Source organism: Aplidium turbinatum, chromosome 1 (assembly GCF_918807975.1).
Source record: "Aplidium turbinatum chromosome 1, kaAplTurb1.1, whole genome shotgun sequence".
Lineage (NCBI taxonomy): Eukaryota > Metazoa > Chordata > Ascidiacea > Aplousobranchia > Polyclinidae > Aplidium > Aplidium turbinatum.
Window position 1 is genome coordinate 18,889,907 of NC_137472.1, and position 72,089 is coordinate 18,961,995.

General features: G+C 39.6%; 3 protein-coding genes across 5 annotated transcripts in view; 1 reads left to right on the forward strand and 2 right to left on the reverse strand.

The window, feature by feature from the left end:
* Nucleotides 1-264: 264 nt before the first annotated feature.
* Nucleotides 265-9,612, forward strand: LOC145768980 (SAGA-associated factor 29-like). The gene is made up of 6 exons (XM_082580584.1): nt 265-1,274; nt 3,184-3,206; nt 3,879-3,993; nt 4,320-4,392; nt 7,805-7,984; nt 8,677-9,612. The coding sequence occupies exons 1-6, from the start codon at nt 343-345 to the stop codon at nt 8,737-8,739; spliced, it is 1,386 nt and encodes a 461-aa protein (XP_082436710.1). The 5' UTR covers nt 265-342; the 3' UTR covers nt 8,740-9,612.
* A 5,211-nt stretch (nt 9,613-14,823) lies between these two features.
* LOC145768988 (dolichyldiphosphatase 1-like) lies at nt 14,824-41,440 on the reverse strand. Of its 3 annotated transcripts, none has more exons than XM_082580604.1 (7): nt 39,880-41,440; nt 39,418-39,511; nt 34,682-34,782; nt 33,899-34,080; nt 22,492-22,675; nt 15,685-15,812; nt 14,824-14,997 (listed from the first exon to the last, which is right to left on the reverse strand). In XM_082580604.1, the coding sequence occupies exons 2-7, from the start codon at nt 39,485-39,487 to the stop codon at nt 14,958-14,960; spliced, it is 705 nt and encodes a 234-aa protein (XP_082436730.1). In that variant the 5' UTR covers nt 39,488-39,511; nt 39,880-41,440; the 3' UTR covers nt 14,824-14,957. The 3 variants fall into 3 exon arrangements, with proteins under 3 accessions (XP_082436730.1, XP_082436722.1, XP_082436717.1); XM_082580596.1 differs by having other exon boundaries at nt 39,714-41,440; XM_082580591.1 differs by having other exon boundaries at nt 39,707-41,440.
* A 28,452-nt stretch (nt 41,441-69,892) lies between these two features.
* Nucleotides 69,893-72,089, reverse strand: part of LOC145771167 (SH3 domain-binding protein 5-like) — an 18,929-nt gene continuing 16,732 nt past the window's right edge. Inside the window, exon 7 of the mRNA XM_082582906.1 lies at nt 69,893-72,089. This exon is cut by the window's right edge and continues 108 nt beyond it. Within this exon, the coding sequence (XP_082439032.1) occupies nt 71,854-72,089 (236 nt within the window). The 3' untranslated portion in view covers nt 69,893-71,853.

The following is a 72,089-nucleotide window of genomic DNA, read 5'->3' on the forward strand; positions in this document are numbered from 1 at the left end:
ATCAGCAATATCTTCTCTCGTGCAATATTAAAATGGGTTTTGTCACTACTCTTAGGTATTCAAAACTTGAGATGTGCAAAGCATATGATCATTGCTAAACGTAGGCATGATAAAAAAATAATTAACAATCACTGTTTTAGATAGTCTTAGCGGTAGGCCCTTAGCCTAGGCATACGCTCTTGAGTTTTTGTTTATTTCATGTGATGTAGATATATTTTATAATAAAGACTGACCAGTACATTGTAATATTTTTATAGGTTAAGACTTGTCTGTTTTCACAGTATTCTTAGAGCTTGAACTAGGTGATGAATAATGTGATCATTTTTAATTCATTTTCAAATCATGAGGAGGAGCAAGCAACAAGCTGGATTAGAATCTTACCCTCCTCCAGTTAAAATGTCTTCTTTAGCATTCAAACCTTTGAATCAACCTGCTGAGATTGATTTTGATGAAAAAATTCAAGATTTGTTACTTGAATTGTACAACACAATCGTTTCTACACAGAATGAACGAGACAGAGGTTCAGCAAATTTGGAGACCATAAGAAAAACGCATGAGAAAATGGCAGGAGATTTAAAAGTGTCCAGTTATTTTAAACTAAAGCTAAAAACTTTATACTCAAATGCATTGAATGATGCTGATGCAGAATGTGATCTTCTACGTAAAGGTTTAGATATCATTGCTCAAATAAAATCCATTCAAGAAGAAAAACGAATCACAGCTCGTACTTCAGGTGGAACTTCCACTGAGGAACAACCAAGAAAAAGCATGCGTAGAGGAGTGTTAATGAGCTTGCTACAAAAATCTGCCCAAACATTACCATTGTGGATTGGCAAACCCAATGAAAAAATTCCTCCGTTGTGTGGTTCTGTCAGTGCTGGGCCAGATTATGTTGCTAAACCTGGTGATAAAGTTGCTGCCAAAGTGAAAACCGAGGAAGTAGAAGAGCAATGGATTTTAGCAGAAGTTATATCCTTCAACCCCCAAACAATGAAATATGAAGTGGATGACATTGATGAAGAGGGTAGGGAACATCATGTGCTCAGCAAGAGAAGAGTTGCTCCATTACCTCAGTGGAAAGCAAATCCAGAAACAGACCCCAGTGCTCTTCATGGAAAAGGAACACTTGTAATGGCGCTTTACCCTCAAACGACTTGTTTCTATAGAGCAGTGATATCTGAACAACCTTCAACAGCTCATGAGGAATATTCAGTTTTATTTGAAGATAATTCTTATGCTGAGGGATACTCTCCTGCTTTGTATGTTGCGCAAAAGTATATTGTAGTGCCTAAAGAAATGCGTGACACAAAACGAAGATGATCTTTTTCTTTTAATTCAAACTACACCTAGGTGCATTTAGCTAATCACACCATTTGTTTTTTCATAGTTGAAACTTCATTTGTGAATGATTTTCAATGAACGCTTAGCATTTGATCTGATATATGTATTTAAATAACATGATTTAAGCCTGGGTTGAACTAACTACGTGAAGAAGGTATTCAACTACTATATGGTACTTTTTTTTCAAATTACACTGAATACAGAAATAGGAATTTTAATACAAGTGCCATAAAATCATTCCCAAACACTGGGTAGTGGGTATTAATGAAGCATGATTCTAGTTCATTGATCAGCATTTTTATAAGTTCCTTGTGACACCATTCATTAATGATTTGAGGCACAAATTAGTCTTATTGTTGTAGCATAATTATTTCCTTCATTCAAGTATAATACTGGAAAATGAAAAGCATCATTATTTACGAAGCATATCGAAGTGGTCACAAAATTCTCTACCGGTAGGTTTTGTTTTGCTATCAGGCATACAGGGCATTGACAATTGACAGTGGTTTTGGTTGTTCCTGATTATTTTGGACAAGTTTTTATAGGTTGAAATGAAAATTGCTCCACTTATACATTTGTTTTAACTTTAGGATCAATTAATCTATAGTAATATTGAAGTTTCAAATTTTGAACTACTGTACTAATTTTGTGATGTTGTGTCTAGGCATTTTGCACAAGCTTAAAGAAAGTCCATCTGAGTAAAAGCATAGATTCAAAAAGCAGAGACTAAACTCATGAGTAAATAAATCAAAAGCTATATGTATATATATATACTGTTTTCATCTTTAGTGCTATAAATATAATTCTTTATTCATATCTCGATGCAAGAACAAACTCATGTGTTGTGTATTGACACAAAAGCAAACACTTATTCTGTTAGGCCATGGGTCAGGAAGCTTTTTAGGTAAGAGAGCCATGAAAGCTACATGTTTGGACATTTTTTCCGTGAGAGCCATATATTGCTTAACACTTGATACAACTAACATGTCGTCGCGCTGATGAGTTGTGAAAGTGGGACCGCGTCCATGCTTAAAACAACAAAAACAGCGAGGGGGGTTTGGAGGCCTGGAGGACCTCCTACAGAAAAAGCTTGAAATGTGTTTGGCCTACTTTTCATTTGGTGCATTCTGAGCGTATTTTCAGCTCTAAATTGTGGTGAAAAGTTAAGATAGAACTTTCACATTTTAAACTTTAGAAGGCTGGATTTATCTGCGAGCCATTCATATGATACATACGGCTCACAACCCATGTGTTACTGACTCCTGCATTATAGCCATTGAGTCAAAGTATGGAATATAGTTAATCACTGACACAAGTTTTCTATGTGTACGTATTTTAGCTATTGTTTTATTCAAACAGTATGTTCATCTGTACTATGGGATGCTTTCTTTTTCTTTTATGCTTTACTTTGTCGTGCAGTATTTGTAAGAGTCATCACTCATCAGCAGTATTTCTGAAAGTTCTAATTTTGTGGATGGTTGCATGTTTTTGACCTGCTTACTGTTTTAAACTGATGTTTTTCAAACAGTGGCGATACAAAGCTGTGATTTTTAAGCGATTCCTGAACATTATTTTAATTTCTGTGCTTTTAATCGTTTTAAATGATGTTTTTTTTTGGATCGTTACTGTTTAGAAAACAGTGGTTTGCAAAAGTAAAACAGGTTGCAGGCATTCAACTTTCTAGATAGGTATATGGTTACTGACTTACTGTGTGATGTTCAGTTAAATATACATTATACGCATACGCAGAAAAAGGCTTATTATATATCAAATGTTTGTGTTTGAATTAAGCATATATAAGCCTTGGCATGTACAACTTAGTCCACCCCTGAGTTTATTTAGAAATGGGATTTTATCTGGTTGCAGTGAAACTTTAGTAACATGTCACATCACGCTGTTGCAAATATTTCAATTTTTTTAATCTTTGGTGAGCCTATCAAGGATTACAACACTTTGTGAATGTGTTTAAATAATTATATTACATTATTATCTTTAAATAATTCTTGATTTATGGCACTGGACTTGGTGGCGTGGAGGTTTGTCATTGCTTGAAGCTGCTACTATCTATAAATACATCACCGCGTTCAGGTTAGCTTCAAGCAATAGGCCTAACAAACTCTCTTCGCCATGTTCATGATTCTATCATATGATTTTGATCATATGAATTTGTCCATGATTTTATCATAAAGCAAGATGAAACGAAATAAATGAAACTGATAAAGCGGAAGTTAATAGCACTACTCCTGACTGACTGTGCTGACACTATTTGCTTTGTAAATTGCTGAGAAAAACATGTCTGCAAGGCATAAAGCTGTATGTAAAACACATTATTATTTGTTTTGCAATATGTACAGTATATGTGAAGAGTTAAATATTGCTGAAAATGGTGTTTAAGTGTTCTATACCTGTTGTTTTGGTACGTTGCAGTATTTTTGCTTGTAAATTTTTTGATTATTTTTCAAATAGGTCTTGGTCAGTAATTTCCTTGTAAATTGAAATCAAGTTATTTTTTACAAACATTTCTAAAATGTCAAAAGGAGGTTTTCGCAGAATTGATGTCGATCAGTATGACGAAGAGAAGTTCAAAGATGAACAAGTGGAGCAGGATGATGCGGGCCCAGACGAACAACAAGTTTCACAATACCTTCTTTCGTATCCTTCATGTTTATCTGAGTGTCTTTTAACCCTTAGCAACACCAATGGTTTTACGTCTTAGGACATCATTTTCATGTTGCTTCATCATCATACTGATAGCTCAAGCATTGTAGCGTTTTCTGATTGACATAAAAATTTAGTTGTGATTTTATTTCCACATCCAACCTTAAACTTTTAACTTTATATGCAAGCACTTTCACAAATTCATGTAACTTTATCATCAGTAGAATCAATGCATTTTCATTTTTTTTCATTTTCATAAGTGCAGTGTACACTTAGCAAAAATGTCAATTTTATTTATTTCTTAACTACTCGTTGAATAGTGGAAATAATTTACAAGCACTGAAAGCATGCTTGCAAAATCCCCCCTACCGAACTAAGGACTTTTCTAGAAAGGTAATATCACCCTACGCCTACTACACTGACATAAATTGTTGTTTTCAATATCACAAAATACAATGTTGCTAGCAACATGCTGTTAATGAGAAAGTTACGCTTGCTTATTAAAGATCAGTTATGGACGATACAAGTCGATAGAATCTATCTCACAAGCAACGTGGTGTTCCGAATGTCAATTTTGGTTGTGACGTCATTACACTTCAGCCGGAGTCACATATATTTGTGCTCATAGGCGTCGAAATAGGGTGGGCAGGGTGGGCGACGCCCACCCTGCCTTGAAACGAGGGTGGGCAAAATATGTTTTGCCCACCCTGTTTTCATGCCACTTATGAAGTGTTCGTTACTATTATTTCCGTTTTTCTTAAACGCTGGACTATCCAACCAACTGCAGCGCAACTTCTTGTTTTACGCTATGTCTCTCGCAAGGTATTCGACAGAACAAAGCAATTCCGTAACAACGCTGCGTGGAAAAACGGCGGTACGCACTGCGTTGTTGTTCCACAGCTGGCAATTCCTGGTGAGAGAAAGCCACGTTTGATCTTTTCTCCAAATTTGCGTCGGCAATTTGATCTTTTCTCCGAATGGTCTCACTTTCGTTACGTCACAATCAAACTTCAGTTTCAGCGTAAGGGAATGTGAATATGACATCATAATGAACATGACAATAAAATAACCGATACAAACTAAAGACGTACTAAAAACAATCGCTTTTACAAATGCGGCAAATCCGAAGGCGCCACTTTAAAGATAACAGGTCACGAGTCACGCGCTTTTTAGGTCGCAAAGGAAAACAAAAGAAGTTTGTTTAGTTTAGCAGCGCTCATAAGATCGCAAGATGCAAGAAAGAAAACATCCAACCTATTAAAGCTTAATTGCTGCAGCGACGTTAAATGCAGTCTTTGTGAGAAAGACTAACCACACTTTTCGAAATTAGCGTCGGCAATTGCCGAGGTGATTGTAAGGACAACAAGATTACAAGAAAAAACTAATTTTCTTAGACTACACCAGACTAGAATGTTGCTTCAATCTTACGATTGCTGGATGTTTTATTTGGGTTACTTCCTACTTCGCCGGCGCTTAGACACGTGCCCAGCTGGGAGAATCTTTTATAAAAATATCACCCTATAATTCAGGCCTCGAAACTGAAGGCGGCCATCGCCGCAATTAACCTACAAAAACCGACATTTTGTCCGCCGGGTCTCGCCCTTCCGTCGGCCGCATTTGTCCGCCATGAAGTTTCGAGAAAATTTTACACAAGCGGCCTTGTAAATAAAGTAGTAGTACTTTGCCACTTATAATCACAAAGGACTAGAAAAGAGTTAAAGCACTCGATAAATCACAATAGGCCTACACCCTGTATATGCTTGAATTGTTAACATTATTGAGTGATCAAGCAGCTGATGTCTGACGATAAGCAGGATGCAAGTGACATCACAATACACTTTATTGATGCGATATATTCAGTCTTCAAAATTAGCGTCGGCAATGAAAATGCCGAGGCCACACGAGCGCTTGTAATGTTAGGGTTAAACATTCCTCCCAGTCGTTATGGCACAGCATAGATTTATTCCCTAGTCAACACCCTGATGGATCTTTATGAAAAAAAAGAGGCCTGTGGAGTGGTATCAAAGCCCGAAAGCCGCAAAACGTGGACGCTTCATTGCGAACGGCAAAGACGATATAGATTTACAGCCAAGCTATGAGCCTCTTGATGTGTCTGATTCCAGTGATGACGCGACAACCTCGTGCTCCGATACAGCATCTGATGATTCCGATTCTGACAGCTACTTCTTTATCAAACAGACTTTGTGTTGTTCGCAGTATCCCAATTGTGCCGAAATTATGTTAGTGTATACGTAAATCGAGGCAATCTTCTCGCAGGGAGCTATTAATTTGTTACCTGTATCTGGTTGAGCAATTCACGTTATTTTATGATAATTCAACGTTGCTAGATGTCGAATTAATGTAAAACAAACGTAACTTTCTCATTGGGCATTGTTGTTACGCAATATAACCGAGCGGAAAAATTAAATCAATTTGTGCTGACTCGAACGTTGAATCAACCCAAAATTAACTTACTTTTCCCCGTGAGTTATTTAACGTGAATTCCTGCAACAGCGTGCCACATGCGTATCTTGTAGCTCGCTTTATCGCTACTTTTGGCATTATTACATCACAACAAATCAAACAGTGCGGTCGTGATAGACTACTCTAGTATATTTTTCGCTTCTGCCGAAGTAAAAATGTGTGTCGAAGTTCCGATGGCCGCCATGTGCTTGTGATTGGCCGCCGAACAGCTTGCTTCAGTCGGACATGTTTGGCCCCTGGAAAAAAAAGGTGTTTCAAGGCCTGCTATTTGCATTGATTTAACTCCAGTAGACGTCAAATTATTGTAAGCATCTACTCCTTGTTGCGCCTCGCTTTCCGTTATCTCGTCCATCTGATACAGCATCTGATGATACCGATTCTGACTAGTTCATCAAACAGACTTTGTGTTGCTCGCAGTGTCCCAATTGTGCCGAAATTATGTTGGCTTATAAGCTTACGTAAATCGAGGCGATCTTCTCGCAGGAAGCTATTAATATGTTACCTGTACCTGGTTGAGTAATTCACGTTATTTTATGATAATTCAACATCGCTAGATGTCGAATTCATGTAAAACAAACGTAAATTTCTTATTGGGCATTGTTGTTACGCAATATAACCCGCCGGAAAAATTAAATCGATTTGTGCTGACTCGAACGTTGAATCAACCCAAAATTAACTTACTTTCCCCTCCCGGTGAGTTTTTTAACGTGAATTACCGTAACAGCGTGCGTATCGCGTTGCTCGCTTTATCACTACTTTTGGTATTATTACATCACAACAAATCAAACAATGCGTTCGTAATAGACTACTCTAGTATATTTTTCGCTTCTCGTTTTACATGTTTTAGTACAATCTTTTCCTAATAAATATTCACAGTAATTGCCGAGGCAATTTCAAATTTTGCCGTTTGGCCTCGGCAACGTTTTTGCCGAAGTAAAAATATGCTAATTTCGAAGACTGAACCATTGCGAATTTGCAAACACACATTCAATGAAATCTGTTTGAAAACTCTTGCCCACCCAGAATTCCTCTCTTCTAAGAAAAAATCGACGCCTATGTTTGTGCTGGTTAATGGCAAAAGTGATTTGAACCTAGATGGTGAGAGTGAATCCCAGCTTAATACAAGGTACTGGAATACTGAAAGTTTTCCACCTACGACTCTCCTGAAGGCTTCATCGCCAATGATGAGAAAATTGTTGACAATATGTTTTCTGTGTATTAGCATCATATTTTGTGAATCATTTTAACTTCATCAGATGTATCTTGACGTAAGAATAACAAGTTTGATAAGTTATTCAGAACATTTTGATCATTTGTTTAGGAAAGCGCTACCCAGCTGGTAGTTCGAGTTATTTCATCCATGAAAAGCAGTGAAATTGCTGGAGCATTACAATCGCTCAGTGTTGAAGAACTTGACACATTGATGAAGTACATTTACAAAGGTTTTTCATTGGGTCTTGATGGTCAGCAGTGTGGTTACCTTCTTTCCTGGCACGAAAAGGTCGGTAGAGAATGTCAAGCTCATACCACGGTGTGGCAATATGGGCCAATTCCATATAGGCTACTGTACGTGCAATATCTTACGAATAGTGAACTCTAAATATTAGGGGTCTGCTACTATTCGGTGAGTTCCTAACCTCTAACCCTAAAACGGCAATGATAATTAGGCTGCGGTACCCGATAATTAAAAAAAAATTGAAAAAATCACCGAATAGGGATCGGACTTACCGAAACGGGCCATTCCGAAATATTAGGGTGTTTCATTTTTTCACCATTTTGAAATTCAAAATGCCTGGGGTCCCATCTGGTGGTATTTGGGGTAAAAAGTTTACACCCCAAATTTTTTCAATTATGACGTCATATTGAGGTGGTTCACGGGGGTTGAAATTTTTGGGCCTCAAAAGTTCGAAATTTGGCCGTTTCTCCAGAACCACTCACCATAGATCGACAAAATTAGTGTCAAAATGCGCAGAAGGGTCAGTTTCTTATACCTGATATAGAGAATATTAAGGTTTATCTGCTTCAGAAAAAAAGTTATTTCAAAAAATCTGATTTTCGGAGTATTTTCTCCTGATGAATAGACGAGGTCCTTAAAATTTTTTGACTTTATTGACCTTTGCGGGCCTAATGATAATATAAAGCTATCAAGCACTTGAAGGTACGCTAATACCCATTTTTCATTTGTTCTTTCAGGTTGCAACTAAAGGCGGTTCTGGTTGCATCATCAGGGTGCTTTCTGATAGGAAACGTTTGTGAACCTTCGCATCTTTCAAGCCATGGATTCATGATGTCCCAAGGCTCTGTTGCGAACACAACTACTATATATTGATATCTTTATTACATGGAGAGCTATTTCGTGATTTTCGCTTTTTTAACGCTTATAGACTGTAGATCTTGTTTTCTTTGAATTAAGGTCGTTTGAAACGATCTATGTTGGTCGAAAAGCCCAAAGAAAACTAAGGATTTGATTCGAAACGAAATCTGATCGACGAATTTTATTATCGAAAATATTTTGATTCAAAAAGGTTTTTCAATCTTTAATCCTTGTAGCCGACTTTAAGCATAAAGCAAGAGTGAATTTATACAATCTGCGAGCGTGAGATGGACTTTAAGATTTCATATTGTATTACTATTCATCCTATATAGTATATACCACCATCGTTAGTCGTATTACTATCCAATACAAGTGATCTAACGCGTGATACATTTGGATCGAATGAAACCAGTGGCATATCTCTATGCCAAAATGAAGTCTGCATTTCGGTGCCCAGCTGTCTTAAGTCACCCCACAAGAGCTGATGCAACGGGAAATAAAACGCTGATGTATTTGTGATCGTGCGGCACTTCAGAGCAGTCTACTGTGGCTCAAAGGGAATAGAATACCAGTTTAACAATCATGTTTGAAACCACTGCAGCTTTCTTAAGCTCTCCTGCTACTCACCGCAATCACACTAACTAGGTTTGGAGAAAACCTGCTTTAAATAAACTCCTGCATTATATGTGGTTTTGTTTGCTTTTGAAAATAGAATTGAATTATTATGTGTAAGGCTGTTTGCTGATGAAAAATTGCTGTATGTGTAATCGTTATTTCATAATCTGGATTAAAATTGCCATTTAAAGTGCCCCTGACAGGTTGGATCCAAGTATAGTAACTTTTTAAAGCATTTCCTAGCGCAGAATTACACTTAGCGAACTTTTTAATCTTAACCTCGTAGCTCGGCTGGTTAGGGTGTAATTTAATCAAACGACTGCTCCGCAGCGCCACCACAGGCGAAACTCCATATTTCACTGCTCTGGGACGACTTTGGTGGTATTACGTCATCCTAAGTGGACGTCGTTAGCAACGGATGAAACAAACGCTTCCTAGATGTAATTGGTGGATCACAGTTTGGTCGGAGTTGGTACAGGCGGTTGCTTTTTTCGATGATTTATTGTTTTTTGCAGTTTAATAAAACTGTACTGGATACGTTCCTACAAAACCTAAAAAATACTTTAAATGAAGAAATCGTACGAATCATCATTCATATTTAATTCATCATCACTATTCAAAAATAAATAAAAGTTCTCTCTCATAATGTGCCTTCAGTTGGTAGCCACTTTAACAAGTCGAAATTCTGCCACTGCGAATGACTACAATGCAACCGTCAACCAATCAGAACATGTTATAAGAGGCTACCGTCCAATTGTGATCCTTCTAGCACTCATCCAGAGAGTTAATGCTTGTTTTGAACTTTATTTGGTAATTACAGAAGAAAAAGAGCAATAGCAGTAGTGGGAATCGAACCTGCGTCAATGAAATGACTACTTTCTATCCCTAACCCTAACCCCTAAGCCAACCAGCTGACAAAAAATCCATCACTTAATTTGCTTTCTATCATCTTCTTTTCGCCATTGTTTACGTCACTTAAACCGTAGCTTATGATTGGTTGGCGGTTTCATTCTAATCAATTTCAGTGGCAGAATTTCGACTTGTTAAAGTGGCTACCCCTTCAGTTGGCCATTGAAATCCTGTGTAACGGCCATCTGGATCAGGAAAATTGTTTCGGATTCGCCAAACAATGCATGACGGCATCACAATCCGATTGTTGCTTCCGAGAGCATCACCTCGTAGTATACACTCCAACCAGTGCCGGTCTTAGGGTATTGCGGGCCCTGTGCGGAATATGTTTTGCGGGCCCCAAAAATAATGATCCAATTCAGTAACGTATTTAGAAACGAGAGGGGGGTGTTGACGGCCGGCAGGCGAAGCCTGAGGGCGTGCTCGCCGAAGGCGACACCCAGCGGCGGGGGGTCTGGGGGGCCTCCCCCAGAAAATTTTGAAAAGTTACTTTGAATTTGGTGCATTCTGAGAGCATGTTCAACAAAAATTTGGATATGAATATTACTGTAAAATGGTGCTGTCCGGTGGCATAGCAAAAGGATAAGATCATGTTTTCTTGGGCATTTTTCAGAAATAAAGCTAAGTCTCTATGTTTTCTTGTTGCTAATTCCTGGCTGAGATATTTGAATGTTTGGTAACTAGCTCTTTTAATGTAGTTTCATTTAAAATTAGGCAAATTTTGTTTTAGAGACATAGGTTGATCGCTTTTTTGCCAGATTATTACAGTTTTATTATTGATTAATTTTGTCCTTGGTTGATCAAAAAACGATCTTATTCCGGTAAGCCACCAAGTTTTATGCTTTAAAGTTAACCCAAAGTTTAGAAAATGTAAACAGACGCCATACATCTCGATGAGTATCAGACAAAAAGCTTTAAGACAGTGAACTTACTTCATTTCTGATATATTCAAGTTTTGTATAACGAACCACTGTAATCAGCTATATATAAAAGATCAGTGCAATTTTTCACAGCTAAGGATATTGCAGTGTTTCCATGGACTGTACGAGTTAGCTGCAGACTACTATGGATACTAAACAGCTGAAGAGCATTAAGATCCTATATATACCATACTAATTTAGTGTTGATTAGAAAGCACAAAAGACTGAAAGCATAATTTTCAATATCGTGACATCACAAGCGTTCCAAGGGGGGGGGGGGGGAGGTGTAACTCCCAAACTCTCACTTGGCTACGCTACTGATCCAATTTGATTTAAGAAAATCGGTTTACTTTTACTTGGTTGCATAAATATGCATACAAAGCATGAATGAAAATACATCAAAAACACAATGCTCAACTTTCATGAAATGTGTGCATATTGTTTTATGGGAATATTTAAGCATGAAATATAACAATGCAAAAGAAACAAACCCAACCAAATGTACCTGTGCAGCAACCAGCAAGGATTCCTTATTATGCTTAAATTGGTCGGAATCCATCTGAACTCAGAAGTAGGTACCTAGATTGAAGTTGTTTGAAATGCTTGCAAAATGTCCAGCAGGTTCACTTCAGAAAAAGTTTTTACTAAAACTGCTGGCTGCCAAACTCAAAGTAACCCTGCAACTGAAGATGGGCAATATTCTCTGTCAGAGTCAGTTTCTATACAGTGGCAGAACAGCATTTAATTAAATTGTTTGCCTCATTCCTGCAAATGCAAGTTAAAACATAATCAAGCAGGCTAGAAATGGATTCGTACATGAAACTAAGCCACAACAGGCAAGACAACAAGGGGAAATTTTGAAGACGAGTGAAGGTGTTATTATTGAAGACGCCATGCATCAAGTACGTAAACCATGCAATCATGCATCTAAATACTTTGCGGTGAAATACCTCAGTCATGTTATACAAACATATTGAAAAATAAATACAGCTACTCAATCCAAGGAAAAAAGCACATTGAGATGTATATCTCAATAAGTTACCGTAAATATGAAGGATCATATATATATAACATAATAAAAAATGAAAACCACTGCACTTGCTATTTGCATGCCACATCTAGTAGCTCAGAGTAAAGACATGTTGTAAAACAATTTTAAGGTTATGGTATAGCGCACACTAAGCATGCCATGTAGTTCATTAGGGCTATATAGTGAATGATGTAAAATACATGCAAAAATGCTATGGCCAGGGCCGTTTGAGAAAATATTTATCTGGGATTTCTTATCATCAACACCAAATTTAACTGAATAGACATTTTGTACGCACACTAGCTCTTCGAGCAAAGACTTGGCGTTTAGGTCATTTGGGTAAAAATTAGCCAGCACATCACATTTAGAGGAAATCGAGCATTTCTGCTTTTGATCTAACATCATTGCAAGCAGCTGGAGTTTGAATAAGGCAAAGCTGACCTCAGAATTTAGTGGAATTAATCTGTTACCACCAGTAGTGACATCATTTAAGATGTTGTCAAAGAAGTAGATTCACTGGTGTCATTACTGCATTTACTGCAACTAGTATATTTTAAAAACTTAGAAATTGAAGAATGCTTTGTAAAATTGCTCAACAACTCTTTTTTTAAATCCTTTTTTTCTTTGCTCCACTTTTACAATGATTAGGTATAGCTAATGGATAAATCACTAATGGTACTCTATTATTGAGTTAAACAACCTTTGCTGGTACAAAAATTACATTGCTATATCATCAATCTTCTTCTTGCTTATGAGGCAACAATTCAGGTAACATCTCCCAATTGTTGCAACTAGAGCAGTGTCTTCATATATCATCAATCAATCACAGTCCTGATTATATTACTATTCAGTAAAAAAAATCCAAGCAATGAATAAGTGTACATTGTAGCGTACTGCACAAACTGTACATATCTAAATACAATAACAAGTAGCCTATATTAAGATTTAAAAATTGTTTAGGTTGGGTACTACAGAGTAATCAAATTGAAACAATTTGAAAAGATCTGGGCCCCTTAAATGTTATTTTTCAACCCATGGAATAACAATGACATTTTAGTACCGTACTGGAAGTAACATGTATCTAAACATAGTTGCCACAAGGTTGAAAATTTTGGTTTCTGTTGTCACTGAGCAATGTTAAACATTTGGTAGCCTACATGGTAGCCCCTCAATATTAGATTTTAAAAATTACATGCATAGGGCATAATAATGATAGTTTAATGCTGGAAGTAACATGCATTTAAATTTTCACAAGAGTGAAGTTTCCTGAATTCATAGAATATTAAGTGATTTGATACATAGCGTTTTAAAAATCCGGGCCCTTTAAATGATTAGTTTTAAAACTGCACATCATATATATGGCATAATAACAATGGTTATTGTATAGAAACTAACATGTATATATTCTATTTAAATGCAATCGTCACAAAACGAAATTCTGTTGTCACACTGCCATGTTAACTATTTGGCACATGGTGAAATGTCATGGGGGGCTTAAAAGCATGTAAAGGTGGCCCGACGCGACAATTTTAGCACTTGCCTCACCCTAAAGCCGCAACTGACTTCAAGGATACCGGTACTTGCTTGGGAATCGAATTGAATTTTTTCCATTAGACATGACAAAAATGACTGCATTTTCTGAGTAAATTGCGGGCCCTGTGCGATCGCACGGTTCGCACAGCCCAAAGACCGGCACTGCTCCAACACATGCCTGTAGGCATTTTTACTTTAGTGGTATTAACAAAATTATCTTCAGTGAAGTGAACATATAGACTAGTTTTGTATGGCCCATCCCACTTTCGAACACTTGAAGAAAACTTTGATCATTTTCTTCTCAGTAGCCTACCTTGTTTTGTGGGAAAAGAAAGCACACGGTCTTTGTCACTGACAATGTCACATGAACAGCAATTTGTAGGCATTGCCTCAACCATAAATTAAAGGTACTGTTTGTGAGATAATGTTGTTACACTGCAAATGGCTATAGCCAGATTAGGACAAATAAAAAAGTATGAAAATTGTAGCCCTATGAAACTGCAATTTCAATTGAATTGAGCTGCTGTTTGATAAACGTAAACTCAACCTATTTGATCGAAACCTGATAGTAATAATAAGTACACTTTTTCATTTCAGTAATTCTTAATTTGCACTTGCTTTAGACCAACAGAGCCCCACACATTCACGTTTTGCAGTAGCCGTACCATACTTTACCAAGTCATCACAGAGAAAGAATGTATCCTTCCCGCTTACTGTGACGTCACAGCGTTGTTGCCGTTTTTATTTTCGCAATTGAATGATTGCCAGATTCGCCGATGTCAACCAAAGTTCGCAAGCGTGTAACTTAGTAGCTTGTTGATATTTTTTACGATTTGTTGGTCAGGGAAGTTTGTTAGTGTCATCTTTTTGGTATCTTAGGTAAATTTAGCGAATTTATTTACCTGTCAGAGGCACTTTAAACATTCATAGTGACAACTTTAGCCCGTTAGCTCAGTAGACCTAGCCTTGAAAAATTAAAAACTTGTCTGAAAACAAAAGTATGATGCACAGCATTGCCACATAATTTTTATTTAAACCACATAACAGTTAAATGTATTCAAAGCGAAAAGTGCGCAGTTGACCATAAGTTGATTTCGTCACTTTACAGGAGTACCGCACAATTAGTTGAGTAATAGCTTCCAGCCCGAAAAAGCTACTGGGTTTTGCTGCTGGTCAGTTTTCGTGATCTTGCCCTGTAAAAAATGAGCTTTAATTAGCGCTGAAAACACTCTACGGTTTGTTAACAAGTAAGCTAACTTACTATGTGAAACTGCCAGGATTAAGCTCTCGAAGAAGCTTTCTCGGTTCGAGGATAAATATTCCCTATGAGCATGCAAATGCTCAGATCGGCAACTAACAGTCTTAAATTGCATTGAAACAGTAACTTGCAATTATTGATTCGCTGTGAGAATCAACGCGTCATGAACTCGGCAACAGTATTTTGGGGTAGCCTACACACCATATGAGTGGCGTAAACTGGAGTGGACATTTGAAGGGAGCAGACAAGTAGGTTACCGTTTGTTTTTCAAAAAGAAATGGAAATGCATTCATGGAAATGCTAATGGAAAATGGAAATGCATTTTTATGTAAATTTTCGACAAATTGCTATTTGCTGAGCTTTCGAATGCCGTGTGCAGCTTGCACCAACAAAGAATCTTGGTAAGTTTCAATACATGTTAGTAGCCTACGGTAAAAAACCGCTCATGTTCATAATGCAAAGCATCTGGATCTAACCGGCTCTGAAGATGTACATTGGTGCAATGCACGTGAGATAATAACGGCAAGACGCTTGCTGGCTGCTGCTCCATGCGACCGCACTCCGCCGCCACATAAACAAGTCAATGCTAAAGAAAGTAGCCAAAAGAAAAGCAAATCGTTACCGGGATTCCTGTCTTGATGTTGCATACTCGAACCACATGATGTTCGGGATCAAGCTGGAATCGCGGATCATCAAAAGCTCGCAAATCGGCCAACATACAACAATTGGAAATAACGGACTAAGAAATATCTGCTCAAAAGCAACTGTTATAGTCTTTTGTGGAAGTAGGAAAATAATATATACACAATTTAGGGTGTCCCACTTTTAGGCGACTTTTCAGGAAAATTAGGTTCGGGTCAAGTTCTGACTGGATTTTCGTCACTGATTTCAAAAATGACGTTATTTTTTCATTATGACGTCATCTTGATGCGCCAACTAGCGGATATTTGCTATTTTGGCCTTATCACGAATATGGTAAGAGCTAGAGAGTTGGAACTTGCGCCAAAATGACCGGAAGGGACGATTTCCTATTTGCTGTCAATACAGTATGAAACGCTAACTGCAACAGAAAAGCAGTTATTTTGAAAAAAACATGTTTTTGGTCATTTTTGGACAAAAAAGCGAAACATGGCAATTTTGTTTGAGTTTTGCTACAGTGATGTTTTTATTTCGATTGTTAAGCTGCGCCACCTTGTTTAAAAATTAAGTACAGTGGTAGTAGCTTAACAGCAGATATAGTGACACTTTTACTTCGATTGTTATGTCATAAACAGTACATCCTAAAATAAAAATGATGCAATGTTGCATCATTTTTGTTTGGGATGTTTTGCAAACAAGATTCATAAATTTTGTCTGGCAGATCATAGGCGTTGAAATAGGGTGGGCCGGGTGGGCGACGCCCACCCTGCCGTGAAACGAGGGTGGGCAAAATATGTTTCGCCCACCCTGTTTTCATGACACTTATGAAGTGTTCGTTACAATTATTTGCGTTTTTCTTAAACGCTGAATTATCCAACCAACTGCAGCGTAACTTCTTGTTTTACGCTATGTCTCTCGCTAAGTATCCGACAGAACAAAGCAATTCCGCAACAACGCTGCGTGGAAAAAAAGGGTACTCGCTGCACTGTTGTTGTTAAGGCAACTGCCACAGCTGGCAATTCCAGGTGAGAGAAAGCCACGTTTGATCTTTTCTCCGAATGGTCTTACTTTCGTTACGTCACAATCAAACTTCAGCTCCCGGTCAGCGTAAGGGAATGTGAATATGACATCATAATGAACCTGACAATAAAATAACCGATACAAACTAAAGACGTACTGAAACAATCGCTTTTACAAATCAAAATGCGGCAAATCCGAAGGCGCCACTTTAAAGATAACAGGTCACGAGTCACGCTTTTTTTAGGTCACAAAGGAAAACATAAAAGAAGTTTGTTTAGTTTAGCAGCGCTCATAAGATCGCGAGGCGCAAGAAAGAGAACATCCAACCTATTAAACTTAATGCTTAATTGCTGCAGCGACGCTAAACGCAGTCTGTGTGAGAAAGACTAACCACACTCTTCGAAATTACCGTTGGCAATTGCCGAGGTGATTGTAAGGACCACAAAATTACAAGAAAAAACTAATTTTCTTAGACTACACCAGACTAAGATGTTGATTCAATCTTACTGTTGCTGGATATTTTATTTGAGTTGCCTCCTATACTTCGCCGGCGCTTAGACACGTGCCCAGCTGGGAGATTCTTTTATAGAAATATCACACTATTCTGTTTGCATTGATTTAACTCCAGTAGACGTCAAATTATCGTAAGTATCTACTCCTTGTTGCGCCTCGCTTTCCGTTATCTCGTCCAGCTGATACAGCATCTGATGATACCGATTCTGACTAGTTCATCACACAGACTTTGTGTTGCTCGCAGTGTCCCAATTGTGCCGAAATTATGGTGGCTTATTAATCGAGGCAATCTTCTCGCAGGGAGCTCTTGATATGTTACCTGTACCTGGTTGAGCAATTAACGTTATTTTATGATAATTCAACGTCGCTAGATGTCGAATTAATGTAAAACAAACGTAAATTTCTTATTGGGCATTGTTGTTACGCAATATAACCCGCCGGAAAAATTAAATCGATTTGAGCTGACTCGAACGTTGAATCAACCCAAAATTAACTTACTTTCCCCCTCCTCGTGAGTTTTTTAACGTGAATTACCGTAACAGCGTGCGTATCGCGTTGCTCGGTTTATCGCTGCTTTTGGTATTATTACATCACAACAAATCAAACAATGCGTTCGTGATAGACTACTCAAGTATATTTTTCGCTTCTCGTTTTACATGTTTTAGTACAATCTTTTCCTACAAAGTGTTCAAAGCAATTGCCGAGGCAATTTCAGCTTTTGCCGTTTGGCCTCGGCAACGTTTTTGCCGAAGTAAATATATGCTAATTTCGAAGACTGAACCATTGCGAATTTGCAAACATATACAAAACACATTCAATGAAATCTGTTTGAAAACTCTCGCCCACCCAGAATTTCTCTTTTCTAAGAAAAAATCGACGCCTATGTGGCAGATAGTGGTTTGATGAACAGAATTAAGAAAATACCAAAACCTAAGCCCCAACATCTGAAAATCCGACAAGGTTGTAAAGTTTCCATCACAGATATAGCCGCAAATCATTTAAAAGCCAAGATCTTATGGTTTTCTGAGCACAAGAAAGAAGCTAAAGATTCATCTTTTCGGAGCGACCATATGTGTCTTCTTGCTCTGGCAGCTGATTTATTGATGGATGTTCCAGGAAATTTGAAACCTCCACTTTTTTATCGTCAGGGCGTGTCCCATGCGCGTTGGATAACAACAGCGAGTGGTTACTACTTAAGAATGCTGATTTTTGGGTATTGTGTTGAGCCTCGGGATTTCCCTAAACTTCAACGTATGGTTTCTTTCATTGTTAGTGTTTATTTCCCAGCATCTTTGGTCATCCATCTTAAACCTTCCGCTGCTGAAGGTCCTTCAGTTGTACTGTTCACCAGAGATTTATTACTTGCACATAAATATGTTGATGAACCAGTATTTAACGCTGTTCTGATACATCGTTAAGCATGCACCCCAATGGTTGAGCACTAAAAACGTTGCTTTAAGTTCTCCACGCTGAAGCTTCGCCTTTTGCTGCTGATGCGGTAAGACATAAAAGTTTTCCAAGAACGTTGATATCGAGCAGACGCTTTTGAAGTGTGGCAACTTACGTGATTTCTTCTCCGAAGAAAGTAAGATGGCTCCATGCATAGCATGTTTTTCATCTCCATCAGTGTTTTGGCGTATGATCGACAACAACAACAACAGAGCGCTTCATTGGAAGACTGAAAGGCGTTGTGAACGGCTTGATTCGAGATGACCAAGATGATTTGGCCAAAACAGACCTGCGCATTTGTGCTGCTTTGCGCAGTATGGTGTGATAAATAATCCCATTGAACTGTGTTGTGTTGTTGAATGACGGTTTTGTTTGATAAATCTTTGAACTAAATGATCAAGGGTTTAACGTTTGCTAGTATTAGTAATTGCAACATGCATGCAAAAATCAATGCCTAGGTAATTAATTGTAAATACAATATGCTAATTGCTAGTAGACTACTACCAAGTACCACTGTACTTAATTGTTAAACAATGTGGCGCAGCACAGCAACTTTATCGAAATAAAAGCGTCACTGTAGCAAAATTGTCATGCTTCTCATTTTTTTGTCCAAAAATGACCAAAAACATGTTTTTTCAAAATAACTCCTTTTCTGTTGCAGTTAGCGTTTCATACTGTATTGACAACAAATAGGAAATCGTCCCTTCCGGTCATTTTGGCGCAAGTTCCAACTCTCTAGCTCTTACCATATTCGTGATAAGGCCAAAATAGCAAAAATCCGCTAGCTGGCGCATCAAGATGATGTCATAACGAAAAAATAACGTCATTTTTGAAATCAGTGACGAAAATCCAGTCAGAATTTGACCAGAACCTAATTTTCCTGAAAAGTCGCCTAAAAGTGGGACACCCTAAATTACAAATACACTACAGCAGTGTTTTTCAACCTTTTTTGAGCCACGGAACAGTTTATGCATTAAAATAATCTTGCGGAACACCAAACGAAATTTTATAATGATGCAATAATATAAACAGCACAACAACAATTTATTGGCTGTCAGCTTTCTCAGTGCGATATCTGGGCCTGTTTGGATGAGCACAAAGCTGATATTCGGGCAGGAATTGCAGAAAGACAAACGCGAAGCTCTTCCTCAACAGTTCTCAATTTTTCTCGTTTTTTAACTTTTATAGCAGTCATGCTTGCAAAACTCATCTCACACAGATAAGTTGTTGAAAATGGAAGCAAAGTCAAAATAGCATTGTTTGCCACAATAGGAAACTCCTTGGAAGTCATCACCCAAAAACGTTCCAAAGGTAGATCGGAAAATCTCAATCTTAACGTGCGATCTTGTCTAAGTTGAATAAATTCTTCTTGCTCCTGTACAGTCATGACTTTGTCAAAAGCTGTTGCTGAGCTGTAAGGATCCCTGACCCAGTCAAAGCGTTCGGTAGGAGCAGAAGGGAAATAAAAAGACAGTTTCTCCTCGAGAGTTTTCAAATGTTTTTCTATAGTCTCGCATAGAGCAGCAGTGTTCACATTTCTTTGACATTTTTGGGTGAGTGGAAACATATCAAGGACTGTATTTTTCACATGTCGTTGCCAAAGCTGCACTTTTGAACGAAATCCATGTATTTTATCTGTGCTTGTCAGAAGATTTTCATTTCGGCCTTGCATCCGTGTGTTCAATTCATTTAAATGATGGAATATGTCAGCCATGTATGCTAACTTTGCACACCAATCATCACATGCCAGCAGCTTTGCCCCATCAAAGCCTTCATCCGTTAAAAATATCTTTAGCTCATTTTTCAATTCATAAACACGAGCTAAGACTTTTCCTCTTGATAACCATCTGACTTCCGTGTGAAGCAGTAAAGTTGTATACTCTGCTCCCATTTCTTCGCATAAAGCTGCGAATATGCGACTTTTTAGTGGTCTTGTTTTGACAAAATTAACCATCCTCACCACAGCATCAAGCACAGAAGCTAAATCTGCTGGCAAAGTTTTTGCAACTAAGGCTTCTCGGTGCAAAAAGCAGTGTGTAAGTATGACAGCTGGGTGTTTCTCCTTAACTCTGCTAACAAAGCCTTTGTGACGTCCGACCATGGCTGCTGCTCCATCTGTACAGACACTATTACAGTTCTTCCATTCAAGTCCTCCTTGTTCAAAATAATCTGAGGTAACACGAAATATTTCTTCCCCGGTTGTCTTCTCAGGCAGTCTCTTGCAAAACAAAAAGTTTTCTGTGATAGAATCACCATCCACAAAACGTACGTTTGCCAAGAGTTGAGCATGTCCACTGATGTCTGTCGACTCATCAAGTTGTAATGAAAATTTTCCGCTGATACGTACCTTTTCCAAAACAACTTTTTCGATGTCCACAGACATGTCTTCGATCCGTCTAGCAATTGTGTTGTCCGAGAGCGGGATTTTAGCTACTTGTTTAACTGCATCAGGACCAAGCATCTCATTTACAATCATCTTACAAGCCGGTAGTATTATTTTTTCTGCTGCAGTATGTGGCTGCTTTGACTTAGCTACAAGCTCAGCTACAAGGTAGCTCACTTTCAGAGCTTTTTCAGATACTGTTGTTACTCGTTTCATGAAATTCGCTTGCACTTCAATGTCTTTACGAAGGCGAACGAAATAATCTTTTTTCTTGTTTTTTAATGACGGGTGGTTTGTTTCTAAATGACGCTTCAGCTTGGCTGGAACCATGGCACTGTTGCATAGCTCTTTCCCACATATCATACATAATGGGATCGGGGCAGTAGGATCACCAGAGAAAGTAAATCCAAACGAAATGTAATCTTCACTGTATTGTCTCATCACAGATTTTGCTTTCTTTTCATTGTTACCAGAACTAGCCTGTTCATTTGCACATTTCCTTTTCAAATATCTATTCATTATTACCAGTTTAAACTTTAAACTCGAAAGCTAAAATTAATTATGATTTTTCGTACTGTTTTCAAGTCTATTTGTAGCACTGTTGAAGTAACAATAAGTTGTTAAATAAAATAACCACTTGCTGCAAACATAAATAAAATAACCACTTGCTGCAAACCTAACTCTTCAGTAACCTTCAAGTCCTTTGCTTAACTGTTCTTTATCTGAACCCTAAGTTTCTGCTGACGAAAATTACTCTTGATATTATGATGCAATAATTAATACAATAATTTTTGATATTATGATGCAATAATTAAAACTTTCTTTGTTTCAACCTGAAATGCGCTGCTTTTTGCAATCGCGAGGAGTGTGGATTAATTGTGTCAAAGGAGTGATTTTCGACCGGTGTTCCATGGAACACTAGTCAAACTAATAAATTTCTTGCGGAACACCTGACGATCTTTCACGGAACACCAGTGTTCCGCGGAACACCGGTTGAAAATCACTGCACTACAGGGTGGGCCAAAAGTAGGCTTACAGTTATAAAAAGTAGGGTTTGGGTCTAAAAGTAAATTTATTGTTTTCATGTGGGTACTTTTAAATTTCAACAATGCTCGTTATATCTTACTACACAGAAAAGAAATAAAAACAGCATATAAAAAAAGTTTAATAACTGTAAGCCTACTTTTGGCCCACCCTGTATATGCAGTTTAGCCACACAGTGGCGTAGCAACATCACCTGACGCCCTTGCATAATTGCACAAATGCAGCCTCTTTATAGTTTATATTCAAACGTAAAATGATTCAGAAAAATAGAATGCAGCACGCATCAAGGTTGCCAGAGTTCCCGCTAAATTTTTCCCATCTCGTTTTTGGCTGGAAAATTGTTTAGGGTCTGGCAACCCTGGCTCACATATCTACACTTACATGAGTTACAGAAAACCATGCGACGGCAAAAGTTATTCCAATAATACATCCCCAAACAATCTGGTTAATAGTGTGATACTCCAGATAATAACGACTAAATGACACAATGCATCCGGTAGTTATACACAACACGGTCATACTGTACTTCCATAGCAAATCCAATGTACTATTATTGCTGTGAGATCTAAAAAATAACACAATCATTCAAAACTATAATAGCATATGAGGGTTAACCTTGTTTTTCAAATGATTGACATAACGTTTATGTGATAGACTGTTAGAATCTTTGTCCGCCATTGAGAAAGCTTCATTGAAAGCTCAACCCAGGAAGTTTTTAACCCGTTAAGGATTTAAACCACTCACTGTCGCAGGTCCGGTCAGAGAGGTTGACAGAGTGGAATTTCAGCTTGTTGTTATCAGGTGCCGCTGAATGGAGAGATGGCCATGAAATGCGTTGTTAACCCGCATTTTAGAGATAAAGGTGCTTTTTCATAATGTTAATGTTAATCACATAATCAACATATCGAACTTAAAAATGTTAAAGACGGATAAAAATGTATGGTTGCGGGAGAGAGTTTGCTTTTCTATACCACAGACAGGCAAAACACAACAATACAACATGATCAAGCATAACAACATATCTACATATAGTTTGACAGTCGAACGTTTTCGACGTAAGTTAAGCCCTAATCAGGAATCTGAAAACATTTATAAAAATGCAATAAATTTTCAACTTCTTAAAGGTAAAAAATAAAATTTCAACTAAACAACAAGAAAGCAAAGAGAAGCAAAAAGAGTAGCGGAAGAACGTGACGTGTGGAAGCAATTGACAGCCAACCTTCGGCTCAGAGACGGCACATCATGATAATGATAAAATTAATGATGATGATGATAAAAACCAACAGTGTGGACAACAGACACCATAGGCGCCGAGTTTTCAAAATAGCTGGGCGGGCGAACACGCTGTCACATCATGAAGGTTATTTTGTGTGTTTTTCAAAAGGGCGATTTTGCGAGGTTGTTGGGCTAGCCTAGTTTTACATTTAAGTATATGTCTCCTCTAACACGATTTGGAAACAAGTAATAAATGTAATTGGTACGCAACAACGTCTGGTCCTGGTAATTCAGTTTCGCATATTTTTTGTGATTGGTATGTGCGGGTTGCGGGACGAAAACTGCAATACTGTACTAGTTCCATAATTACATTACTATTGTTGATACAACACGATAAGTCGCTCCTAGCGGGCGGCAACTTTTGAAAAGGTACCATAAAAAAATCCCTTTTCAGCAACGGTTTGACCAATCAGAGCGGTGCTGATCAGTGGAGCATGATAATCTTGAATTAAACTACAGCACAATTAAGTGAGACTTTCGTATGCACCAACACCAATGGGCTATTTAAACCATGATTAAACTGTGATTAACCAGGCAAGTTAAGTAACAGAGTTAATACAGCTCTGGAGTAGGTTTAAAGCTTGATTAACTTTCCAGCAAAGGTTTCTAGTACTGGTATTGTATTAGTTCTTGATAATTGCAACATCAGGCTGCACCTTTTGAACTATGGAAGGTGTGATAGGATTAGAATGACCAAAATGTAATTGTAAAGGTTCTTCACTTTTCATGGACAGCAACTGATTTCTAATCGTATATAAAATAGTTGAGGTTATGGGTTGCTTACCAAAATTTCGCTACTGTAGCCAGGGGTGCCGGAACAATTTTTGACCGGGGGGTGTAGGATTATGAAAAAAGGGCATTTTTGTTGCTGAAAGGCCAATTCTTTTAAAAGTTTTAAGATATAGCGATAATGCTCATCTATCAGCTCACTATTGAGTAATGAACAAGTGTCCGGTATACAAAGAAAGGCATCATGCTTTGTTATAATGATGTAACCTACTGTGTTGCAGAATTTTGTGCCATGAATATTATTTTGAGGCAAAAATGAAAGATTATAATTAGGCTAAAAGCGAATAGTTATATTGCAATATGTGCAGTAGCTTACCGGCGCCCCTGATTGTAGCATATGCGCTGTTACTGATGGCTTGTTGTGGCTTTATACCGGTAATACATTGTCCCAGGCCTATAAAAAATTGTTTAACAAGCTGTTTTCGAATAAGGACCTTCTGCTGATCCTTCTTTTAGGATGAAACAGGCTGCAGGCCTCGAAATTCGTTTTTGTTGACGGCGGACAAACGTGTCCGGTCTGAGCAGCTATCTCGACGGACAAATTAAGTTTCACGGCGGACACGCCAGTTTTAGCGTCAAACGTCATGCTTAATCAGTATAATCACTTTATCTTGATAGTTCTTCGCCATTTGATAACTATAGGACGGTTTAAAAGGCTTTTTAAAATTTCAAAGAAGTCAATCTGAAAGGCTTTCATCAGACCAACGACGTGCGGTTGAAGAGTCAAAGCGCTGCGTAGCTGCTTAATACGCTGCATAACTGATTAACTTCCACCGAACGAGGTTGTGTGGCTTCTTGCGTCACAATGCTCTGGGCACGAGTCGGAAAACTTCTACACCAACGCTACTATTTTCCAGGGTTGTTGGTATTTTACCCGACCCAAAAAAACCCGGGTGGGTTTTTTTAATAAAACCCACTTAAAAAAACCCAAAAAAAACCATAAAAAACCCAGAGCATCATATTTGTCCAGTTTTCATTAGAAAATTAAAAAAATGAACAAAAACACTACAAGGCACTTAAAACAAACTTTAAATTAGGACTTGAGGATGTGATTGTGAAGTAAATTTCCAAGAATAAATTGAAAACGCAGTGGATATTGTACAGCACACAAAAATCAAGTAATGTCACTTTGTGTATACTACACTAAAACTCATTTATGCAAGAAGGCCTTATAGTTAAACTGGTGAAAGTACTACTCTACTGTAGTCTGTATATATGATGTGAAATGCAATTTAGGAGGCTATTAACCAATTACAGATTCTGGATTCTAACGCATGGCTGTTTCAGAGCATTTTCCTAAATGGCCATTGGCCACGCAATCGCTCAATTTCTCATCCATTACTATATATAATATATATACAGTAGAATTCGCCTATTGTGACTTTGGCTATAGTGACACTTCGCCTACAGTGACACCTGTTAAAAAGTCCCGTTTGCAAACCATATGTTTTGCATAGAAATGACTTCGCTTATAGTGACTTTGTGTATAAGAACACTTTGCTTACAGTGACACCACATTTCTGTCTTTTGGGCTCAAAAATTTCCGTATAAGGACACTTTACGGTGTATTTCCAGTATAAGTTGGAATCATATTTTGTCCTCATCAGCCAGCAAATCCATCTTTTTACATTGATTTAACGTATGCAGAGGTTGAACCATAAAGGATTGATTTGCTGACTGGGTTTGAATTGAACCAACATGGGATGCGCATGCGCAGATACTGCACAAGTGACGTTATCAACGACGTCATCATTCGTCTATAGTGACACTTCGCTTTTAGTGACACTTTTTCCGCGGTCCCTTCAGGTGTCACTATAGGCGAATTCTACTGTATTATATATATAAATGATAAAAAATATTTAAACATGATGGCATAAATGCTCCAGCTCCTTGCCTTAAAATCTAAAGCAAATGATGCAATAATGTGATTTCTACCACGGTAGCATCAACTTGGTATAGAAATCAGTGGATGATGCAACAGCAACATCCAACTTGATCTTGAAATTAATGGATGATGCATTGATACAACATTCAAGTTACAACAGCCCTAGTGCATTATTTTATTGAGTTATGCAAGTATGTACTGTAAGTGAAAGGCACTTCATTTGTAAAAAGTAGTTTTGAGGTGAAATAAGCATAAATCTACCTTTTATTGCATCTTTTTAAGAAAACCCAATAAAACCCAAAAAAAAACCGGGTTTTTTTAAAAAAACCCGGGCGGGTTGGGCTTTTTAAAAAAAACCCGGGTTTTTCTCAACCCTGCTATTTTCTAATGTGCAAAGTTTCACTAGGCGTTTTTCTTTAGGTTTATTTTTGCGTATCATTTAACGAAAGTGAATTTTCTCTGGCCTTTTCTTTCTCACAGTAATACCAAAACTTAACAAATTTTGCTGTAGTAGCCTACTCGTAGAATCTAATTTTGTAACCAACCTTGCCTTATCAATATTACTGGAGGTCAAAGCCAGACATTGTCACGTAAGACTTAAACTAAGTTGCGCGTGATTAATGTAGATTGTAGAAGTACCGGTACTCCCATCGATTCTTAGCGAAGAATTCACCTTTGTTACGCTGATTCGATGTCGTCAATCGTTGAAGCAACGTAAAAATCGAAAGTTTTCCTGCTTGAATGGAAGCTAAGGAATACAGTATTCACATTTTTTAGATGCGCGGGAAATTATATTCTCGCAACAGTTGTTCGTGCTATACAATGACGATTAGTATCGCTGGTTCCTGTGTTAATTCTCGGCGGACAAATATGACCGATCTAGATGGTACTTCCCGCGGACATCACATGCTGTGACGGCGGACGTGTCCGCCGTGAATTTCGAGGCCTGGGCTGTAGAGGTTTTAGAGAGTATGATACCGTAATAACTATATTTGATATATTATATACATGTGACTGTCCATATTTTAGCATTCAATGATATGTTATACTCATACTACATTGTCCATTCCTAACCCTTTTGCTTGTCATCAATGTTTACCTAATCACAGTGACCATGCACACCTATCACTTTGTATTTTCATTACATGTATGGAATTCATGAATACCAGTGTGTACAATTAGATACAAAATAGTAATAACAACATGGTTGATGCAGTGAATGTAGTGGATTGTGCTGAACTTGATGCTGAAGACCTCACAAAGCGAAGTTTGGAAGCAAAGGTTTCGGTGCTTGCGAATTCCTCTCCGAACTAAACAGGACAACACCCTTCCCATTATAGTCGCAACTGCTTGTTTGCATAATTTTGCTGTTCGCCGTGGTGGGTTTTGAAGAATCTTCATCTCACGCCAACTCCTGCATAAGGAGCCAACAGCAACCCATGCCCACAGTTGGTGGAAACGCAATGAGATGGCAAATTATCAGTCAATACTTCTCAAGTAATCCGGTCTTGGAACTCATACACCAATCTTATCACCAGGAGGACATGGGTTGTCAATATTTTTAAACTAAAGTAATATTTTTAACGTAATCGATTGATTTTCACCCAGTGCTGTAAATGAGCCGGTTGCTGTTTTCTTTCATTGTACACCTGATGAGGGATCTGTGAGTAAATACTCAGCCAGCAAATCATTTTTTTACATTGATTCAACATTTACAGACGTTGAATCAATGTAAATAGTGGTTGATTTGCTGGCAGGGTAGTATCCTGAGGTACTAGTTTTTTCTGTCTGTTTTAATGAAGTTATGAAACCATGGCTACAGCTACCTGGTGTGTTTATTTCTAAATTGTTCTGTATGGATAACAATTACGAACAGTGAAAAGTTACAACCATTCAATTGTACATATACAAAATGTTATCACTAGGGCGATTTTCTGTAACCAAAATGACTTCAATTTTGCGAAAAAGTCACCAAAAAGTAACTTTATTCGAAAACAAGAAAGCGAAAGAAATGGCATCAATTCCACATAAAAAAGCATCTAAATTGGTTTCAATTTGTACTCAAATCAGAATTACACATTCAAATTACATAATGTAATGTTTTACATTCTCTGGGAAGAAGTTTCTGTCAATCGAACACTTTATACAACTTAGCTGTTGCAGGGAAAACAGCAGGAAAAAACAAACACTCTAGCTGTTGCAGGGAAAACAATTGGTTAAATATAGTTAACACAATTTGTTTGATCGCAAAGATTCGAGTTTTCGGTAATACACGTGATACGAACAAGCATGGGTTCGTGCATATCTAAAATCCATACCATTGTAGAAGATATATTAAAAGTCTTGGCATTACATAAGATGTAAATTCATCTCTCCAGTAGCAATAAAAGATATATGATACAAATAGGGAAATTAGGCAAAAAAGTATGCAAAATAAAGTGACCTAACAAATGAAAAGTAATCTAAAAACACAAAAAGTGACTTTTGGTAACTTTATAATCTTAAACATTGACCCCACACAACCATGAAATTTTGGTAATACATTTCTTTTGTTAATTGGTACAACTATAGAAAAGTAACTTTGGTTACAAAAAATCGCCCTAGTTATCACACAAATACTTAAACAGAGTAGCAAAGCTCAAATTTGTTATTTTTTACATTGCTCGCTTTGTGCCTGTATCAGTTGTTCAGCTAATTCAAATTTTCTTTTTCGGTGTCATTACTCTTTTGGGGTGGACCACCGCCAGTGGTGAAGCGTTCTTGGCGGGCCAAAGAGACCCTTTTTTTTGCTTGGGCCTTCATGTTTGTCCATAACCTTCGAAGCGTACCCTCTTCTCTAACTGCGAAGGTTGAGGCACCCAGGCCTTAAAACTCGTGTTTTTTTCCGGCAGCCATCGTGGCCTACCGAGAGCTCCTTCTCGGCGGCCAAATCTGCGTGCTTGGAGGCCAAAATACAAATAACGATAGCACAAGTAAATAGAATTAAACTTGCAACAAGGCCAAAATGATCACTTAGTGTTGAAGTCTGGGCGACGTCCTGCTATAGAATCGTTGTACCACGCAATAACTGCTTTAGCGGGATTGTAATCCGGTATTGCGGGACCATCTAACTATAACGACACTAAATTGTTTCAACTGCTCGCTGCTCAGTAAATTGTTTCAACTGCATACCGCCTTTCATAAAACCTGACCATTTATATTGTTATGATGTCACCATTGAGAGTGTGAAGTCACTAACCCACAGCGGAAACATTTCTCAACTTCGAAAGCACGTATTTTCCCCTCGGATGTCAAATAACCTACCCAGACAACAAAATCTGTCATCTTTACATTGATTCTACGTTTGCAGTCGTTAAATCAGGGTAAAAATGACGAATTTTGTTGTCTAGGTAGTTCTTCTTTTTAACAACGATTCAATGTCCGACAACATTGAATCGACATAAAAACGACAATATTGCCTACCGATGTAAATTAGCACTTCGGATTAACACTTTGTTAAAATAAACGTCGGGACTTGGGAATTACAAACAAGACTTATAGCTGGTGATCACAGTTTTATATTTTCCATACAATAGCAAATGTTTCCGCACAATACAACAGTGGTGATTATGACGTGCTGACCTAATTCTGCGTCAGTCTTTGATGCTAGATATTTTCGACAGTTAATCCACGATCATTCTATTGCGAAATTAAATAATTAGCTAGAAGAAACCGGCGGCCAAGTTGGCCGACCGAGGAGGCAGCACCGGCGGTCATTCAAGAACTACTTAGCGGCCATGGCCGCGATGGCCGCCGGCTGCTTTAAGGCTTGGGCACCATTAAAATCTTTGGTGAGTTCCCGCCAGGCATCATTTTTGTTGTGTGTAGTCACACCATCAGTCTTCTTGCATTCAATAATATTGCGATATGTTGCAATGCAAGTGAGAAACAGATCTTTTTCGTGTGGAGAAAACTTTTGCGATCGTTGTTTTGACATTTTATAAATGAATTAAATTTAACAGTCAAGAAAAAATTTGAAATATTTGTTCTACACTGAAATACAAAACAGTAAAATAATGTAGTCAAATCATTTCAGAAAAATTTACATTAGCCCAATCATCATCATCATCATCATAATCCATCGTCGGTTTGTTCCCCACTAGTGGGGGTGGCCGATTGTTTCCGCGCAGCAATTGTTCTAATCCCTTCTCTCCATTTCACCCTGTCCCTTGCATCTTCCTCCTTCAGTCCGACTTTTTTAAAATCATCCTTCACTTGTTGTTTCCACGTTCTTCTTGGACGACCGCGTTTCCTCTTCCCATCCACCTTTAGATCTAGTGCCTTTCTAAGAAAACTTCCTTCCTCCCTCCTTATCACATGTCCATACCATCTTACTCCATTTGCCCTTGCCAGTTGGTCTATGGTCTCTCTCATCTCTAGCATATCCAACAATTCTTCAGTCCTTTTTTCCCTTCTCGTTTTCACCCCACACATTGCTCTCACCATTGACCTTTCCGTTCTTCTCAGGATTGCCAGTTCACTCTCTCTCAATACCCATGTCTCGCTACCATATAGCATTGCAGGCCGCACACAGCTCCGATATATTTTTCCTTTCATCCTTAGTGAAAATTTTCTGCCATACAACATTTCCCCACATTCCCTGAACTTTGCCCAGCCCAATCTTGCCCTTGTTGTCACCGCTGCTTCACATCCACCACCTCCATTTATTCGATCACCCAGATAACAGAAGTCTGTCACTGTTTCGATGCCATGGCAGAACTCATCATCATGGCCTTCCACTTCATCCCCTCCTTTTCTGCATTTCCCACAAACAAAACACTTCGCCAATCTTGTTGCGGCTCTCTTGACATTAGCACATCTTGCATGTACCCACTTTCCACATTCCTTGCATTGCATTGAATTTCTCATCACTCTCTTGCCACATATTCCACAGGGATCTACTTTGTCCTCAACAACTGTTCCTTCTGCTCCACTCACCATCACTTTTGTTTTTTCAAGATTCACCTTCATACCAATGTTTATGAAAATAACCTTCACACCAATGTTTATGAAAATAAATTTCTAGTTGGCAGTTGTGTCTTGATGAAAAGCATTCCATTACCTCCACCTTAACATCTAGCCGCCTGAGTGGTGAGAGCGTCTGCTTGATAACTGTATGGTTCCTTCGCTGCTTCCAGTCATCTGTTGTGTTGCATGTGTAATCGCAGTGTACTGTATGTTGTCGCAATGGGCGTAAAATAAAACATGTTGTTTTTAACAAAGCCTGAGCACTACTGTAAACTGGTCTGGACAGTTTAGCACCCTGTAGTCTTGTAGTGGCATTGCCAGGAGTTTAAACAGCAAGGAGTCAATCCATGCAGATGGACCCCCTCCAGTGTGTTGACTTAGGTAACCCCAGTAACAGGTGGAGGCCTCCCTCAGAGAATTTTGAAAAAATTACATTAAATTTAGTTCATTCTGAGTATTTCGAGCACAAAATGGTCAAAAACAAGATAAACCTCTTTCAAAATGCGACGGTTTCTATCAGGGCCATTGAGAGAACATTTCGGGCCCGGTACCAAGCAAAAATCCGGGCCCCCAAAGCTTTGAAAAGCAAAGCGACCTTGTACAACCGTGACACTTGAAATGCCCTTTCACAACTTCTTAAAAAGCATGAGAAATGGTTTGTTGATATTAGACTGTCATAACACCTAAGATTCACTTTCAAATTTCTGATGAACAACCTTGTAGCCTAACTGCATCTGCTAAATTCAGCTGATTTCAGGCTGCTTCTGCAATGTAGTGAAAGTTACGGCACACCAACTTCAGTAGTTAAAACCAGGGAGCACTTTAAAAAGGTGTTTTATTGGCACCTGACAAAAGGGCTGCTTAGTAGGCTACCTGGCTCACATATTACACCAGATATCATTTCGAGCAAATTTGTGAATACCGGTCCAGCTTACGTTTCTACCAAATAATTTATCAGCAAATATAACGCTTTTTGTCATTGCTATGAACAAACAATGTATGTAGGTACCTTTTTCTACCACTGAACCCCATTCTATAAAAACATAAGTACGGTACCATAATTTGATGATAGAGCCTAGTGATGGTTTATGTACGAACAGGCATGTTGTAGTTCAAATACTTCGTCATGAGCCATTTCATGTTGAGGGAGGTTGAGGCATTACATTTAAACAGCAAAATAGTCATCATGAGTCCAACAAGTCCTCACAGAAAAATTTGTAACCAACAGGGTTTTTAATGAATGCAGTTTCAAGCTAGGTTATGTTCATTGAAACATGTGACTGAGAGACAAAATAGTAAAAAGGAATCTGCAATTACATTTTATATGTATGCAAAGCACAAATCCCTTACTAAGATTATTGCAGTTATAAAGTCCATGGTGGTATTGTCCTATCCTATATCATGAGGCATCTTGGCCTAATAAGTGTTCTGTTCACATTCGACTCATTTAGCGATGGTAAAAATATATCATCTGGGTAATTTTTGAAATGTCGAATTTAGCCTAAGTGTGAAGTCTAGTTGTTGGTATACCGATTTGCTTCATACTTTCAACTGACATTCAAAAACGGCTGACCACTGGGACTGACTGACTAATCAGCATTGCTGCATTACTAAGCCTTGAGTTGTGAAAAATGCAATCTCACGCTCCACTGACTGTTGAGAACAACATATCACGCTTCACTGATCAGTACCGCTCCGATTGGTCAAACTATGTTGAATCTCGGTATAGGGGATTTTTTTATGGTACCTTTTCAAAAGTTGCTAGCGGGCGCACAGATAAGAAACAAGATGCTGCAATGCAACGCAGAAGCGATTTCGCGGCAATTCAGCTCCCGAGAAGCCATTTAGCGATAAACTGCGCTTTGAACCGAGCTTACATTGGATTTACAATTAGAACAGTTATATAACGAAGGAGCTGAATTGCAACTAATGACAACCAACGGTTTCATCCGGCCAAACCAACAGGTATGCACATTTCTTATCAGTGACGTAACAGACGCAACTGTGATGATTGAGATGACAAAATAGAGCATTTTGGCAGCAGAGTTAATTGATAACGTCTTTTGAGAGAAAATTACTCCTTTGAAGAACAATGCTACAGTTTTTACAACGATAAAACATCTGGCGATGTTAAAACGATGTAAAAGCAGTAGAAATTGAGGTCAGACTTTTGCCGCAAATGAAGTTCCTCGCATGTTTGCGCAATTTATTTAATTTATAGCACTGGGCTACGAGTGGCAGAGTGGAGACAAACGGCGCGGCCGGACACTTTTGCTCGCTTAACGGCGAATCAACGTTGTTTAACGTTGCATGAATGTTACAATGGCAATAATTGACGAAAACTAATAGCTTAATTAGTAGGTCTAGTAGGGGCTATCATATGGCGACAAACCCTGCGAATAAGGTAAGTAGGCTAGGATCAGAAGGTGGCAGATGGTTACAGAAATTTTGGGACTTAAATTGCATTAATTTTTTTTTTAATTCCTGAAATGTCCGGCGAGTGCGGCCCTCCCGCCCGCCCGGGACTCGGCGCCGGTGACAGACACACAGATGAAAATTAAATTAGTCACTTTTTTCCCAATGTAATTTTTTTCCGTCTGTCTGTCTATTTTCCACATTGTTGATTTTCAATTGCTACGCATTTCTTGTTGTATGGGTCAATTAGCTAGTTACTTTCAAGAAGTTGAAAGTTGTTGTATTTTTATAAATATTTTCAGATTCCAGATCAAAGCTTAAGTTAAGCCGAAAACGTTCGCCTGTTAAAACTACTTGTAAATATAAAATAACCAATAACCAAGTGTCTTACAAACTAACAAAACTTCCGTAACACACCTGATATGCACAAAGAAGATAATGTAAATGCAGAAGAACCATGTAAATTGTGAATGTGATGATGGCCACCCGTACTGTACATTCACTATGGCATGATGGTTGCTTGGCCGAGGTTCACCAACTGCATATTTTAGAACTTGATTTATTCCTTCATTTAAAAATATCCCAGTAAAAAACGTAATCTGAAAAATACAAATTAGGATTTACAAACAAGTGCACACAATATGTGTAATGTAGCAACACTTTTCCAATCAACTCGAATGTTGCTAACTTGTACCATGCAATGGGTAGAAGTACATTGAATCTAGAACAAAATTCCATCGCCTATGTGCCTCTAAAAACAAACCGGAATAGTTCATTTAAGTACTTCTAAATAAAATATACTGTTGATAGAATATGACAGTGGGTTTTGAAACAAGCAAAAACAACTAAAACACAAATCATAAGACTTGTATTTTCTATATTTAATGCCAGGGATTCATTGCTACAAAATTTTTACAATGGGGTTTTGTGGCCGTGCTAACTACTGATATATAATATAGCCTACTACATGATTTTTTATTCAGGCACGTTTTAAACCTTTCAAGGTTTTGTCACCTTTTCCCGTTCGTTAACGTGCTGGTAGGTTTATATCGATTTTTGTAGTTAGTATCTTTTTCGTCCCGGACGTGTTAATGACGAAAACTAAAATGATTAATTGATAACTTATGCAAAAACATTAAATATTTATTATACCATAAGTTTATAGAACATTGACTAATACTTCAAAGTTGCAGTACTTACAGTATGAATTTCTCTTCGAAAGTAAATATGCGTAACAAAACCGCTGAGAACAAAAAAGGGAAATAGACTCGACCAAGCTAATATGAATCCAATAAAATCACCTAAAATTGAAAAAAAATACTGCATTACCAATGCCATGAAACTTTCTCATAGAAATGCATAAACCTCACGGTCAATAGTTAATTCGATGCTTAAGGCAAGCAGGCCATAATGCGTTGGCAAGACACTTAACAATCGGAATTTTTATCAGCAGTGTTAAGTACTGACTAGAAACTTGAGAATTGTTACAGTTAGCATTGTAGTGGGTAGCTGCTCGGGTACCTGGGTTTTTAAAAGAACATGGCTAGATCTACAAAATAGTGTTGCCAGATGAGGCATTTTGCTCCAATCTCAAAAAAATTCAAAGTTGTAAAAAAAAACAACTTTACTTGTGGTAACACCTGAGACGGAACAAAGCTTTTTCTCAAAAGTTATGTTTTCAACAGCTAATCGAATAAATATTGCAAAGTTTGGTGTTTATCGAGATTGTTATCTTTTCTAGCATTAGTTTTGTTGCAACTATTGCTAGAAAAAAAAGTAATATATCATATAGGTTTGAATCAAATTCTTGTTACATTTAGTTATTTAGTTGCTTAGCAACCACCAGCTTACTGCCTAGGGCTAGGACCTAGGAAGCGGATTTTTCACAAGAACGCACATCGCATGAATAAAAATAGTCAAACAAATTCCGCAATAAATATTTTTCAGCTATTTTTATATAATAAAACCTACTTTTGCCAATAAAACCCAGTTTGTTTTACCCAAAAGACCCTTTTTGCCCATAAAAACCCAGGCGGGCTGAGTTTTATTAAAAATAAAACAAACTTTTCACAACCCTGGTTGCAGTCAGGGCTGCGATTTTTGCCTTTTTCGGTGACGAGGTCACTCGACACGCGCCATCACTATTCGACAAACGCCGTGCCTTACGAAAAAAAAAACGAAAACAAGGAAAATAAAAAAGAAAAAAACTGAGAGAGGACTAAACGTCGTCAGGTCGAGGAACAATCGGGGGGGGGGGGGGCATCACGTGATGCAATCATAAGAGTGCTGACTTACGTAAACTTTCTTGCGCCAGGTACTTCAAAGCAACGTCTAAAAGTAACGCTTCACACGAGAAACTCCCAAGGCGTCAGCGCCGCCATTTTGAACACTGCGGGAGAATGCTTTGATCGCAGTTCCAACGCCTGGCATCAAACATTTCGCCACACACGTTTTGTGCTATTTGATACAACGGGTTTCTTTAATAGATAAAATAACTGAAGTAGGCTACTTTAATTGTCAACGTGTTTGCAAGTTTGTATTTATGTCTTGTTGTTCCAAGATTGCAGAAATGTTTTGCAATGTGAATAAGGAATAGTAGCAGATAAACACGGTTGCAACTTGACTTCCATCCACTAAAAGGGTTTCTGTGATTACGCGATTTTGATTTTGCATTTGCATTCACAAAAGCACACAACCCAGCTGGCAAAACCCGTCGTTTTTACATTGATTCAACGTCTGCAGACGTTGAATTGAAAAAACGAGAAGCGAAAAATATACTAGAGTAGTCTATCACAAGTCACGCCCGCACTGTTTGATTTGTAGTGATGTAATAATACCAAAAGTAGCGATACGCACGCTGTTACGTTAAATAACTCAGGGGGAAAAGTAAGTTAATTTTGAGTTGATTCAACGTTCGAGTCAGCACAAATCTATTTAATTTTCCTGGCGGGTTACATTGCGTACCCAGACAGCAAAAATCATCATTTTTACATTGATTCAACGTCTACAGACGTGAAGTCAATGCAAAAATAACAAATTCTGCTGCCTGCGTAACAACGCCCAAGAAGAAATTTAAGTTTGTTTTACATTAATTTAACATCTAGCGACTTTGAATTATCATAAAATAACGTTAATTGTTCAACCAGGTACCGGTAACAAATTAATATCTCACTGCGAGATGATTGCCTCGAGTTACGTTTACACTAACATAATTTCGGCACAATTGAGATACTGCCAGCAAACACGAGTCTGTTTGATAAAGAACTAGCTGTCAGAATCGGAATCATAAGACGCTGTATGGGAGGATAAAGCTGTCGCATCGTCTCTGGAATACTTGCAGACGCAAAACTGCCCGTTCATGAACGCGCAATGCCATATGATCAGAAGCATTATTTTTCTTTTCTGCCGAAGAACCGTTTATCTAATTTCGTATTACTTTTTTAACTTGACCCCGTAGCTTTTCTAATTCCGATTTGTTTCCGTCATAAAATTCTTTACAAATTTTGCAAAATACCACACTAACTTTTCCTTCTGTTTTATAATCTATAGCATGTAAATTCCACTTTTTAACTGTATCTTCTTTCACGATGATTTATATTCGTAACGACACCGGTAAACAATAAGCATTCGAGGTGGCAAACTTTTTACATTCGAGGTGGCAAACTTTTTACATTCGAGGTGGCAAACTTTTTACATTCAAGGTGGCAAACTTTTTACATTCGAGGTGGCAAACTTTTTACATTCAAGGTGGCAAACTTTTTACATTCAAGGTGGCAAACTTTTTACAGTTCACAAGAGCATTGTCAGCACATAAAATAGCTTGCATGATGCTCTGGGCTACCGCCGTGTGACACGCGATGAAGAAGCGCATACAATTTCGTTTGATTAAACATTAAAGCATACGGCACTTGTCGCAGCAATCCAAGGTGTGTTGATTTGGCGACGGCAATGTTTTTGCCGTCGTAGATAGAATCACTCAACCAGCGTGCGATTAAAAACTTAATAAAGTAAGTGACTCTGATACCACACAACTTGTGCGGTAACTCGCGGCCAAACGCTTATAATCTGATTCTTGTGACGTCATATTACTATTCGACAAACCAGCGTAGAAATTTTGGTCGTTCGACAAGAAAGAAAAAATCGCAGCCCTGGTTGCAGTATTTCATTCTATTCTCAGCCAACCATCGTTTTGAAAGGAGTTTTGTGGTTTGAGTGCATCATTTATTTTATTTGTCTCAACAATCATGAGCAATTCTTTATTCTTGGCAATGACTTAGCACGCCCCATCTACTGATTTAGCTATGGTAATTGATATATACACGATTACACGTATTATGAAAAAACATATTGAAAGATAACATTCAAAAACTAAAGAGCTGCTGATTTCAAAAAGTATAAACTAAACTCACATTTACATAAAATAAATTCAGATCATTGTAAGCAAATTGCGTATAAAAAAAACTTGCACACATTGGCACGGGAGCAAGTCTTTTAGGCGCAGACAGTTAGGCGCTGGTCAAATTGGCGCGCACACTGTGGCATCTGGACATTTAGGTGCTGAGCACTGTGGCGCCTGTTCATTTAGGTGCTATTCCTAGTAAAGTCTGCAGATTGTATCAGCTTGGCAGGTAGGGCAATGCTTTTCACACAAAATGTTGTATTGAACAGAAAAATATGTCATGGCTTCCATGAGTGAAGCTGCTTAAATCGACAATGTTTTTCACACAAAATGTTATATTGAACAGAATAATATATTGTATTTTAATGCGCGTGTTCGGCATTTATTTGTTGTTAGTTCAGGTTTGCGTCAGCGAAAGCTTTCTCTGTAAATTATTCAAGTTTCCGAACATGACTGAGTTCACTTTTAGTGAGTCAAATAATGACTACACTAAACATCAGCAAAAATATACCGTAGCCTATATTCAAGCGGGTGGTAGGCTTGAGCGAAGAGTAACTTAGTTTTCCGTCAAAACTTCGACTAGGTTTAATAAAAAGCAAAGTAGCATCATTATGCTTGCAACTTGTTGCCAGAGTTCATATGCCCTACAGAAATGTATTCATGTAGTAGAGCGTTGTCTCATACGTACTTGCCACACAATCAATCCATCCCGAGTAGAAGTAATTGCGAAAGATAACAGATTAAATAAAGTTCCATCTGGCTGCAACCTGTGTTCACTGTTCAGGATGCATAGCAAATGTCCTGTGGAGATGTGCTAATATCAAGAGTAGTAGAGCATTGTCTCGCACCTCATCTCCACACGCGCATTAACACAACAACATATTTTTCTGTTCAATACAACATTTTGTGTGAAAAGCATTGCCCTACCTGCCAAGCTGATACAATCTGCAGACTTTACTAGGAATAGCACCTAAATGAACGGGCGCCACAGTGCTCCGCACCTACCGGTAAATATCCAGACGCCACAGTGTGTGCGCCTATTTGACCAGCGCCTAACTGTCTGCACCTAAAAGACTTGCTCCCATGCCAATGTGTGCAAGTTTATTTATACGCAATTTGCTTACAATGATCTGAATTCATTTTATGTAGATGTGAGTTTAGTTTAAATACTTTTCGAAATCAGCAGCTCTTTAGTTTTTGAATGTTATCTTTCAATATGTTTTTTCATAATACGTGTATATCAATTACCACACCTAAATATCAAGACGCCACAGCGTGTGTGCCAATTTGACCGGTGCCTAAAAGACGTGGACCCCATTGGCACCACTATAAAATATGATCATGTCACATGTGGTGGCCGCAATAGTAGAGTTACCTGAAAATATTCAATATATTAAAACAATTGCCATAAAAAAAAATTGGCCGAGGAATAAACTCAACCTTTGTTTATTATTAATATTTTATAGTTGATACCATCAGCTTGAGAACAACTGACAAGAACAGTTAAACTTAAATGTAATTTAACTTCAATACTCACCTTTGGGATATTCAACATGTGTAAATGCCACAGGCTTCCACACCAATACATCTGTACTATTCAAACTCATTCTGATTAAGCATAACAGGCTTGCCTAAATATAAAAAATAATTTGTAAGTTTAGGAGCGAAATGGTCGAAACGCCTGGTTAGTCTAATCAAAAAACAAAGAGCCCAAAATGTATAAACTCATGTTTAGCAAATGTTTCAAAAACTCAGCAAGAGGAAAGTCGAGACAGGCAGATCAGCTTGAGACAGCCAATAACCAAACTTTTATATCCACAGATTACCATCTACCGCGGTGGGTCCCTTCGGTCGTAGTGAGTCCCTCGTCCCCCTGGTAGGTATCTTCCATGTAAGTATGGTGTGCCTATTGAGTGTTTGGGTGTGTGGACGGCTCCCGGAGCGGACGCACTAATGATGAGAAAGGAAAGAAATCCATTTCATATGGAAAATTGTAAACCTGCAAGATGTAGTGGTGGTAGTATCCATCTTGAACTCTGGGCGTTGCGCAAAAAAAAGCTGCAAGTTTTGGCCAATTTTGATGTTATATAACCTAGATTCCTAGAAATACTTTGATTAGCAGTTTGATTGCATTTAATTGATAACATTTTGCACTTTTTTGTGGGTACCGGTACCGTAATTCCCGAAATCAAACCTTAATAAAAGATATTCTCAGACTAGACTTGAACAATCACATTTTTCCTTTTGGAGATTAAATATCATTTTACATAGATTAGAGTGCTTTCGTTAATCTCAAATTAGACTAAAAAAAAATTAGCGAAAACTAAACATTGATATTTCACATAAATTGAACTTGTGTCCTGTGTTGGGGTGTTGTAGGCGCTCCATGAAATTTAAACTTGTGTTAATGAATGTTGATCATACAGTAAATCCAAAGTTTGAAAAAAATTTCCTCAATCTTTAACCCTACCACAGGGGCAAAAATGAGAAAAGGAAGACAGAAGAAATGGTGGGATGACACCGTGAAAGATGACATGACAAAAAGAAACCTGAAACTTTAAGATGCCAACAATAGAGAGATGGAGGATTCGCTGCAGAGAACTGGTCGACTCTAATTTTTAAGGATAATGACCAGGCTTCTTTGAAGCAAACTGGATGATGATTTCTTGTCCACTATTAACCCACAATTACGGGATATACATTGCAACGTGCACCATATGTCACGAACACTATGTAGGACAAACCATGACAAAATTTTCCACACGTTGGGCCACACATAGATCTATTTGGAACAGTTTTAATTACTTTGATAAATCCGGTGACAAAGCAGCATTATTGAAACATTATGCGAAACTCCACAATATTGAACTCAAAAAGAAACCAGCTCTGGCAGACTGCTTTGTCGTTACTTTCGCCGAACAACCCAGCAAACATTATTTAGACATCGCTGAAGATAAATGGTTACATACAATCAAAGCCACCATAAACATACAGAAATTGATTCGACCAACCACTTAAATCCCATGTCATCAGCAACCTCCGACCCCTGTGGTGTAGATTCTTCAACTATACCCATTTAAACGTATTCTTTTTTGACGCTTTGTCTATGTAAGCTTATGGCAATGGACTGAAATTAAATTGCGCTTTTCTTTGTATTCGTCTTGTTGAACTGTTGTAATTTACTAGATGGATGCCCATTTACACTTATTCTTTATTGACGCTTTACGGCAATGGACTGAAACTAAATTGCGTTTTTTCTTTGTATTCGCCTTCTTAAACTGTTGTAATTTACTAGACGGATGATCAGGTTAATGTATTTCTTGAATTTTGTACCAGTATATTGTTGGAAATCGTGGGAGAACACCAGTTAAGATTTAGGCTTGCAGGTTTTGATTTTAATATTATGTAACCATCTATTTAAAATATAATTTTTATGCGTGTTGATAACATCGGAGTTTGCTTTATTTGTTCGTTTTACGTATTTTTCAAATTTTTTTCTTTTTTTACATGTGCTAGCTGAAGATGCTATTACTATAGAGAAATCGATTCTTAACTTAATAAATTACAGTAAGAGGTGAGATTGTTGTGCAAATGCCAGCATTTGATGAATGCAAATTAGCAGTACCATTTGGTCACAGCGGTAAACCATAATCTCTTCGTGAGAAAATTGTAACATAAAGTTACCGGATCCGTTTGTCTGCATGTAGTGACCGAAAAAGAAACACTCTTCGAAACGTCTATTCTTAAAGTGTATTCCTGTAAAATTAGCCCGCGGCTATCGAAATTGAGATGCAAAGCCGTACACCTCTAAAACTGTCACTACGATACAGATTACTTGGATAAAAGACGGAGAATTTGTCCAGCTAGCAAGCACCAAATAAACCAGTTAAATGTGCGACCGACTTCCAACAAACAACTTCGAGAATGAATCAGAAAAATTTGTGATAACTCAAAGGCACGCCAGCAGTAGCGCGACGCAACATTTCATGTCCAAACAGGTTTCAACTAAAACAGGTTTAAACAGGTTTGACACGAGTCTTACGAACGATGGTGCAATTTTGGCTCATGTTTTAGGAATTTCCATGACGTAATATTCAGTAGACTTAAACGGTTTTTATATGACGTTTGACCAGGCGAACAACCGTCTGGAACATAGCGGCCCCTAGTTATGACAGTCTGACATGGCATAACTAAAAAAGAATTGACGACAATTGTGAGCCAATGAATAAAAACACATGATACACAAATTGTTTGAATCACTCACGTTTAAGTTAATACGCAAATACAAAGGGCATGCAAAGAATGAACAGCAATAAGAATAAACACGACGATACATGAAATTGGTACCATAGGTAGTAGGTACACGCAAAAAATGACGCTATATACAATGGTTGCGATAATAACCGACTGTTCTGGGCTCAGACAAGTGTCGGCCACCGCAGACAAAACCAGGCTCAAACCGTAACACTTAGGTGTTCTTTACGGGGGCGAGGCACGAAATATCCCTCAACACATAGTCTACTTTCACTTTCCCCGTACTCTCATCATAGTTGCAGACGGCAACTTTAGCTCTACGAACCACAGGCTTCCCTTTCCTAATTTGTGGAACTACCTCATGCACCCTCCCAAGTTGATACTTCCCACGTTTACCAATGTCCTGGAGAGAACCTACCACTACAAGTTGACCAGGCTCCAAATTCTCGGCCATTTTTAGCTATTTTTTCCGGCCCTGAAGACCTGGCAAGTAAAAATCGATCCATTTACTCCAAAACTGATGAGAAAGTGACAAATTGAACCGATAATCCCTTCTTAATTGGTCACGATCATGTGGTTGCCCAACAGCACAGTATGGGTCTAAGTATGGGGTCAAAAGTGAGGCAGGGGTGATGACAGTAAAATCCCTAGGGTCGTCACTCAAAGGTACCAAAGGGCGTTCGTTTACGACCCGAACGGCACTGCCTGTGTACGTAAGCAGTTCAATAAAATTGGGCTTATGACTTGAAGAGTCTAAAATGTGAAAAAATGCAAAATTGTTTAACCATTGCCTCCCAGGCGCCACCTTGCGCCGGAGCATACGGAGGTATAAATTCCCAGTTTATCTCTCTCTGTCTCAGGGCGTTGTGAAATTCAGCTGATTCTATCAACTCGGGTAACTTCTTTTGAAAGAAGCATTTAGTCACATCAGCCATGAGACCAAATCTACCAAGCCGAAATCTAGCCAAGACATCTACCAGAGGGTTTAACAAGTCAGGACCCGAAAACATTACATCATTAACACAAGTTCCTCGAAAATCAGACTTGCCATCGTAAACAATGCGCTTTTTTAATTGTGACGTAACAAAGTATGGTAAATACCATTCAAATCCCTTGACATTTCCTGCTTCACCAGTACGCTCAATATAGCCATTTGATTTAAGATCTTTCATGGTGTCAGTAAGGAAATCACGAAGTTCAGGTTGTTTTAAAGCCTTCTTCCTTAAAGCAGCAACTCTATCTGACGCCAACACAAAATTGTTAGGTAGATCAATATCTTCCTTCAACGGAACAGGTATCTCAAATCGACCATCTTTCAACTCAATATTCGGTTCAACAAGTTCTCTAGCCAACTTATCATTGCGAGACAATTCACAGGTTTCATTTTGCAACGTCAAATCCTGAATGACTTTATTCAGGTCTGCTATTTCCATATCACGAGACTCAATTTTACGCTGAAAGCCAGAGATGACATCCGACTCTGAAGACGTCTGCACTCTGCACACTTTAGCAACGCTTTCATCTAAGGGTGACTTACCACCACAAGCCAACCAACCGAGAGGAGTGAGCAAAGCATGTGGTTCACTACGATTTTCACCAACACGCTCTTCTTTTGCACACATCAAATAAGCGTTGTCGTTGCCAATCAGTACATCTACAGTACCACTGGCGCCGACTTACGGGGTTACGGGGTGGCCACGCCACCCCGTAACCGCTGTGGCGGGGTGGCAGCCACCCCGTTTAGGTTACATTACTTACTGCAAATAAATGTAATTTGAACGGACGTTTAAATCTTTTTTTGATCATTGATTTTCGCTTCAAGTCAACGTCACACGACGACGACGAACGTAAATCAAGAGGTGAACCAATACAGTTTTGCGAAGAAAATGATTGTTTTTGTCACAAGCATGATACTCGCGTAACATCAAGCAAGCTACGTGAAGATTACGCAACACGTGGCTACGAGTTTTTTCCTTGTTGTTGCGATCGTTTTATTTGTTACTTGTCATAAGTCATTGTTACATTTGTTAGGTTTACAATGGGATTTATTAATCAATAAAATATTATACGATCTTTCCATTGCCTCCCTCAAAAATATTTTTTGAAAACTTTTAAACTGCTCATAATATCGCTGTAAATTATGCCAGCCATAAAACACTTGGAAATAAAATTATCTCGATGATTGATAGCTCCACCCCCTAAATCAGGCCTCGAAACTGAAGGCGGCCATCGCGGCCATGGCCGCGATTAACCTACAAAAACCGACATTTTGTCCGCCGGTCTTGCCCTTCCGTCGGCCGCATTTGTCCGCCATAAAGTTCCGAGAAAATTTTACGCAAGCGGCCTTGTGAATAAAGTACTTTGCCACTTATAATCACAAAGGATTAGAAAGCAGTCAAAGCACCCGATAAATCACAATACACACTGTCTATGCTTGAATTGTTAACATAATTGATTGACAATGCAGCTGATGTCTGACATCCGCAGGATGCAAGTGACATCACAATACACTTTGTTGATGCGATATATTCAGTCTTCGAAATTAGCGTCGGCAATAAAAATGCCGAGGCCACACGAGTGCTTGTAAGGTTAGGGTTAGACATTCCTCCCAGTCGTTATGGCACAGCCATAGATTTGTTCCTTAGTCAACACCCTGATGGAGCTCTATGAAAAAGAAAGAGGCGTGTGCATTGGTATCAAAGCCCGAAAGCCGCAAAACGTGGACGCTTTGTGGCGAAAGGCGAAAACGTCTGATTCCAGTGATGACGTGACAACCTCGTGCTCCGATACAGCATCTGATGATTCCGATTCTGACAGCTAGTTCTTTATCAAACAGACTTTGTGTTGTTCGCAGTGTCGCAATTGTGCCGAAATTATGTCAGTGTATACGTAAATCGAGGCAATCTTCTCGCAGGGAGCTATTAATTTGTTACCGGTACCTGGTTGAGCAATTAACGTTATTTTATGATAATTCAACGTTACTAGATGTCGATTTAATGTAAAACAAACGTAAATTTCTTATTGGGCATTGTTGTTACGCAGTATAACCCGCCGGAAAATTAAATCGATCTGTGCTGACTCGAACGTTGAATCAACCCAAAATTAACTTACTTTTCCGCCTGTAAGTTATTTAACGTGAATTACTGTAACAGCGTGCGACGTGCGTATCTTGTTGCTCGCTTTATCGCTACTTTTGGTATTATTACATCACAACAAATCAAACAGTGTCGTGATAGACTACTCTAGTATATTTTTCGCTTCTCGTTTTGGTACAATTGTTTCGTAATAAACGTTCACAGCAATTGCCGAGGCAATTTCAACTTTTTTCATTTGGCCTCGGCAACGTTTTTGCCGACGTAAAAATGTGCTAATTTTGAAGACTGTATGTTGATGCGTGTCGACGTTCCGATGGCCGCCATGTGCTTGTGATTGGCCGCCGAACAGCTTGCTTCGGTCAGACACGTTTGGCCGCCGGAAAAAAAAAGTTGTTTCGAGGCCTGCCCTAAATGAATATCTATTTTCAAATTTCATTTAAAAAAATGCAATTTTCGAAACTTTTTGAGTTTTATTTAAAAAGTGCACTTAGTAAAGTAGCAGTTTTAACGTTCTGCAAATTTACACGTTTACATAATTCTATTCGAGGAAAGCTACACCCCCTGCCAATTCCCAATAATAAAAGCAACCTTTTTCAATTACTCAAGATTTTGCATTTTGAATTATTTTCTGATTTCAATTGGAGTGTACTGTCATCTACTTCATACTTTAATTTCTACTTTGTTATCTACTTCATGCAGTAATATTGCGTGTCAATGCGTGACAAACTGTGAGGCGGGAATTTATTGGTCTGACATAGGAGTTGCTTGTTACATCATAGAAAAAATTACGAAAAGTCGTTCAGTAAAAGTTTTCGCCGACATTCCAGTTTTATTCAGCTTAGATGCCACCAAAAAAGCGTTCAAAATTGCAGTCTTTTATTGAGTCATTTTTTGTTGCGTCTAGTCAGGATTTCAACCAGCATGAAAGTGACCAAACGCTTGAACGAAACGAAAGTGTGCCACTGCCAAAAGGCGTTAGCACGATCAGGGAGGTGGAAGAACCGAGCACGAGCAGGATAATCGCTGTTGAAGGAAGAAGCTATCAAAAATCGTGTGAGAGCGAATTCCTGTGGCTAGAATACGATAGATCCAAAGATAGAGCATTCTGTCCGATTTGCAACTATGTCGCAACTGCTTTTCTATTTGCAAGCAATGAAACAATTTCATTAATGCTTCTAAACGTGCTCTGTATTGTGAAAATATACTTATCGTTGCCTTCCACCACCTGCGAGGCGGAGCGATCGTTTAGTGCACTTAGGCGCATAAAAACCTACTTGCGATCTACCATGACGCAACAGCGATTGAACCACGTCCTAGTTTTAAATGTTTATCAAGCTGAAGCTTCACGGTTACAACTTGACCAGTTGATTAACAGTTGGATTGACAGAGCTGCTGTTCGCAAAAATACTTTTGCCAAATGTTAAGTGTCAGAGCAGCAACGTAACAATCAAATTCACGACATACCTCCTGTGCTTTGTTTTAAATTGGTTTGTATATTATCGAGCTACAAATCAGGTGTGAAAAGACAATTGCATCTACGAAACACGCTTAGTAAAAATCAAACAAAAACATGCAGTTTGAAAGTTTTTAGGTTGCCATATTGTGCTATCCGCCACCCCGTGTAAAAATAAAAGTCGGCGCCTATGTACAGTACTACAATCATTCAAATGAAACATATTCACGTCATGAAAATGACGGAAACCGTTTAAATCTTGTTTATGCAGTAAAGTTTTAACATCATTCAGCCCAAGCTGGGTTAACCACCGAGGTTATATCACAAAACAGTTCATCTGTCTCTAACGACTGGATGTTGAGTTTGACAAGGTCAGCACAAGTAGCTTTCTGACCAGCCAGGGTATCCATTTTAAACGACGCTTTATCGTACGGTTTAAGATCAAGTTCGCACACCAAATCACTCGAAACAAACGTCAACTGCGAACCAGGATCATGCTGACAATACACCAACTTCGATTTGCCAGTCATTGGATTCAAAACACGAGCAGCAGTAACGCGGTTAAAGGCTGCTTTAACATTTCCAATCTTAACATTACGCACAGGAACTCTGGCACGAGCATCATCTTTCCCAACCGAATCCAGAGAATCACGTGACGTCACATAAAAATCATGAAGAAAATAGTGTTTCCTATCGTTGTTAGGCCCACACTTACGACAGTTATTTGCATGAACGCAATCCCTAACCATATGCTGGCGCAAACAATTCAAGCATTTGCCAGCTTTCACAATGACATCTCTCCGATCTTTAGGTGTCAAGCGCAAAAATTCTTTACAATTAGACAAAAAATGATATTCAACTTGACCACGTGACGAACAACAAATGCATGCCGGTAGGTTTTTACGTCTGGCTTCACCAGCGCGCGGTGCGCCAACAACAGTCGAGTACTGCGAACTCCCTGACATCACATCATCGTGGGGTTTTACGGACGTCTGCCTAACCGGACATGAAGGCAATTTTCCTTTGCCAAACTTTTTAAATTGCTGCGACTCACCAGAATCGCCCATTAGCATAATGCTAAAATCATAATGCTAAAGTCGACTTACGCGTTTCCTCCCGTACTACAAATTCAAACAAACTCTGAAAAGTAGGCTCATCAGTGCCACCATACTGATCACCTAAAAAGTCAAGATAATGCTGCTTAGCGTCAAACGGGAGTCGCTTAGCCAAATCCAAAACAAAACGTCCTTCCAATTTGTCACGCTGACCATAAGCTTGCGCGTAAAGCAAACACTGCGATAATTCATCTTTAAACTCTTTCAGATCACTGGAAGAGATAGAAGTCAATTTGCTACCATAGCGATACTTTCTAATTTCCGGTTCTGCAAAAAGACCTCCACGAACCCCAAAACGCTGGGACAAGCGAGCTAACGACATTTCTATCCTGTCTTCCTCTGACAAGCCAGGGGTGTCAGAAACCAAATTAGCAATCGTTTGCGCAGCTGTCCTAACACAAGCTGCTTGTAACAAAGTCAAACGAGTCCCCTTAAAGGGCGAAGCTGCCATTAAGGCCGTAACAGGATTTTAAAGAAGATAAATGGCATATTATTACCATCGTAACCAATCAAGACCGCCTTATCAAAAAACGTCCTACTATTTTGGTATTCAAAAAAGCAATCCTGCTGTTGAGAACTCGATTTAGCGGGAGAAGACAAGCTATATCCCTTAAGGGGCTGAGTGGGCTCAGTCACATGCACAGCCCGATCACGATCCTCACACACGTTAAAATCAGGAGACGCAATACGCCTCTCACAACCACCCAAATTACGTGTAGCTGGGCGATCAAAACCTAGCGGCGCAGAAAACTGTGAAGGGGGCAAAGCATTACTACTAATGGCGGCCCCGTGACCTGTACGCTCTGGGGGAGGAGTTCGGTTGTAATTCGCAGACCTTGGCTCTACAGCATTCAGAAGACCCTTAGCCGCGGCCCCGAGACCTCCTGAAACAGCTGGAAAACGTGTGGATTGCCCTGGTCCACTCACAGGTTGAACAGGCGTTTGGAAAAGGTTATGTAAATTAAACTGCGATTGATGTTCATTTCTGGAATGCCTAGAAGAGCCCTTCTTAGAGCTACGCCGAGAGCCCACCTCTGATCGATATTCAGCTAAAACTACCTCTTTACGTTGTTCAGCCCTCAACTGAGCGTCTTTGAGTGCGAACTCAGCAGCTCTCGCTTCGGCCCTCGCGGCGGCCTCAGCTGCTCTCGCTTCGGCCTCAGCTCTCGTGGCAGCCTCAGCTCGAATGGCCTCAGCAGCTCTCGCTTCAGCCTCAGCTCTCGCGGCAGCCTCAGCTCGAATGGCCTCAGCTCTCGCGGCAGCCTCAGCAGCTCTCGCTTCGGCCTCAGCTTGTATCTGGAGCTCCTCTCGTCTTAGCTGCAGGTTAATTTGTGCCACTATCCGAGACGAAGTCCTAGACATCCTAGTGCTTACATTTGAGGTGCTATCCTCAGGATGTATGTCAGCATCCAACATATCTGAGAACTCACTTTCTTTTTGTTCAAAGTTATTTTTTAACGAGTTAAATTCGGGATCTATCCTATCACGAAGTTCTGCCAAGATTGCAGAGTTAAAGATTTTAGTCAAAAGAGCATGGAAATGCCGTAATTCCTCTTCTAAAGTAGATAACTTAGATCTAAAAATTAACAGTTTCTGCTTATCACTCAAAGAACCTAGGGCTACAGAAAGTTCCCCAATTTGAGTCAAAATATCCCGTCTAAGATGCCGGGCCTCTCGAACTGACTTAGCCTCATCGTTACTGGGTCCCTCCCCAGAATGGCCTGCCCGACCGCAGTCGAGTCTACTGAGTTAAACTCAGTCGAGTCTACGGCGGTCGAGTCCTTGTCGCCACCGAGTGTAGACATATTAAATGTTGGGGCTAAATTAACAATTAAAAAAATTAAGTTACACAAACACACAAAATTATTAGGCTAGAGTAGTTATAAAAAACTTAACTGCAAAGACCGTAAAAATACAAAAAAGAATTTAAATGCACGATACCGTAGCTGTACGAGTATGAAGTCCTAAATTCCACAAAACTTGCTTGGATTCTTCCACTTGAATCTACAAGCACAGATGGATTGTCTTTTAATCTTCTTTCTTGCCAATGAATGTCAAAGTTATTTTTCTTCTGTACCAAACTGAGAAGAAATGTCTTTACTTTTCTTTGCTTCTGTAAGAGTGTAGACTACCAACCAACAAATCTTCTTTTATTATTTCTTGTACTTCTAAGTAGTTCTTCTGCACTAGCTGACAACAATCACGTCGTTTATTTTTATGCCTTCAAGTGCTTCTTGGCCTACCAGCTAACAAAAATCGTCTTTTATTTTTTCTTGCTTTAATTTCTTCTTGACCTACCAACTGACAAGAACTCGTCTTTTATTTTTTATGGTCACAGCGGTAAACCATAATCTCTTCGTGGGAAAATTGTAACATAAAGTTACCGGATCCGTTTGTCTGCATGTAGTGACCGAAAAAGAAACACTCCTCGAAACGTCTATTCTTAAAGTGTATTCCTGTAAAATTAGCCCGCGGCTATCGAAATCGAGATGCAAAGCCGTACACCTCTAAAACTGTCACTACGATACAGATTACTTGGATAAAAGACGGAGAATTTGTCCAGCTAGCAAGCACCAAATAAACCAGTTAAATGTGCGACCGACTTCCAACAAACAACTTCGAGAATGAATCAGAAAAATTTGTGATAACTCAAAGGCACGAGAGCAGTTCGTGACGCAATATTTCATGTCCAAACAGGTTTCAACTAAAACAGGTTTAAACAGGTTTGACACGAGTCTTACGGACGATGGTGCAATTTTGGCTCATGTTTTAGGAATTTCCATGACGTAATATTCAGTAGACTTGAACGGTTTTTATATGACGTTTGACCAGGCGAACAACCATCTGGAACACCATTAGTTATCCATTCGACCTGTGAGGCCAGTTGATCTGTTGTGGTGTATTGTGCAATTTGGTTAACTTTCATACTTTATAAAATATCAAACCTTCTTAAAGTTTTTCTTTTTTACCCCTCTCCATCTTTTATGAGTGTCCTTAGGCCAAAATGGCATTCTAAAACCGAGTTTTACATTTCATTTTGTTATGTTTTTGCTGCATGATCTTCTCTCTAGTTATACATGTACTGTACTTCAAATAAATTGTTGCATTGCACAATTTAATACCATGGTCCGAATGATGGCTACAAGGCTACAATGGCTACAATGATGGTCTCAAGGCTACAAAATACGAATGATGCAAGGCAAGAATGCCGCAAGACACAAACCCCGAATCTTACTAAATTCAATTGTTTTTATAGATAAGGTGTAACCTACTGTGTTTGTTCAAGCAGCGACGAGCGACATTAACTGCAGGAAGCCAGACTTAGACATAGAGTTTGTCAGACTGTTTTAATTGTTAAAATTTCTGCACATTGGCGATGATGAACATTGGTCTTCACAATTGAAAGATTGAGCCCCACAAAACTGCTGAAACAAAACGTTCACTTCAAAGAATCACTGCAAGTAACCAATTGATGCTAAAAGGTGGGGGCAAGAAGTCATGGGAGTGTGACTGTGAGGTATCGAACATTTGAACGGGTTATTATTTTACATCAGTGCAGGCCTCGAAATTCACGGCGGACATGTCCGCCGTCACAGCATGTGATGTCCGCGGGAAGTACCCTCTAGATCGGTCATATTTGTCCGCCGAAAAATAACACAGAAATTAACGATGCCAAGTCGTCATTGCATAGCACGAACGTCGAACAATTGTTGCAAAAATATATATTTTCCACGCATTCTAGAAAATGTCCCTTAGCTTCCATTCAAGGAGGAAAACTTTCGATTTTTACACTGCTTCAACGATGGATGACGTTGAATCAGAGTAATAAAGGTGAATTCTTCGCTAAGAATCGATGTGAGTATGGTACGGCACTTCTACAGACTGCAATCTACACTAATCACGCGCAACTTAGTTCAAGTCTTACGGCACAATGTCTGGCTTTGATCTCCGAGTAATATTGATAAGGCAAGGTTGGTTACAAAATTAGATTATACGAGTAGGCTATAACAGCAAGATGCAGCAAAATTTGTTTAGTTTTGGTGTTACAGTAAAAAAAGAAAAGGCCCAGGGAAAATTCTGAAAGTGAGTATGAGGGCGATGAACCTACTTGCTCGTTGTCACTTTTGCTCACATGAGACATGACACGCAAAATCAAACTTAAAGAAAAGAGCCTAATGAAGTTTTCCACAGCAGAAAGTAGTAGCGTTAGCGAGGAGGTTTTTTGACCCGGTCTTGTCTAAAGCATTGCGACGCAAGAAGCCACACGACCTCGTTCGGTGGAAGTAAATCAGTTATGCGGCGTATTAAGCAGCTACATGGCGCTTTGACTCTTCAAGTGCACGTCGTTGGTCTGATGAAAGCCTGTCAGAGTGACTTCGCTGAAATTTAAAAAAGCCTTCTAAACCGTAGCTATAGTTCTCAAATGGCGAACCAAAAGGGACTCATGTTGTCAACCTCCTCGTGGTGAGTCCCGGTAACTGCACAAAACAGGCTAATGACAACAAACAGAGACACATCAGGGCGTCTCTGGGGTGGTAACCACTGCCACAGCGCAGATAGGCTAGTGATCCCAAATTACTCACTAGCTGGGTCAATCCTAAGCAGGACACACGGCTTAGCCACATTTGTCCACGAGAAGCTGAACTGGAGACTGGTTGAACAATCCCCTTCAGACTCAGAGATTGAATGGCTAAGTGTGGACGTCAACGGCTACAAAATCATAAACATCTACAAGCCACCTCCCTCGCCATTCACTCCGACGGCCATCCCAGTGTACCCCCACCCCTGCATCTATGCTGGCGATTTTAATTGCTTACGTCGACTGGGGATACCGCATCACCAGCCCTTCTGGTGCATGTCTGGCTAACTGGGCATCAAATAACAACTATGCCCCACTGTACAACCCCAAAGATGAAGCCAGCTTTACATCCGGGCGATGGGGCACTGGAACAAACCCAGACATGGCCTTTGCTAGCACTGGCAACGACAATCAGCTTCCGGACAGACGTGTGCTACAGAAGTTCCCTCGGTCCCAACACCGACCTTCTCTCATTACCGCAATACCGCTCAAGACACCAATTCCAAGTGAACCAGTCAAGCGGTGGAACTTCCGTAAAGCCGACTGGAATCGCTTTAGCCTCCTTACCAACAAGTTCACAAATGAGTTACCTCCACCTAACTGTCACAATGTGGACGAGGCCTACCAGGACTTTTGCAACACCATCTTAACATGTGCCAAACAAGCCATCCCTCGAGGTCGTAGAAGTAACTACACTCCATGCTGGGATGCAGAGTGCGAGCGCCTCTACCAATCTTTTGTTAGCTCTTCAGATGGTCAAACAACACCCTCAGCCGCCAAGGCTCTTCTGGAAAGACTGGATGCAAAAAGAAAAGAACGCTGGACAGAGACTATCCAATCTATCGATCTCTCGCACTCAAGCCATACAGCGTGGAGCACACTCAATAACCTTACGAGACGATCAAGACAATCACCCCGACAATGTCCCATTCCTGCTAATAAGATCGCATCGCAGGTAATAAAAAATAGGATATATAAGCCGTGTGATCGTACCTCCGATCGGTTTGTTACCAAAGAAGTGAAAAAGCTATGGAAGATCAACACACCCGACCAGGAGAGCATTTCTAGCTCCTTCTCACGGAGCGAATTTAATGCTGCCCTCAAGCACCTAAAACCTGGTAAGGCCCCTGGTCCAGATAGGATATGTCCAGAGCTTATCATGCACGCTGGTTATGTTCTAAAGTCCTGGTTATGCGATTTCCTGTCGTCCTGCCTGCGCCGCCTCAAGATTCCTAAAGTATGGAGAAGATCTCTGGTCGTCGCGATCCCTAAGCCAAACAAACCACTAGACGATGCAAAGAGCTATCGCCCCATCTCCTTGCTCTGCATCCCTTTCAAGATCCTTGAGAGACTGATCTACACTCGTGTCGAACCAATAATTGACCCACTGCTTCCCAAAGAACAAGCTGGATTCCGACACGGGAGGTCAACTGTAGACCAAGTCACACTACTAACTCAGGATATTGAGGAGAGTTTCTCGGCAAAAACGAAAGCGGGGGCTGTCTTTATCGACCTAACAGCAGCCTATGACACTGTTTGGCACCGTGGCCTAGTCTACAAACTACTCCGCCTACTCCCTGACAGGCACATGGTCAAAATGATCATGGAACTCATCCACAACAGGAGTTTTACCCTTACCACTGGAAGCGGAAAGCCAAGTAGACTGCGGCGACTCAAAAACGGTGTCCCACAGGGATCAGTCTTGGCTCCCCTCCTTTTCAATGTCTATATGCATGACCTACCATCAACAACATCTGACAAATATGCATATGCCGATGACTTGGCCATCTTGCACTCTGCGAAAGACTGGCAATCATTAGAAATGACGTTGAGCCAAGACATGACGACCATATCTGGATACCTTCACCAATGGAAACTGAAGCTCAGCGAAAGTAAAACTGTGATGGCAGCCTTCCATCTCAACAACAGGGAGGCAAAACGTGACCTGAAAGTGACCGTTAACGGCAAAATTTTGCCGCCCTGCCCAGAACCTACATACCTTGGGGTTACACTTGACAGGTCACTCACATACCGTCACCATTTACAGTCACTACGCAAAAAGCTGACATCTCGCGTCGCCCTGCTGAGACGTTTGGCAGGCACAACTTGGGGTGCAGGTGCTGACACCTTGCGCACTGCAACCCTGGCGTTGGTCCACTCCACTGCTGAATACTGCGCCCCTGCCTGGTGCCGCAGTGCCCACACCCGTCTCATCGACAGCCCAATCAACGACGCATTGCGAACTGTAACTGGATGCCTGCGCCCAACTCCAACAGAGTATTTACCAATCCTCGCAGGCATCCAACCTGCTGAGCTTCGCCAAAAGGGAGCCCTTATACACCTGGCTCGCCGGGCGGGGGATCCTAACCACTTGCTTCATGCAAAACTCAACATCCCACCTCAGGAATCTCCCCGGCAATTAAAGTCAAGACACCCCTTTGTGCCAGCTGCTGTTGAATTACTACATCCATTCAGCGATCATGCCATCAGCGCAGCACACTTCATGGAAGACAATTGGAATGCAGCGTGGTGTGCCACCGACACGAAACTACATCGTTTTATACCTCACCCGGTGGCGCGCCCCCCTGGTATGGACCTGCCTCGGCCGACTTGGGTCAAGCTCAAGAGAATCCGAACCGGAGTCGGTCGCTTCCATTCCAACATGCACAAGTGGGGCTTGGCTCCCTCACCGGCCTGCAAATGCGGCGCGGAGGAACAAACTGCTGACCATGTCGTTCTCGAATGTCCGATCTATAAGGCACCAAATGGAACGCATGGTATAGCAACGCTGGACGAAGCTACACTCACCTGGCTCTCCATCACCTGCCCTGAAATTTGATTAGATCTGGTCTCAAACGAAAGAAGAAGAAAATCAAGGTAAAGTAATTAAGCATGACTATCGACATTAAAACTCGTGTGTCCGCCGTGAGACTTAATTTGTCCGCCAAGATTAGGGTTGTAAAAGGGGTGGAAAGTTTCCGGGAATTTTGAAGGACCAGGGAATTTTGGGAATATTGGGAATTTTCATTTGGCATTTATTATGTTTAAAACATTTGTTAAATATTTCATCAATTAGAAAAAATATCAAAAACCTATCTTAAGCATTTCTTATTTTCTTTAATTATTATAAACACTAATTTGATGTTAATTAAGAATGAGGCTTAAGGTGCGTCTACACGACGACTGTTTTCTTGCTTAAGCTAGCCAAACTTCTTGTTTCTTTAAGTTAATCGCAGTTTGTGCCGCTTACTTTTAAGAAAATGGGCGAGTAAGCGAGCCGTCGAGAAAAAATACGCTCCAGAGCGAAAAACTGGGCGCTTAAGTGAGTTTTCTTGCTTAGAAATGTTTTTCCCGCCAAAATCTCAGTTCTCCTCTCAGCTCAGTATCCAGACAGGGCAGGGCGGTATCGTTAAAAGATTTCGTTAAGTTTTGATCCCAACCAGTTCTTATTAATGTTGTGGGCTGAACTGGTGGTGACCGTACTCGAAATAGCCCATAGAAAGCACAATATTTTCCAATTTCAAATCCAAAACAGGATCTCAGCAGAAAACCATTGCCATTGTACACTGGGTAATAAAAATAGCGGAGGAATAATCTTGCTGGTTGTTACCAGTCACCCACGCTGACACGAAATTTTGTTTCCAACATTTCAACCTCACTGAGGTGTCTAAATGCTTCGATAAGCAGTAAATTGCGGGTTTGCATCCTTCGCTTTTTGCAGCATTTTTTACACAACTTCTGGGAAGCCATGACTGAAAGACTGCAACAACTTCAAATGGTTAAAGAACAGTCAGTTGCTTGGTCTACTCTGCTGTACTTTAGCGCGAACTGCTATGCTTTGGCGCAAACTTTTTAAAACGTGACGTCATTGGGGATTAGATACTCACTCACGTGACCGCGATTCAAGCGAGCAAAATCTTCGTCGAGGTTGCCAGTGTAGACGAAACGAGCTTAATCACTAGCTTAAGCAAGAATTTCTAAGCAAGAACACTTTCTCGTGTAGACGCACCTTTATGCACACACTTTTTCAATATTTAAAAAAATACTGATCATATTTGGGAACGCTCACACCAAGGTCCGCAATAGGCTCGCAAATGAAAGGGTGGAAAAACTAGTATCAGTCAGGTCTAACTTGGCATTGTTTAAGCCCTGTGAAGACAAGTCAACTCAAATTGAAGTTGACTCTGAAGTCGATGATGCTGCCAGAACCGTCAGTCAGTCAATAGTACATCATCTGAAAAAGCCGAGCAGGAGAAGATGCTAACCGGCAGCAACTAGAGCAACGACTTTGTAACTGACTCAGTATTGTTTTTCTTTGTAAAAAACAGATTGGTGATGATTCATTTTTGGAGTTATTAAACTAAACCATGTGTTTGTATGTTCTTAAGTATTTTAGTTAAGCTATACATAGTACTTTTATTCTAAACAGTATAAGGCCATTATTTTCCTGTTTCAACATCAAATTAAGATTGTTTTGAAAGTTTCTGAAAATTCTCGAATATTCCCCAAAATTCCCGCTAATTCCCAAAATTTCCATGGAAAGTTTCGGCTCTGAAAATTCCCGGGAATTTTGCAACCCTAGCCAAGATAACTGCTCAGACTGGACACGTTTGTCCGCCGTCAACAAAAACAAATTTCAAGGCCTGTCAGTGTGATGTTAGTTACTATGGTACTTCAAAAAATCTATATCTTCGCTGACTGTGAAAAATTCGCAGCAAATATGTTTTTTAGATTTTTAATATCGGCTAAATTTTGTCGATATTGATACTCAAAAATGGCTGATATTGATATATTGGTACATCTCTAGCTGAAATATAGGCTGTCAAATCAGATTCAAATCCTTTAGATTCAAAAATAGATTAAAAAGTTAAAGGTTATTGCACCACTTTAGATTAAAAAGTTAAAGGTTATCGCACCACACGAAAACAACAAAAATTTGAGATTGCAGCGAACGTGTTAAAGTGTAGAAAATTTATTAATAGTGGAAAACCTAATCAATATTTGATTATACAGTATTTAAACAATATGCATATAATGGACTCTCGGATTTGAATGTAAACTTGCGGAACCCCTAGACTAGAACGAGTCGGCAGCAATGGCCGAGTGGTTAGCGCGTTGGGCTCGCAGTCGAGAGCCTGTATGTTCGACTCCAGCCACCCGCACTTGCTGTTGTTTCTCTGGGCAAGAAACTTTACGATAATTGCCTCTACCCAGTGATCGATTTCGAGTAATGGGTAGTACCAAATTTAAGTCATACGTAGAGTAGACAACCGGAAACAGACATTGCAGTCGGCTGCAGCGTGGGTCAGGTGTACGTCGGAAGGCGTACACCGATGCATAGCGCTCAAGTCCGCTTTCCCGCAATGCAGGATAAAGATAATAAAACAAAACAAACTTACTGGCGGAACCTTACGGTTCCGCGGAACCCTGGTTGAAAACCACTGACTTAAAGCCTGAACTATATCCGTTTTAATTACTAAGCAGTGACATAGAGAGTAGAGAATGTGTTAGCTGTAGACAGGGTGGTTCTATTGAGTTGAACCGGGTGGGCTACTAAATGTTTTCAGTAGGTACCGTCAACCGGGGCTACTTTGATCAATTTTCAGCGTTTTCGGATCATATCAGGGCCATAACCAAAGAGAATTTGATGGATTAGTGTTTTATCATAACATTATGTAACCTGGCTATGGATGTATGCATAGTGATTTTCGATATCACTATGTTACCTGTGTTTTTTTTTTAAATCAAAATTTGATCAAAGTAGCCCCGAGTTGGGGCTACTTTGATCATAGACCCAAATCAAGCAAAATATCCATGTAGCCCCTCAGTGGGGTTAAATAACCATGCAGCCCCTCAGACATACAAAAAATGAATTTTTAAACCATAATTAATTACTACATAATAATCAAAGCCCGTAATCCGTCAGGATCACCATTAAGTCCATTATACTTTAGTATATACAATATACATGTATTGTATACTATAGTTGAATATTTTGTTCCTGTTCCGACCTCTCTTGCAGAACCCTCATGGGATCTACCACCACAAAAATGTGATTTATATATCTATGAAGAGTCTATCCACGTACAAAAAAAATTTCAGGCGATTTTGAGCAATGATCAAAGTAGCCCCGAGTGATCAAAGTTACCCCGGGTATCAAAGTAGCCCCGGTTGACGGTAGGCTACGTAACGTTTTAAATCCAAAAAAAGAATATAGCTGAAATTTCATGTCTCAAACGTAAGCTTTAGGTGCATACCATCTGTGGTAGAGATGCAGCGAACCCAAAATTTTTATCCGCACACCGCACCGCAACTGACTCATCTATCCGCGCACCGCACCGCACACCGCAATTTATCTGGAACTTTGACACTGCACCGCACCGCACACCGCAAATTACAAAATTAAAAAAAAATATTTTAACGAGTTATTGTTTAGAAAGTCAATTGTAGGAAAAAGCATCCATGGCATATAACTGGTAACCTAGTACCAATACAGTTGTGCACTAATTGGCCAGGCTAACCAGATCATATTCTCTTATCAGCAATGCATCTAAGTTCTAAGACATAATACAAACTAAGACAAATAGAATGTTCCTGGATCCAGTATCAGGACTTTTGAACACTTTTTGTAAGCAATAATGCAATTATAATGCCAGTGGCTATATGAACTACACACACAAGAGTAAAACTTATAGCCTGAACTCACTGGGCTAACTGATATAGTAAATAATGCGGTAGTTGCGCTAGGCCTATAGCCTGGTAACTGAGCTTATCAGCTAGGCTACTAACCAAAAACATTCGTACAGCTTCCCTGACAAGCAAGCCCTAAAACCCTGTCAACTGCAAGCCATTTGCAATTTGCATTTGCATAGCTTTCCATCTTAGGGTTTCCGAAGGGAAAAATAACTGATCCGTGTTTCCAATTTAAATTTGAAGTTTCATAGCTGATTCTTGAAAAGTTGAAAGTTTACGTTTACGAAAGTTTAATTTCTTGAAAGTTTACGTTTACGAAAAATTAATTTCTTGAAAGTTTACGCGGCAAGCGGCGCGGCGCGGCTTTGTCATTTCAACCTTCCACGCGGCGCGGCGCGGCACGCGGCGAAAAAGTCAAAAGCGGCCGCGTACGCGGCGCGGCGCGGCGCGGCTTGCATCACTAATCTGTGGTGCATACAAACCAAGATATTTTATCAGCACGTGTTTCCACGTCATAATTTTGATATAAGTTAAACTGGCTTTGTAATGGAAAAGCGTCACTTGGGGGAGGGGGGGGGGTTGACAAAAACGTTACGTTGGCGTCACATGGGGGAGGGAGGGGTCAAAAATTCGGAAAAACAGCGTTACGTAATATTTGAACGCTCCCCTAGTATAGTGATTTTCCCAACCACGAATATTACCTGAAACACGAATTTCAAAATAAACAGGCTAATATTTGTTCAAACTCAAAAACTGAAATGGCACAGAAAAGAAGATTGCTATCCCTATTTCTGCACTAAAAATTAGACAAAAACTGCTTTTCAGATTGCAGCAATCAGCAAATGTTTGACCGAGGCCCAAACACTTTTCTCAAATCAAATTGAAGACCTTCTGACTGTCTGCACTACCGTTGCTGTAGCCTAAATTCTCTTCTCGTGAGTCTACAATGACCAGTGAAACATTAATTAAATCGGGAAGTAATATTCTAGTGCCATGTGATAACTGAAAGTTCAGAAAAGCAACTGCTAGATAGAGATAGTAAGTTTTGTGGTTCAAGAAATTTTAAGATGGAGGAAGATTTGTTAAATGACCATGCTTAAACGACATCAATAAAAGTTTGTACACAACCTTTTGTTCCAGACAATTGTTCACCTAATCAAACGTCATAAAAAAACCGTTCAAGTCTACTGAATATTACGTCATGGAAATTCCTAAAACATGAGCCAAAATTGCACCATCGTTCGTAAGACTTGTGTCAAACCGGTTTAAACCTGTTTCAGTTTGAAACCTGTTTAAACATGAAATATTGCGTCACGAACTGCTGACGTGCCTTTGAATTATCACAAATTTTTCTGATTCATTCTTGAAGTTGTGTGTTGGAAGTCGGTCGCACATTTAACTGGTTTATTTGGTGCTTGCTAGCTGGACAAATTCTCCGTCTTTTATCCAAGTAATCTGTATCGTAGTGACAGTTTTTAGAGGTGTAAGGCGTTGCATCTCGATTTCGATAGCCGCGGGCTAATTTTACAGGAATACACTTATTGAATAGACGTTTCAAGGAGTGTTTCTTTTTCGGTCACTACATGCAGACAAACGGATCCGGGAACTTTATGTTACAATTTTCCCACGAAGAGATTATGGTTTACCGCTGTGACCATAAAAAATAAAAGACGAGTTCTTGTTAGCTGGTAGGCCAAGAAGCACTAGAAGCACACAAAAAATAAAAGACGATTTTTGTCAGTTGGTAGGTCAAGAAGAAATTAAAGCATAAAAAATAAAAGACGAGTTCTTGTTAGCTGGTAGGCCAAGAAGCACTAGAAGCACACAAAAAATAAAAGACGATTTCTGTTAGCTGGTAGGCCAAGAAGCACTTGAAGGCATAAAAATAAACGACGTGTTTGTTGTCAGCTAGTGCAGAAGAACTACTTAGAAGTACAAGAAATAATAAAAGAAGATTTGTTGGTTGGTAGTCTACACTCTTACAGAAGCAAAGAAAAGTAAAGACATTTCTTCTCAGTTTGGTACTGAAGAAAAATAACTTTGACATTCATTGGCAAGAAAGAAGATTAAAGACAATCCATCTGTGCTTGTAGATTCAAGTGGAAGAATCCAAGCAAGTTTGTGGACTTTAGGACTTCATACCCGTACAGCTACGGTATCGTGCATTTAAATTCTTTTTTGTATTTTTACAGTCTTTGCAGTTAAGTTTTTTATAACTACTCTAGCCTAATAATTTTGTGTGTTTGTGTAACTTAATTTTTTTAATTGTTAAATTTAGCCCCAACATTTAATATGTCTACACTCGGTGGCGACAGGGACTCGACCGCCGTAGACTCGACTGAGTTTAAGCCTGATGATGTACTTTGCGGTCGGGCAGGCCATTCTGGGGAGGGACCCAGTAACGATGAGGCTAAGTCAGTTCGAGAGGCCCGGCATCTTAGACGGGATATTTTGACTGAAATTGGGGAACTTTCTGTAGCCCTAGGTTCTTTGAGTGATAAGCAGAAACTGTTAATTTTTAGATCTAAGTTATCTACTTTAGAAGAGGAATTACGGCATTTCCATGCTCTTTTGACTAAAATCTTTAACTCTGCAATCTTGGCAGAACTTCGTGATAGGATAGATCCCGAATTTAACTCGTTAAAAAATAACTTTGAACAAAAAGAAAGTGAGTTCTCAGATATGTTGGATGCTGACATACATCCTGAGGATAGCGCCTCAAATGTAAGCACTAGGATGTCTAGGACTTCGTCTCGGATAGTGGCACAAATTAACCTGCAGCTAAGACGAGAGGAGCTCCAGATACAAGCTGAGGCCGAAGCGAGAGCTGCTGAGGCTGCCGCGAGAGCTGAGGCCATTCGAGCTGAGGCTGCCGCGAGAGCTGAGGCTGAAGCGAGAGCTTCTGAGGCTGCCGCGAGAGCTGAGGCCATACGAACTGAGGCTGCCGCGAGAACTGAGGCTGAAGCGAGAGCTGCTGAGGCTGCCGCGAGAGCTGAGGCCATTCGAGCTGAGGCTGCCGCGAGAGCTGAGGCCGAAGCGAGAGCAGCTGAGGCCGCCGCGAGAGCTGCTGAGTTCGCACTCAAAGACGCTCAGTTGAGGGCTGAACAACGTAAAGAGGTAGGTAGTTTTAGCTGAATATCGATCAGAGGTGGGCTCTCGGCGTAGCTCTAAGAAGGGCTCTTCTAGGCATTCCAGAAATGAACATCAATCGCAGTTTAATTTACATAAACTTTTCCAAACGCCCGTTCAACCTGTGAGTGGACCAGGGCAATCCACACGTTTTCCAGCTGTTTCAGGAGGTCTCGGGGCCGCGGCTAAGGGTCTTCCGAATGCTGTAGAGCCAAGGTCTGCGAATTACAACCGAACTCCTCCCCCAGAGCGTACAGGTCACGGGGCCGCCATTAGTAGTAATGCTTTGCCCCCTTCACAGTTTTCTGCGCCGCTAGGTTTTGATCGCCCAGCTACACGTAATTTGGGTGGTTGTGAGAGGCGTATCGCGTCTCCTGATTTTAACGTGTGTGAGGATCGTGATCGGGCTGTGCATGTGACTGAGCTCACTCAGCCCCTTAAGGGATATAGCTTGTCTTCTCCCGCTAAATCGAGTTCTCAACAGCAGGATTGCTTTTTTGAATACCAAAATAGTAGGACGTTTTTCGATAAGGCGGCCTTGATTGGTTACGATGGTAATAATATGCCATTTATCTTCTTTAAAATTCGTGTTACGGCCTTAATGGCAGCTTCGCCCTTTAAGGGGACTTGTTTGACTTTGTTACAAGCAGCTTGTGTTAGAACAGCTGCTCAAACGATTACTAATTTGGTTTCTGACACCCCTGGCTTGTCAGAGGAAGACAGGATAGAAATGTCGTTAGCTCGCTTGTCCCAGCGTTTTGGGGTTCGTGGAGGTCTTTTTGCAGAACCAGAAATTAGAAAGTATCGCTATGGTAGCAAGTTGACTTCTATCTCTTCCAGTGATTTGAAAGAGTTTAAAGATGAATTATCGCAGTGTTTGCTTTACGCGCAAGCTTATGGTCAGCGTGATAAATTAGAAGGACGTTTTGTTTTGGATTTGGCTAAGCGACTCCCGTTTGACGCTAAGCAGCGTTATCTTGACTTTTTAGGTGATCAGTATGGTGGCACTGATGAGCCTACTTTTCAGAGTTTGTTTGAATTTGTAGTACGGGAGGAAACGCGTAAGTCGACTGATTTTAGCATTATGCTAATGGGCGATTCTGGTGAGTCGCAGCAATTTAAAAAGTTTGGCAAAGGAAAATTGCCTTCATGTCCGGTTAGGCAGACGTCCGTAAAACCCCATGATGATGTGATGTCAGGGAGTTCGCAGTACTCGACTGTTGTTGGCGCACCGCGCGGTGGTGAGGCTAGACGTAAAGACCTGCCGGCATGCATTTGTTGTTCGTCACGTGGTCAAGTTGAATATCATTTTTTGTCTAATTGTAAAGGATTTTTGCGCTTGACACCTAAAGATCGGAGAGATGTCATTGTGAAAGCTGGCAAATGCTTGAATTGTTTGCGCCAGCATATGGTTAGGGATTGCGTTCATGCAAATAACTGTCGTAAGTGTGGGCCTAACAACGATAGGAAACACTATTTTCTTCTGCATGATTTTTATGTGACGTCACGTGATTCTCTGGATTCGGTTGGGAAAGATGATGCTCGTGCCAGAGTTCCTGTGCGTAATGTTAAGATTGGAAATGTTAAAGCAGCCTTTAACCGCGTTACTGCTGCTCGTGTTTTGAATCCAATGACTGGCAAATCGAAGTTGGTGTATTGTCAGCATGATCCTGGTTCGCAGTTGACGTCTGTTTCGAGTGATTTGGTGTGTGAACTTGATCTTAAACCGTACGATAAAGCGTCGTTTAAAATGGATACCCTGGCTGGTCAGAAAGCTACTTGTGCTGACCTTGTCAAACTCAACATCCAGTCGTTAGAGACAGATGAACTGTTTTGTGATATAACTTCGGTGGTTAACCCAGCTTGGGCTGACGATGTTAAAACTTTACCGCATAAACAAGATTTAAATGGTTTCCGTCATTTTTATGACGTGAATATGTTTCATTTGAATGATTGTAGTACTGTAGATGTACTGATTGGCAACGACAACGCTTATTTGATGTGTGCAAAAAAAGAGCGTGTTGGTGAAAATCGTAGTGAACCACATGCTTTGCTCACTCCTCTCGGTTGGTTGGCTTGTGGTGGTAAGTCACCCTTAGATGAAAGCGTTGCTAAAGTGTGCAGAGTGCAGACGTCTTCAGAGTCGGATGTCATCTCTGGCTTTCAGCGTAAAATTGAGTCTCGCGTTGTGGAAATAGCAGACCTGAATAAAGTCATTCAGGATTTGACGTTGCAAAATGAAACCTGTAAATTGTCTCGCAATGACATTTTGGCTAGAGAACTTGTTGAACCGAATATTGAGTTGAAAGATGGTCGATTTGAGATACCTGTTCCGTTGAAGGAAGATATTGATCTACCTAACAAATTTGTGTTGGCGTCAGATAGAGTTGCTGCTTTAAGGAAGAAGGCTTTAAAACAACCTGAACTTCGTGATTTCCTTACTGACACCATGAAAGATCTTAAATCAAATGGCTATATTGAGCGTACTGGTGAAGCAGGAAATGTCAAGGGATTTGAATGGTATTTACCATACTTTGTTACGTCACAATTAAAAAAGCGCATTGTTTACGATGGCAAGTCTGAATTTCGAGGAACTTGTGTTAATGATGTAATGTTTTCGGGTCCTGACTTGTTAAACCCTCTGGTAGATGTCTTGGCTAGATTTCGGCTTGGTAGATTTGGTCTCATGGCTGATGTGACTAAATGCTTCTTTCAAATAAAGTTACCTGAGTCGCAAAGGGATTTGTTTCGTATATTGTGGTTTGAAGATGATGACCTTGAAAATGGTAGGATGGTACCATTTCGTTTTTGTGTACACCCTTGGGGAATAAAAAGTAGCCCGTATATCGCTTGCTTGGCTATAAAGAAAATGATCGAGCAGAATCCCAGCAGTGCTGGTGAATTGACTCTCTGCAATATTGCAAATAATATGTACATGGATGATTTTATATTTTCGGCTGATAGCTTAGAGGAAGCTCAGCAAATCACTCATGAATCAATTGCTTTGTTTGATAGCCGTGGGTTTAAACTTGGTAAGTGGAGTGCTAACAAGGAGGCTATGATTGTCTTGTCAAATTTGGATAATGAGATGCTTTCACCTTTGATTCGTGACATTGACTTTCAGACTGGAAATATGACTTTGCCATAAGCGAAGACATTGGGTTGTGTGTGGCAAACCGAGTCTGACGAGATGCGTATCGCATGTTCCTTAAAGCCCTTAGCTAAACACACGCGCCGAAGTATGCTCAGTCAGCTTGGACAAAATTTTGATCCGCTAGGCTTTGGAGCGCCATTTTTTCTAAAAGCACGCCTTATACTTCAGCAATTGGCGATAGACAAGTTTGATTGGGTCACCGAGGTCCCTGATAGCTTTGTTAAAAAGTGGGAGTCGTGGCTTCGCTCTTTGGACCTGCTTAAGGATTTTTTGTTACCGAGATGGTATTTTGCAAACTCTGGCAGTGCCGTTCGGATCGTGAACGAACGCCCTTTGGTACCTTTGAGTGACGATCCTAGGGATTTTACTGTCATCACCCCTGCCTCACTTTTGACCCCATACTTAGACCCATACTGTGCTGTTGGGCAACCACATGATCGTGACCAATTAAGAAGGGATTATCGGTTCAATTTGTCACTTTCTCATCAGTTTTGGAGTAAATGGATCGATTTTTACTTGCCAGGTCTTCAGGGCCGGAAAAAATGGCCGAGAATTTGGAGCCTGGTCAACTTGTAGTGGTGGGTTCTCTCCAGGACATTGGTAAACGTGGGAAGTATCAACTTGGGAGGGTGCATGAGGTAGTTCCACAAATTAGGAAAGGGAAGCCTGTGGTTCGTAGAGCTAAAGTTGCCGTCTGCAACTATGATGAGAGTACGGGGAAAGTGAAAGTAGACTATGTGTTGAGGGATATTTCGTGCCTCGCCCCCGTAAAGAACACCTAAGTGTTAGGGTTTGAGCCTGGTTTTGTCTGCGGTGGCCGACACTTGTCTGAGCCCAGAACAGTCGGTTATTATCGCAACCATTGTATATAGCGTCATTTTTGCGTGTACCTACTACCTATGGTACCAATTTCATGTATCGTCGTGTTTATTCTTATTGCTGTTCATTCTTTGCATGCTCTTTGTATTTGCGTATTAACTTGAACGTGAGTGATTCAAACAATTTGTGTATCATGTGTTTTTATTCATTGGCTCACAATTGTCGTCAATTCTTTTTTAGTTATGCCCTGTCAGACTGTCATAACTAGGGGCCGTTATGTTCCAGACAATTGTTCACCTAATCAAACGTCATATAAAAACCGTTCAAGTCTACTGAATATTACGTCATGGAAATTCCTAAAACATGAGCCAAAATTGCACCATCGTTCGTAAGACTTGTGTTAAACCGGTTTAAACCTGTTTCAGTTTGAAACCTGTTTAAACATGAAATATTGCGTCACGAACTGCTGACGTGCCTTTGAGTTATCACAAATTTTTCTGATTCATTCTTGAAGTTGTTTGTTGGAAGTCGGTCGCACATTTAACTGGTTTATTTGGTGCTTGCTAGCTGGACAAATTCTCCGTCTTTTATCCAAGTAATCTGTATCGTAGTGACAGTTTTTAGAGGTGTAAGGTGTTGCATCTCGATTTCGATAGCCGCGGGCTAATTTTACAGGAATACACTTATTGAATAGACGTTTCAAGGAGTGTTTCTTTTTCGGTCACTACATGCAGACAAACGGATCCGGGAACTTTATGTTACAATTTTCCCACGAAGAGATTATGGTTTACCGCTGTGACCACCTTTATATTCATAACATTGTCGATGAAGGGGGCCCGAAAATAAATTGGTAGCGGCCCGAGAAATCCTGACAACGGCCCTGCCGTTATTATTTAAAAGCCTTTTTGTTTTTATCTGTGTTAAAAGATAAGTTTAACTGATGTTTGTGTGACTTATCCAAAGACGCAACAGTTTAACTATTTCGTTAGCCTACAGTAGGTCAATAGGCCTATAAGTTATAAAATGTGCAATCTAAGTCATCGTAGAAAGCATCGCTTTAACTCTTAACAGCCATATGCTGACTACTGTAGCCTAATAAAGGAGGAATAAAATGCATAAAAAAAGGTTGGAAACCACTGCTTTACAATCTAGCTATGACAAGTAGGCTATTATTTTTGCTACGATTGTCAATAAAGCTCCGCTCCGATAGCTCAGTTTGTTAGCGCGTGACTTCTGAAACGAAGCAGCTTCAAAATCAAGCGGCGCTGGTTCGACTCTCGGGGTGTGTGCTTGAGCAAGGCACGTTAAGGACTGCTCTCCATTCAGCGGCTTCTAATGAATGGAATAATTCCCGGCAACAAGACTTCAACAATCGGAAACTTCACTCTGTCAACCTCGGTGACCGGGTCGCAACTTTCCAAAAGGTACCATTAAAAAATCCCCTTTGAGCAACAAAGGAAAACGTAAAGTCTAGCTGAACTAAGTCATTGGTTTGCCATCGGCTGCTTTGGCGCAGAGGGTTAGGGCAGGGCCTGATTAAGGCTCACGGGGGCCCGAGGCATTGCTAAGTTTAGGGGCCCCTATTGGCAATCGCTTTCGATAGAGCAGGAGTGCTCAACTGTTAGCCTACTGCAAAATCGTTACACAAATTGAAATTTTTACTCAAAAATAACATGTGTGCACATACTGGCACAACAACTTTCACTACCTACGCCTACGGTAGAAAGTGCTATAAAGTGGACCGGCTGATAATTTGGACCACTGCTGTTTTTTCAATGACTGAAGTAAATAATTTCATGGTTTGTGAACAGCTTGAATTAACCTTTCTTACTGACCTAGTTTTTACTATTTCAGAATTCAGATTCAAAGGATTGAGCTGGTTCTTTGTTTTTACTAAAGGTTTTGTGGGTCTGCGATGTTATTTTGCTGGTCCAAACTGTTGAGAATTTTTCAAATATTGCTACAGTTACAAAAGTAATCTGCAGGAGAGGCATTACTAATGACTATCTGCCAAAATCTTGAAGAAATGTCCACTGTTTAGTTTAAGTTTATTAATTCTAAATGACACCAAGCAACATAAGATTATGCTAACTGTAATATGGACCACCTAACTGTTTGGTAATATGGTCCAGGTTATGGTCAATTGGTAGAAATTTGTTTCTCAGTAATGAAGACAGGCATAGAAATGAAGTTCCATGAGATTTATGCATTTTTTTCAAACATTTTAGAGTGCATTATAAAATATATTTGTAACTTGCTTTCTTATAGTGATAAAAGCTACTACCAGTAATTTGCATAATCACTTTGATATTATAAACAATTTGATTAAATTCTGATGACATGTCTAAGCATGGAAATTGGATTTAAAATGGATTTAAATGCAGTAAATGGATTTAAAAAAGCAGGAATTTATCCCATTAATGCTTTTGTATTTGATGAAAGTGATTTTTACTCAGCTGAAGTTTCTGACAAGCCTCATGAAGTCGACACCTCTCCAAACAATGTATCACCGGTGATAATTGATGATCAAGATATGTCTACTCAAGATGCAATTTCTCGAAACATTTCACCTTTGTCACAAGATGTGGTAAACATTGAGAAAGTGGCAAAAAATTCTATCATGTCAACAGAATTAAATGCTGGAACTTTAGCTGATGCACCGTATGAAGCAATCTTACAAGCACCAGGACCATCGTCATTGAGTGTTAAGAACTTACAACCTTGTTCACTGTTCAGTTAGCATTTCATGCAGGGTATCTGTCGAGGACATGAGCCCACTTCCAAAATAAGTTACGAAGGGAAGAAAACGTAGAAAAACTACAAAGGCTACTGTGCTGACAGGTACGCCACACAAACATAAAATCAAGTGCACAGAAAAAGCTAAACAAGTGAGAAAAGGCTTAATCTTTTAAGTTTTCAAAAAAGAGAGGTATTCCAAGCAATGGTGCTTCTGCATGCACTTGTCTTGGACTCTTGTGTGTGACGAGTCCACTGATGAGGATTGGATTCAGTGTTGTCAGCGCAAGAAATTGGCCCATGAAAGTTGTGCTGATATATCAAATGCTCATTTTTACTATTGTGACAACGATCAATGATTTGAAACTTGTTTGAGATGACTATCATGAACGTTTCAGACTATTTTTATTTATTGAGTGTTGGTGTTCTCTTTCATGCCTTTGAAGTTTGACTTCCTTGATATATTTACTTTCACATGACAACGTATGGTGGTATGGTGGTCTATTTTAAAAACTGGGTTGATAATATGGACCATTATGTATAAAAAATAATAATGTAGTTTTCTTTGTTTGTTTTTTGATTGTTTTTGCAAACCAACTAGCCTGTAACTAATCAAATAAAGTTAGTTGCACCCCAGTGTTGTGGATTTTTATAAAAATATTAAGATTTTTCATTAGGTGGTCCAAATTATAGTACTTTCCCTACTAATGTAAAAAATAATGGGGGCCCCCAAAACCAGGGGGCCTGAGGCCTGAGCCTCTTGTGCCTCATGGTTAATCGGGCCCTGGGTTAGGGCGGTGGTAGTCATTACATTGACGTGGGTTTGATTCCCACCACTGCTATTGCTCTTTTTTCTTTTGTAATTACCAAACAAAGTTCAAACGGGATTTTTTAATGGTGCCTTTTGGAAAGTTGCGACCGGGCCTGCGTCAGTGATTCAAAGCCTCTGCAAGTATGCGAAACTGCCAAGGATAAAGATTCAATCAATCAATCAATCAAAGACATAAACCCAACCGTAGGCTAACAGCTTCTTTAACATCAATTTTTTGGCTATAAAAAATACACACAGAAGACAGAACATTGAAGGTTTCAACAAGAAAGCATAGTTCTTGTTAAAAATAAACAAAAACGTAGTCTGAAAAAACATGAATTTAAAATTATTTTGAGAGACCAAACATCACAGCAATAGCCTGCATTACAAAACCGATTAAGTTCACCAAGCACATGCTACAAAACAAATCTACGTTCATTGACGCAACATCGTGTTTTTTAATAATTGGATTGATAGCTGGAAGACGGCACCATGTTCAGTTTCCATGAACCTCCTCATGCATCAGGCCACAAACCTTGACCAGTGACGTCATGATTACAAGACAACCGTTTTCTGATAGAGAAAAAATGGACTACCGGTATGCCTTTCATTTGATGGCAATGCTTCGAATATAACAGTTGAATGGTGCAATTTATCCAAAGTAACATGGGCAAGCAAATAGTCATAAGTTGATTAATATGTAACTATCCACAGGTAAACAGAAAGTAGCCAACTGTAGTAAACAGAAGAATTGCAGTATGGTGCTGAAGAAGTAGGCTAGCATGCCTCCGTGTGTGCCGAAAGTTCTGATGCATGATTATTATCTGCTTTTTACTGAATTCTCGGTTTTCACTTTTGAGTAAAAAATCATCAGTTGCAAATATGAACATCACTTTACGCTTCTTTCAAGTTAAACTACGTGTAAAATGTTGCAAAATACACAAACGCACAGTGAGGAACAGTACGCGCAGTATCCGAAAGAAAGTAGTAACGTATTGCGGAGTAACTAGATTTCGTAGCTACACACAGATTCATGTGTTGTCATGCTGCAATAAACACAGGTTCAAACGATGAAACACTCAGCCAGCAAATCAGTCTTTTTTCGTATTCTTTTAACGTTGGTAAAACGTTAACTTTGCTGGTTGAGTAAAGTGCTTCTTGGCTTCATGTACAGTGAGCCAGGTGGCAGCAGCTGACGCCACTTCATTGATTCAACGAAATATCAAATCAATGTCAAAAGATAAGCTTTTGCTACCCTGAAACTGGACAATCATTGCCATAGACGCATGTTTCTTTAAAAGACAGTAAACTCTACAAACGTAGGCAGAAATAGCCGCAGTATAAAAAATAGCTGTTTGAATGTGTTCAGGCAAAGAGTAGAGGACTTTACAATCTCAACTTGATATTTTTAGACAATCTTTGTTGCACATGTGTGCTAACCTTACGAATTAGTGTGTTATCCTGACGATGCTAGTTATTCAGTGAAATTTAACTTCGCTAATGTTCATCGATAAGGTTAGTTGTATGCAACTGGACTTCTGAAACGAAAGGCTTCTATCCAAAGACGATAATAACAATATTTCGAAATAGGAATTTGATAAATAAATGGTCTAGTAGAAAACAATACGTATTAAAATTACGTCAATCAAATAGCCTACTTGCGCGAATCGTATGTATTTTTTAGATATTGGAAAGGAGATTAAGTGTCTAGACTAGAGAAATACATCATAGCAAATTCATGAAGATTTTACTGTGGTTGTGACGTTTTGAAAAATATAGTAACAATGATGCAGTGGTTTGTAAATGTGGCTTTGATCGCATACTTCAAATATGGTATTATAACAGTAAAATCTAACAGAAGCTATGCACGACCTAAAATTGCTTGTAGACACCATGCTCAGTTGCGAAATGGCAATTCCTTCAGCATGAAGCATCAGGAAGTGCATGGCTTTTCTGTGTGTCTATTTTTTATTTATTCATAGTCACTGGCTCTATTGTGATGCATTGAGCCCTTTTATTCGCAACTGATGCATCTAATATCTGAAAAAGAATTTTGTATTATCTACAATTTTGACTAATAAAAAATAAACACAAACGCGTGAGTACAACGGATAAAAAAAAGGGTGATAATGTGCTTAAGGGGAGAGCACTCTACCTAAACCGGCTATCGTTAAAACAACTTCACTGTTGCCTTGACTGGATTGCTGGCCAGGCGAACCAGAAGGAGAACTTTCACTTCGAGAGTTGAAGTCATTCTTGATGTTCGGTAAACTTCTGTTAGGGACAATATCACCGCTGCGCTGAGAGCGTTTCTCTGTGAATGAGCTGCTTCTGGAAGGAGTGGTGCTTGTTGAGGCGCCTGACAACTCCC

What these genes read in the sequence shown, in the direction of transcription:
- LOC145768980 (XM_082580584.1), top strand. Translation starts at nt 343, where the DNA reads ATGAGGAGGAGCAAGCAACAAGCTGGATTAGAATCTTACCCTCCTCCA. An exon ending in GCTTTGTATGTTGCGCAAAA is followed by an intron (nt 1,275 to 3,183) that starts GTATATTGTAGT and finishes GAGTTTATTTAG; the next exon opens with AAATGGGATTTTATCTGGTT. An exon ending in TGGGATTTTATCTGGTTGCA is followed by an intron (nt 3,207 to 3,878) that starts GTGAAACTTTAG and finishes AAATGTCAAAAG; the next exon opens with GAGGTTTTCGCAGAATTGAT.
- LOC145768988 (XM_082580591.1), bottom strand. An exon ending in TTCGAAGAGAAATTCATACT is followed by an intron (nt 34,081 to 34,681) that starts GTAAGTACTGCA and finishes TGTATTTTTCAG; the next exon opens with ATTACGTTTTTTACTGGGAT. An exon ending in ACATCAAGACAGGAATCCCG is followed by an intron (nt 14,998 to 15,684) that starts GTAACGATTTGC and finishes CATTTTTTACAG; the next exon opens with GGCAAGATCACGAAAACTGA.